Below are 62919 nucleotides of genomic sequence, written 5' to 3' on the forward strand. Positions count from 1 at the left end.
ACACAGGTTCGTGCCCCAGTCTGGGAAGATCCCACATGCCGCGGAGCGGCTAGGCCCGTGAGTCATGGCCGCTGAGCCTGCGTGTCCGGAGCCTGTGCTCCGCAACGCGAGAGGTCACAGCAGTAAGAGGCTTGCGTACCGCAAAAAGACAAAAATCAAAAAAATCTTCTGTATAGTTTTTCTTGGCTCTATTTCTATGTGTATGTGTGCATAGGCACACATCTATATTGTATATATTATACACAATGCATATATACACATGTCACATATGTATATTTGCGTATATAATATGTATATGTAATATGTATGTATAATATATATTCTATGTGTATATATACATATATATTATATATAAATAATATACACACATATATAAGTTATCATTTACTGTGTATGCCAGATATCTTGATTTCCTTTTTATACAGTTTTTCCCTTATAATCCTTTCAATAGTTCTATGAGAAGATACTATCATTCTTACTTCACAGATGAGCAAATTGAGGCTGAGAGTATTCATTTGTTTGCCTGAGGTCATTAGTTAGTAAATGGTAGATTTGAGATACAAATCTATATCCAATTCTAAAGTCTATCATCTCAACCATTATGACTGCCAGTACATTTCCATGTCTTAAATCAAATTGGAATTACTATAGAAATAATTTTGATTCTGCTTTTTGACTTTTTATTATATTTTCTATATAATATTTCACTATCCTCTACTAACCTAATTTTAATGGCTTTATGATATTCCATAAGATTATTGAAATAATCGATGAATGAATGAAATATTGTTTCTCACACACTGCTTTGGTAAAGAATGGATTGCTTAGATGCTCTGATGTTTCAGACTCTTTCTGTCATCTTATTTTCTTAATTCTTTTCATATTCTGAAACGATTTTCTCTTTTTCTTGTCTCTTACTATATGAACTATGTATTCTTTGCTTTTCAAATCCTGTGTCATGCTTTGGAAGGTATACATCCTGTTTTTATTCTAAAAATGCTCACCTTTGGATTAAAGAAAAACACCTTATTTTCAATATCACAATGAAATAATCTCTCTTCATTTCTCTTGTGCAAGATGGTGTGTTTAGCACACTATTTCTTTCTTTTTTAATTGGGGTATAGTTGTTTTACAATGTTGTGTTAGTTTCTACTGTACAGCGAAGTGCAGTTCCCTGTGCTACACAGCAGGTTCTCATTAGTTATCTACTTTATACATATTATGTCAATCCCAATCTCCCAATTCACCCCACCTCCCCTTCCCCCCTTGGTATCCATTTGTTTGTTCTCTACATCTGTGTCTCTGTTTCTGCCTTGCAAACCGGTTCATCTGTACCATTTTTCTAGATTCCACATATATGTGTTAATATACGACATTTGTTTTTCTCTCTTTCTGGCTTACTTCATTCTGTACGACAGTCTCTAGGTCCATCCATGTCTCTGCAAATGACCCAATTTCATTCCTTTTTATGGCTGAGTAATATTCCATTGCATATATGTACCACATCTTCTTTATCCATTCATCTGTCGATGGGCATTTAGGTTGCTCCCATGACCTGGCTATTGTAAATAGTGCTGCAATGAATATTGGGGTGCATGTGTCTTTTTGAATTATGGTTTTCTCTGGGTATATGCCCAGTAGTGGGATTGCTGGGTCATATGGTAATTCTATTTTTAGTTTTTTAAGGAACCTCCATACTGTTCTCCATAGTGGCTGTATCAATTTACATTCCCACCAACAGTGCAAGAGGGTTCCCTTTTCTCCACACCCTCTCCAGCATTTATTGTTTGTAGATTTTTTGATGATGCCCGTTCTAACTGGTGTGAGGTGATACCTCACTGTAGTTTTGATTTGCATTTCTCAAATAATTGTGATGTTGAGCATCTTTTCATGTGCCTCTTGGCCATCTGTATGTCTTATTTGGAGAAATGTCTATTTAGGTCTTCTGCCCATTTTTTGATTGGGTTGTTTGTTTTTTTGACGTTGAGCTGCATGAGCTGTTTGTATATTTTGGAGATTAATCCTTTGTTCATTGATTCATTTACAAATATTTTGTCCCATTTTGAGGGTTGTCTTTGTCTTGTTTATGGTTTCCTTTGCTGTAGCACACTATTTCTCCTCATTCTTTACCTCCCACTCCCCACATCCTCTCCGCTTGGTTTTTGTTCATGCAATTTGGCCTTTTCTACCTTGATTATCCCTCTTGGAAAGAAAAATTTCTTTTTCTACATTATGTATTTTCTCTTATGAGAGTTATTTTAGACAATTAAATAAAGTTCTTTTATGCATAAATTTTTTGTGGTCTGCCTTTCTTCTTCCTCACTCTTTTTTTTTGGCTGCGCCACACAGCGTATAAGATCCTAGTTCCCCGACCAGGGAATCGAACCCTCTCCCCCTCCGATGGAAGCATGGAGTCTCAGCCACTGGACCGCCAGGGAAGTCCCTTCTTCCCTATTCTTGACTTCTCATTCAGCAGTACATGTTTGAGAAGTTTTTTCTTTCAGGGCAGATAACCTGCGTAGTGTCACTTTTGAGCCCTTTTTATCTCAGTACTTATTTATGAGGCCTTCACAACTTCATGACAACTTTGCTGAGTGTAGAATTCTTAAATTATAAACATTTACTCTCAGAATTCTGCAGGATATACTTTATTGACTTGTGTCTTAGAGTGCTGAATTCTGAGGCCAGTTTGAGTTTAGTTCCTTTGGAGATAATCTGTTCCCTCCCACTCCCCTGCCTGGATTCTCGAAGGCTTTTTGCTTTATCCCAGAAATATTAAAAAATGTCACCTGGCTAGTCTAGGTGTTGATTTCTTTTCATTCATTTTGCCAGCAGGCTTAAGTATTAGGAAAATTATTTAATTATTGCTTCTATTCCTATTCTGTTTCCGCCTTCTGAGATTCCTAATGTACTCAGTCAATTTATTCAACAACTATTCTATGCTAGGCACTAATTTAGGTACTGGGGATACATCATTAGGGAACATAAATGTTTACATTTTTGTTGATTGGATCTTCTGACTCTGCTCTCTATATCACCCACCTTTGTTCCGATTTTTCAAGGAAACCTCATCCTTTGAGCCTCAGCATATTTTCATAGTCCTATGGGTTTTTTCTGTTTGCTCATCTTAACATAGAGAGGTCTGTATGTGTCCAGCTTTGGTTAATATTTAAGTAGGAATGGCAGAGGGTTCTGTCAGAGATTGAAGTGGGTCTGAGTGTGTGCCCTGACTAGCTCCCCGTCTGCCTTCATCTAGCCTTCGACCTTAAGTAAGGGGATGCTCATGGAATTCTACTGGGGTGATAATATATTTTACAAAAGTGGAATATTGAACTGACCCTTCCTCCTAATTGAGCCCTTTTACATTTTAACTAGAAGACATCCCTCCAAGTTTCTGGCATATGGAAGGTTTTTCCTCTATTTTTATGCCTTTGATCTTTTCTATGTGAATTTAGAATGAGGAAATTTAGAAGCCTGTCCTCACAAAGCCATTTTTATTTAAAAACGGCAAAGTAATATTTTTTTCTCTATGTTAAGAAGGTTAGAAAAAATGCTCAAGACTCATAATTATATGTAGTTTTGAAATTTTTCATAAAGGGTCTCAAACCCCTTGGGAAACTACATGGTCTAGAGAGAGCTGGGAGAATGGAGTCTGACTGTGATATGTAATTTCATTGTGGCTTTGAACAAACTATTTGAACTTCAGGTTCTCTAATCTTAGATCTTCTTACGTCATACCATGACAGGGAAAGAACCAGAAAAAAATAAATGTGGAAGTTCTTTGAACTGTTCAAAGATAGAAACTAAGGAAATCTGAGGACTTTTTGTTGTTGTTTGAATGCTATTATAGCTTTGAGTACTTTCAAGCTAGCCTAAAGACTGTCTGCTTGAGGCGTAACAAATGATGTCTGGATGTTGGGAAGCCCAGGTATGCAAAGCAGTTCTGAAGTGTAGCCAAGAAGCGACACTGCTTTGGACACTGTCGTGTGGTGTAAGATGCAAGGGAGTGCTAACTGTGGACCCATTTTCCTGTTAGGTCAAATTACTATGCCCGGCTTATCTGAAATTAGTTTGCTTCTCCTCTTCATGGAAATGAAGGCCTCTGGGTGGGTGAATCATGCCTTAATAAACAACTTTTGTACTTCTGGCCAGCATAGGCAGCAGATGTTGTCTATCTTTGTGAGATGACTTGGAAGTATGCAAAAAAGAAACATCTGTATTGTTATTCCAGAAGCTTAAAGAAAATATTTTACTGCCTCAGGGCCAAATTTTCCAGGTTCTATCCCTTCCTACTGTTAATCTTTCCTGTATTTTATGATTCAATTTCTTTTTGAAATTCCTATAAGATTCAATATTAAATTTCCCTAATCGTGGGAAAAAATATTGTCTATATTAAGATCCATGACACTGCAGCTGTTTCAGCACTGTGGAGATAAATAGCTCTCTATATCACTGGTCTCAGACAAGTGACTTTTTTTTCAGTAATGGACATGAAATGGAGGAATAAGAATTTTTCCCTTTTGAGCAAAATATTAGCAAACCGCCAAGGTAGAGGGGGTTTTGGGGAGGGATGGACTGGAAGTTAGGAGTTAGTAAATGCAAACTATTACATATAGAATGGAAAAACAACAAGGTCCTACTGTATAGCACAGGGAACTATATTCAATATCCTGGGATAAATCACAATGGAAAAGAATATAAAAAAGAATGTATATATGTGTATAACTGAGTCACTTTGCTGTACAGCAGAAATTAACATAACGTAAATCAAGTATACTTCAATAAAAAATAAGTTTAAAAAATATTAGCAAACCGAATCCAACAACACATAAAAATGATCATACACCACGATCAAGTTGGATTCATCCCAGGATCACAAGGATGGTTCAACATATGCAAATCAATCAATGTGATACACCACATCAACAAAAGAAAAGACAAAAACCACATGATCATCTCAACAGATGCAGAAAAAGCATTTGATAAAATTCAACATCCATTCATGATAAAAACTCTTACCAAAGTGGGTATAGAGGGTACATATCTCAACATAATAAAAGCTATGTTGTGACAAACCTGCAGCCAACATAATACTCAACAGCAGAAAGGTGGAAGCTTTCCCACTAACATCTGGAACAGGGATGCCCATTCTCATCTTTTCTACTCAACATAGTATTAGAAGTCCTAGCCACAGCAATCAGACAAGAAAAAGAAATAAAAGGTATCCAAATTGAAAGAGAAGAGGTAAAATTGTCATTATATGCAGATGACATGATACTATATATAGAAAACCCTGAAGACTCCACACAAAAACTACTAGAACTGATAAGCAAATACATCAAGGTAGGAGGATACAAGATTAACATACACAAATTGGCTGCATTTCTTTATACTAAGAAGGAAATATCAGAAAAAAAAAATCTCTTTTAAAATCGCATTTAAAAAAACACACACACAAAAACCTTAGGAATAAACCTGACCAAAGAGGTGAAAGACTTATATGCTGAGAATTATAAAAGGTTGATAAAGAAGATTGAAGATGATTCAAAGAAATGGAAAGACATTTTACGCTCTTGGATTGGAAGAATTAATATGTTAAAATGGCCATACTACCCAAAGCAATCTATAGATTTAATGCATCCCTATCAAACTACCCATGACATTTTTCACAGAACTAGAATAAATAATCCTAAAATTTACATGGAACCATAAAAGGCCCACAATTGCCAAAGCAATCCTGAGGAAAAAGAACAAAGCTGGAGGCATAACCCTCCCAGACTTCAGACAATACTACAAAGCTACAGTAATCAAACAGTGTGGTATTGGCACAAAAACAAACATATGGATCAATGGAACAGAATAGAGAGCCCAGAAATAAACCCACACACCTACAGTCAATTAATCTTCGACAAAGGAGACAAGAATATACAATGGAGAAAAGACAGTCTCTTCAGCAAGTGGTGTTGGGAAAACTGGACAGCTGCATGTAAAACAATGAAATTAGAACACAGACTCACACCACACACAGAGATAAATTCAAAATGGCTTAAAGACTTACATATAAGACAGGATACCATAAAACTCCTAGAAGAGGGCTTCCCTGGTGGCGCAGTGGTTAAGAATCTGCCTGCCAGTGCAGGCGACACGGGTTCGAGCCCTGGTCTGGGAAGATCCCACATGTCTCAGAGCAACTAAGCCCGTGTGCCACGACTACTGAGCCTGCACTCCAGAGCCCACGAGCCACAACTACCGAGTCCACGTGCTACACTACTGAAGCCTGCGTGCCTAGAGCCTGAGCTCCGCAACGAGAAGCCACCACAATGAGAACCCTGCACACCTCAACGAAGAGTAGCCCCCGCTCGCTGCAACTAGAGAAAGCCTGAGCGCAGCAATGAAGACCCAATGCAGCCAAAAATAAATAAATTTATTCAAAAAAACACAAACAAACAAAAAACTCCTAGAAGAGAACATAGACAAACCATTCTCTGACATTAACTGTACCAATGTTTTCTTAGGTCAGTCTCCCAAGGCAATAGAAATAAAAGTTAAAATAAACAAATGGGACCTAATCAAACTTATAAGCTTTTGCAGAACAAAGGAAACCATAAACAAAATGAAAAGACAACCTATGGACTGGAAGAAAATATTGGCAAATGATGTGACCGACAAGGGCTTAACTTCCAAAATATATAAACAGCTCATGTGACTCAATTAAAAAACAAAAACAAACAAACAACCCAATCAACAAATGGGCAGAAGACTTAAATAGACATTTCTCCAAAGAAGACATACAGATGGCCAATAGTCACATGGAAAGATGCTCAACATCACTAATTATTAGAGAAATGCAAATCAAACCTACAATGAGGTACCACTTCACACCAGTTATAATGGCCATCATTAAGAAGTCTACAAATAAATGCTGGGGAGGGTGTGGAGAAAAGGGAACCCTCCTACACTGCTAAATGGAATGTAAATTGGTGCAGCCACTTTGGAAAACAGTATGGAGTTTCCTTAAAAAACTAAAAATAGAGTTGCCATATGATGCTGCAATCCTACTCCTGGGCATATATCTGGAGAAAACTCTAATTCAACAAGATACACGCACCCCAGTGTTCATAGCAGCACTATTTACAATAGCCAAGACACAGAAGCAACCTAAATGTCCATCGACAGATGAATGGATAAAGAAGATGTGGCATATATATACAATGGAATATTAGTCATAAAAAAGAATGAAATAATGCCATTTGCAGCAACATGGATGGACCTAGAGATTATCATACTAAGTGAAGTGAGTCAGACAGAGAAAGACAAATATCCTATGACATCACTTATATGTGGAATCTAAAATGTGACACAAATGAACTTATTTACAAAACAGAAACAGACTCACAGACTTAGAAAACAAACTTATGGTTACCAAAGAGGGAAGGGGGGGAAGGGATAAATTAGGACTTCAGGATTAGCAGATACAAATTACTGTGTATAAAATAAACAAGGCCCTATTGTATAGCACAGGGAACTATATTCAATATCTTGTAATAAACCATAATGAAAAAGAATATGAAAAAGAATCACTTTTTCTGTACACCAGAAACTAGCACAACATTGTAAATTAACTATACTTCGATCTTTAAAAAAAAGAGTAGAAGTGGAGAGATCTACTTACTACATAGGGCAGGGAGGAAAAGAGTCTTTGAAGTGACACTTACATTAAGTTTTAAAATGAGAAGCAACATGCTTTGGAAAGAGCCGGGGAGAAGCATTACAGCAGAAGAAACAGAATGTGCTAAGGCTTGACTTGTACAGAGAACTGAAAGATACAGTGAATGGTTGTAACACAATGGTTGAGGAGAGGGTGACATGAAATGAGTTTGGCGAGGAATGCCATGAAAGTAGAGACCAATAGCTTAGACTAGGAGGTAGTGGAGATGTAAAGAAGTCATCACAATTTGCATATATTTGTGGGTATAGCTGATAGGACTTGTGAATGAAATAATTGTGGGGGATGAGAGAAAGAGGGGGGTCCCAGAAGACTCCCAGGTTTCTGGATTAAGCCACTGGTGAATAGTAGTGTCATTGCAGACTGAGAAGATCAGAGAGAAAGAGGTTAGAAGAAAAACCAGTTTTGCTTTTGGGTATGATAAATCTGAAATGCCTGCGATGTATCTAAGATAGAACAAGTAGGCAATTGAGAGTCTGGAGCTCAGAGGAGAGGACTGAGGACATATATTAGAAATAACACTGTAAGGATGATATTTTATTTATTTATTTATTAATTTATTATTTTATAAATTTATTTATTTACTAATTATTTATTTTTGGCTGTGTTGGGTCTTTGTTGCTGTGTGCCGGCCTTCTCCAGCTGCAGTGAGCAGGGGCCTCTCCCGTTGCGGAGCATGGGCTCTAGGCGTGGAGGCTCAGCAGTTGTGGCACATGGGCTTAGTTGCTCTGCGGCATGTGAGATCCCCCTGGACCAGGGATTGAACCCATGTCCCCTGCATTGGCAGGTGGATTCTCAACCACTGCGCCACCAGGGAAGTCCTGGGATAATATTTTAGACTTGGAGATGGGTGAGATCTCCTAGGAAGACAGAGTAAAGGGAGAAGAAAGGAGAGCTGAAGACTGAGCATGGAGAACTAGCCAGGTGAATAGTTGTGCCACTAAGAGAAATGCTGAAGGAAATTAAGAGGAGCATATGGTTAGGAGAGGAAATTGATGATTTATCTTTGGAACTTGCTAAGTTTAAGGTACAGACTAGACTCGTGTCATTTCTAGTGTGATGCCTGGCAAAATGTATAGGTCCCCCTTCACAATGTTAATGCCATACTTATATTTTATTTTGTGATGAGGCCTTACAATATCTCTGTGAATTTTCAGGATAAAACATTCATGGTCATGTCCGAGTTGGAGTTTGGATCAGGAGAAACAATTCTACTAAGATCCATGAAATTGAAGGTGTTTCTGAATTATGGAGATAAATGGTTCTCTATGTCACCAGTCCTAAACAACAAGTGGCTATTTCTTTTGGGGTAATGGACATGAGATGAAGAAAGACAAGTTTGTTCAATGTTGAGCCAATGTGCTTTACTGGTAGCACACAAGCTGAGAATGCAATGAAAATACACGTGTTTTGAACATCTACCATGTGCCAGGCCCTGTGCTAGGTTCTGGGGATAACTCAGAGAACAAGATAGACAAGACTTGCACCTTACAAACAAGCAAAGGAGATGGGGAAAAATTAACCTACAAATAAAATAACTGCAAAGTGTGACAAGTGCTATGAAAGAAACAAACAGATCCAGGAAATAAGTGGGAGGGGTGGTATGGCACTTTGGGTTTAGAAAGGGTCTTTAGGGAAATTTTCCTTGGGTAAGTGACATTTACTTGATTCCTGAAGGATGAGGGGTCAGTCATACCAAGATTAGGGGATGTGCCTGGCTATCGATGAAACACCAAATTGTTTTTTGCAGAATCTGACTGTGAAAAGTTAAGCCAGGCTGAATAGCTCATATTGGAATATTCAGTACGGGCACACTGAGAGCGGGGGAAGGTGTTGGAAGTGGTCTGCCCCCATGGGGAGTATTTTATCATTGACTCTGTTTAAAATTGCCTGCATTCTCCTTATAAACAAGTCATATATAATATGGGATTATATTCAGAATGTAGCTAGGTGATGACATATGAGCAAGCAGAAGTTTAATAAATGGTTTTATACCTGCAGTAGGCAGGCTCTGAGATAACCTTCAATGATCCCTCTAATGAAAGTATAGTATTCATACCCTCCTGTGATTCCCCTCCCCTTGTGTGTAGGTGTGTATTCACTTTTAACGAATAGAATGTAGCAGAAATGATGATTTCACTTCTGAGATTAGGTTACAAAAAGACTGTGGCTTCACCTTGAGAGCTCCCTCTTGTTCTATTGCTCACTCTGAGGAAAGACAATTGCCATGTTGTGGGCTGCCCTATAGACAGGCCTCTGGCTAATGACCAGTGAGGAACTGAGGTCTTCCCTCCAACATCTCACCAGGAACTGAGTCCCACCATCAACCACATGAGTGAGCTTGGAAGCAGATGCTCGCCAGAGGCACCCAGGTATGCAGCACCTGGATTCCTAACCCTCAGAGGCTGTGAGATAGTAAACGTTTGTTGTTTTAAGCAGTAAGGTTTGGGGTAAATTGTTACACAGCAATAATAACTAACACAACAGCAATCATATAACTTTTGAAATACTAATTTAAAAACACTAAAAGACAATAAGGAGGGAAATAAAATTGAATAAAAACTATAACAGTAGTTTCCATGGTTACACTATTTATTTTAATAGCTTCTTAGGCATTCTAATCACACTGACTAGATTCCCTAGTAGTGGTTAATTTCATCCAGTTTATGTTGAGTCTGACTAGTTTTATTCCCAGGGAGTGACATTTTATCTAACTTCTAGATGCATCTAACTATGGACTCCAACAAACTGAGTATTATACACACTGACAACTAAATATTTATTGATTCATTCATACATAAATTCATTTTGTCTACTGAAGACTCAGAAAGGAATCCAAAATGGCATACTGATTCTGTTGGTCTTTTTTTCTTTTGGATTAATGTTCACAGGAGAGTTAGATGTTAAATTCATTCATTTTTTTAAAATACTTTTTTTAAACAAAAAGTATAAATGTTAAATGTACAATGAAAAAATAGAGAAGCAAAAAAGAAGAAAGTGAAAGTCAACTTTGAACCTGCTACTCAGAGAGGACTGCTACTGAATGCACTATTGATTTTAGTTGACAGCAGTTGCCTATTCTATTTTTTTTAAACATCACAAATAAGACTTTTTATTGTCACCATTAAATGTCTGAATTATAAACAGATTCTTGGATTGGTGGCTCATATCCATAAGCTCATTCAACTCTAGCATTCAACTCATCCCCAGCAGCTTTTCCAAAACTACTACCTTCACCATGAAACTCCATTAGTTTACCCAATTCAAATTTTTGCTTCTTAGGATTTTTACTTGTCTAACAAAGACATCAGAGAGAGGATAAAAAGACTGGCAAAGCCTTTTCTATGTCTTTCCCAGTGCTGTCTGGAATCAATTTATTGACCACTTTTTTTAAGTTATTTGTCTGCACCTCTCGGGTCATGATTCCCAACATCTTCTGGATTTCTGACTATTGTGTTTTTTAGTAAAATCAACACAGAATTAGATGAAGCAAATAACCATTGGTAGTCTTGACATCAGCATGAGATTCGATCATGGCCTGCCATTTTTTGACCATTCTGGAGCACAGTTTATCACAGGTACAATCCATGCCATGGGAGTTGGTCAGGCAGTTTTTGCCCTGAACATCCTCAGTAATTAGCTTGGATTTTCTAAATGCACCTTCATTATTCTGCAGATGAGCAAGGCTCCCTTTAAAAACATGACCCTTGAGGCCATCAGATGCAATTTTGATTCCTTGAGTTTTCCTGACTAGTGTTTTTCCAATGTTTCATATACTGAACATAGCTGGTACTTTCACATCATACCAATCTTTCATAGAGAATGGATTAACCACTTTCTTCTTGGCAAACTTTTTGCCACTTTTCATAAGCACTTGTTCTTGCCCACTGCCATGGTGCTGCTCAGAGGGCCAAAAGGGCTATTTGCTTATTTTTTTAAAAATTGGGAAAATATTCTATTCTTGGTTAACTTGCTAATTGATTTTTCTGAAACTCAGTTTCCTTAATGAAATATTATATCTGAAATTTTATGTATTAATATTTAATAATTTAGTATCACTAATATTTAATACCTAGTACCACTTACTAATGTTATAAACACTATACCCAACAACTTTATTTACATTATCTAATTTGACTTTCACTATACCTTGTGAGTTAGGCACTAATATTACTTCTATTTTTCAGATAAGTAAACTAAGGCTTAGAGAGGTTAAATAATTTGCTCACACAGGGTCACAAAGCTAAGCAGTTTCAGAATAGAGATTCCATCCCAGTTCTGTCTGACTACAAAATTTATACTCATACCACTCTGCTATAGTTTCTCCCTCAAACTTGTTCCCATAATGCTTTTCATAAAGGAAAAATGTCATTTAAAAAACTTTCATATTTAGAAAAGACATCATATTTGTTGTTAAAAGACTAACCTAATTTACCCATACCTCCATTCAATTCCTTTGAAAGTTTTTTGAAGATAGTGTCTCAAGACAAAAATATTAAGATCTAAAGGAAATATACATGAATAAAATTCTTTCCCTGCCAAAATAAAACAGTGGATGTTACCAATGATTTGCCTCGTTTGAAACTGGAACTATCATCAGGGAGCCAATTTCCATTTATATAAAACTACATAATTCTGTTTCTGATTATAATTTCTAAAGTTATAGTCAACTGTTACAGTTGAAAAGCTAGATTTTTATCAGTTACACTTCTGCTGCTGTAGAGTCTATTATAATGAAATAAAGGAGTAATATGGAAAGAAAGAGCAGTGATAGTGATTAAGGAATGTTAGAATAGAAAGAAATTTGGAGGCTACTTTGCCCATTCTCCATATTTTAGAGAGGAGAAAACTGAGGTCCAGAGAATTAACTATCTCTGTATCTCTTAAGCTGTCAAAGTAGACAAAGTGTAAGAGTACAGGTGTGTGAAAAGTGACTTTCATCTGATAATTAAGACAGTGTTGCAAATGTATTCACCCAAGTTCTAAAACTCTATCAATAAGAGAAACAGATTTTTTAAAAACCCCAAATAACAAAAAGCATAAGATCTGGTACATAAAAAGTACCTAATAAATATTTGCGAATGAACAAATGAATAAAAAGATTTTATTGCTTTCATTTTCAAGTTCCCTCACAATCCTTTAATTCATATTTTATATGCAATCATAATGTATACATATAGTTTATTTTGCTCTTTGCCCTTGAGTTATAGCATAACATTTTTCTGTGTTATAAAATGACCAGAACCTTTTAAAGGACATATTGAAGTTACAACACTTCTGAGTCAGATTCCCAAATGACTGTTAAAAATGACTATTAACAGGGGTGAATCCAGGTTTTGCAGGGAGGCCCTCATTAAGGAAAAATTACAAAAATATGTTACTTAAAAAAATTTTTTACAAAACAGTGAAAAAATATCTATCTCTTTCAAGAGACCATTTCTAGGGCCCCTCCAGGGCTTGGAGGGGCCTGTGCATTGAGTGGCCCTGAACCTTCATTAGCTGCATAGTACTTATGCCTCTGTTGGTAACCAGATACCACCTTCATGGTGGTTATGATACAGCTTGAATGTTTTTTAGAGGTTTACTAAAATTTTAGAAATGTACATCACACTTTGACAGTGTTAGAAATTCTTTCTATCCAGCTGACCTGGAATCTACTTCAGGCCCCACCATAAACTTGGTGGCTTTTAAATTATAAGCAAGTCTCTTAACTTCTTCAGGTCTCAAATTCCTCATCTGTAGAATGGGCTTAATATCTATCTCAAAGAATTGCAAATGAAAACAAAGATAAAATAGTTGGTACGGTTCCTGACACATCATAAATGCTCCATAAAGATTAGGTATTATGATTACAGTGATAGTTAAAACATTAGCCTACCTTATATGGGAACCTCCTGTCTCTCCATTACAACTTTGTACATTGACTGTAGGTAAAATATGGTGTAAAATGAGTTTTAAGGATTGTGCAGATTCAATTTTTTATTATTTTAATTTTTAAAAATAATGTTATTATGGGGCTTCCCTGGTGGTGCAGTGGTTGAGAGTCCGCCTGCCAATGCAGGGGACACGGGTTCGTGCCCTGGTCCGGGAAGAACCCACATGCCGCGGAGCGGCTGGGCCCGTGAGCCATGGCCGCTGAGCCTGCGCGTCCGGAGCCTGTGCTCCGCAACGGGAGAGTCTACAACAGTGAGAGGCCCGCGTACCGCAAAAAATAAAAAAATAAATAATGTTATTATGAAAAATAGTAACTACATAACAGAACATTTGGAGAATAGAGAAAAGAAAAAAAATAGCACCCATAATTTCTCCAGACTTATGCTATATTTTCTTGTTGTGTTTTTTTCCTTAATGCAGGCTTCATTTAAAATATAAAAATGCTTGAAATAAGTAGACCCAATTATTCTCTTTTTTTAAAATTTAATTATTTATTTGGCTGCGCTGTGTCTTAGTTGCAGCACGTGGGATCTTTAGTTGCGGCATGCAAACTCTTAGTTGTAGCATGTGGAATCTAGTTCCCTGACCAGGGATCGACCCCAGAGCCCCTGCACTGAGAGCACAGTCTTAGCCACTGGACCACCAGGGAAGTCCCCCAATTATTCTCTTTTCAAGGGGGGTTGGTATTATGGCATTATTATTTTCAAATACATGGCAAATCTCAAAATATGTTTTACATAAAACTATTTGAGAAAAATCAGGAGGAAGAAAAGATACACATTCTACTGTTATCGTTCCATAGTTATTCCCACAAGCCGCGCGGCGCGGCCAAAATAAATAAATAAGTAAATAAAGATTCATGTTTTTATAAGATTATGATCTTACTGTACATATAATTTGATAGTCTGCATTTTTTTCCTACATTATATCACAAGTCTTTCTCCATACTACTACATACTACTACAGCGACATTCATAGTAACTAGAGCATCTGAGAGCAAGGCTTAGTTTCCTAAACTTCATATGACTGTGTGTGAAGAAACTAAGGCAGGCCAAGGTTTGAAAAGTCAGAAACTCGGAGTGAGTGCTTTTGGTTTGCCTGCAACTATAATGTGGAAAATGTAGAAAGAGAAGTTATGACTCAGGGATTCTTGATTTTCAACCAAATGTCCCAAGTCAGCAAAAGAATATAAAGCCCTATCAATATAATCCTAAATTCCATAAATACTTTTATTTCTTTAATAGATGGGAAAGTGGTGCAATACTATTCAACAGCAAGGACTTATCTGTCACAACGTGTTATTATTAGGGTTTTAGCTCTCAAAATGGGGTAAATTTACTCCTCCACCACCCAAAGGGGTCTTTCTTTAAAATTCCGCAAGGCAACGCAAATCCTCACTATAAAGAACAAGTCAAGTCCGGACATGGTTGTCTGAATTCAGTGACATTTGCTCTTGGAAAAAGACTTTTACCTTTTAATTATGCTTTTGTGCTGATATTCATTGATTTCAAAGCACAAACTTTTTCTTTTAAGCTTCTTGTTCCTTTAACATTGTCCTGCTGTAGGAATTCAAGCCACTTTTAAAAATTGTAAAATACACACTGAGGAAGCAATCCACATGTCCATTGCTGAATGAATGGAAAAACAAAATGTGGCATATGCATACAATGGAATATTATTCAGCCTTAAAAAGGAAGGAAATTCTGATATTGATACATACCACAGCATGGATGAACCTTGAAGACATTACGCTAAGTGAAATAAGCCAGACACAAAAGGACAAATATTGTATGATTCCACTTATATGAGGTATCATAGAGATAGAAAATAAAATAACGGTTACCAGGGCATGGGGGGGAGGAAGGAACAGGGAGGTATTGTTTAATGGGTACAGAGTTTCATTTTCTGATGATGAAAAGTTCTGGAGATGGACAGTGGTGATGGTTGCGTAACAGTGTGAGTGTGCTTACTGACACCGGACTGCATACTTAAAAAGGAGTAAAATAGTAAATCTTATATATTTTATGGTAAATTTTAAAAAATCCAGTGTATAACATACATTGAGAAAAATGTATTATACATACATACATATTCAGTTTAAGAAATAATTATACAGCAAATATATGTGTAATCACCAACTAGGTCAAGAAATAAAATATTATCAGAGTGCACCCCTGTGCCCCCATCACAACCGTTTTCTTCCTTCCTGAGTAACCACTGACCTGACTAAACATTTAAAAATCAGGCTGTGATGTGATAATGCAGGATAAGTTAAATCAATATTAGAAAATGCAACCGAGTATTTCTTTAAATTCCAATATTTTCCATATATGCAAAAAAAATTTTTTAACTTAACTTTTAAAGTGCTCTTTCACCCTCTTTCTCTCTTGAAACTCTTCACATTCTAAAACCCTTCTTAGTTCCACAGTTGACCTCACCTGCAGCGTTAAAACAAAACAAAACAAAACAAAAAAACCTACTTCAGTGTAGATTTTAGATTTTCATTCCTCCCACTCTCCCTTGCCTCCAACTACAAAGAAACAATGATTTAAACCCTTTGTGCTCTTTTAGAAAATTACACAGATACCCCATTGTGGAATCCTATAATCCCTTCGTGGAAAGGAAGAGATTAGCATATGAATACAAAGCAAAATGAATCCAGAATACAAAATGATCTACTGGATTGCGAAGCTCTTGTATTTTTAAAAATGTATTTATTTCCTCTTTTTGTATTGCCCCTTTAGTGGTCTCAGGGTTAAGGGAATTGAGCTTCCCCTCTGGTTACCCGGAAAAGGATTTAGAAAGAAAAAAAAAAAGCCAATAGATTCTAGGAGATGCAAAACCAACAGATGGCTCCCAGAGCCACTGGAATCGCCAGTGGAATCTGCTGCCCTCAACATGAGCTAGCTTGCGGGCGAGAAGTGTAGAAAGTGCTGTTCGCAGACTGCGCAGTGAAGGAGAGAAAGCGACAGAAGAGAGAGCCATAGTGCTGACGTTGAAGGCCCGGCCCTGTAAGGTTGCATAGGGTAAGTGGCGTTGGCCAGCAGGCAGTGGCTAAGGGGAAGGAAAGAGGATTTGGGCTAGGGGCGGGGCCAGAGGCACAGCGTGGCTCCTGATTGCTGGGGTGCGGCTGCCAATCTCGCAGAATCGCTCGGTTAACCAGTGCGCTTGCGAGACGCGCTCAGATATACTGAGTGAGCCCTGAGAAGCAGTCTCAGATCCTGACGGTGCAGCAGCCCGCAGCCTCAGCTAGAGAGTCCCAGCCGCTTTCAATGGAGGAGAAGCCCAGCCAGCCACAGCCTCAGCACCATCACAGCCACCACCATCCGCACCATCACCCCCAGCAGCAACAGCAGCAGCAGTCGCACCACCACCACCATTATTATTTCTACAACCACAGCCACAACCACCATCACCACCACCATCACCAGCAGCCTCACCAATACCTGCAGCATGGAGCCGAGGGCAGCCCCAAGGCCCAGCCAAAGCCGCTGAAACATGAGCAGAAACACGCCCTCCAGCAGCACCAGGAAACGCCGAAGAAGAAAACAGGTCCGGGAGGGAGGACGAATGGGGGAAGGGGGATGGAGGTGGGGGGTAGGGGAGATGGGGGTGGGGCTGGATCGGGGAAACGCGGACGGGGTCAGGGTGTGTGTGCGTGTGTGTCCGTGTCCTGCGGGTCTGGGGAAGCCCCCTTTCATTCTCCGAAAGCTCGGGCTGGGCCCCGGGGTTTGCAGCGCCCTCTTCTCCTCAGCATGGGAGAGGCCCAACCAGGCCAGTGTGACCTTCCCGGCCCGGACTGGAGGGAGACCCGGAGGGTCGGCCTTGGAAGTCTAGGCTTATATTCCTTTCTCGTTTACTTTCTTGCGGCCCCGGAGGGACCCTAATTTGGGGGCCCTGAGTTGGGGGTGAACCTCGCCCCCCCAGGAAAGTCCTTCGGGTGTAACTCAGGAAGGCCTAGCGAATTCCGACTCGGGTGGCGTCGCGAGACCCTTTTGCGTACGGCGATGAGAGGGTAGGGGGGCAGAGTTGAGGAAGTGTCTTCCCTCACCCGCCACCCCAAGCCCACCTGTGGCCTTGGGGTTCCCCGTCTGGGGGGGCGGTTGGGACCCCTCGACTCTCGGGTCATTTCCACCCCTAGACGCCCCTTTCGGGCACCGCACCTCGCAGTCTATCCCCGCGGCTCCCCCCGAGGCCGGCGCCCCGGGCCCGCTCCCCCCAAAGCCGGCGCGGCTGGAATGTTCTCTCCTCCTCGCGGGGCCGCTTCCTGTCCGCCATGTTGGAAGCCGATTCCTGTCACCGACTCCGGCCCACTGAAGAGCGGAGGGGGAACAGTGTCGAGGGGCGCACGGCGCGGCCGAGCCGGGTGGCTGGGGATCCCCCTCGGCGTCACCTCGCTTCCCGCCCTGCGGGGGCGCCGCCGCCCCCGGCCCGCGGCCGCCCCTCCCCCCGTCGCCGGCCGGGTTGTGTAACCCGGTGGCGGCCGCGCGGCCCCGGGCGGGTCCCTGGGGTGAGGGGCGGGGGCGGTTGGGGTGGGGGAGGGAAGCGGCCACGAGGGGAGCGGCCTGCGCCGGGCCCCGCGTGCTGGCGGCCGCATTTCCCGCTCCCGGGTGCGGCGGGAGGCGCGGGCGGTCGGGGCGGGGAGCCGGCCTCGAAGCGGGGCTGAGGGAGAAGGAGGCCGCGGGCGGCGGCCGCGAGCGCTACTGGGGCAGGAGGGCTTGGGCGGGGGGGCGGGAGGGATACATTTTGGGTAGAGGCGGTGCCTGAAGACCGGGTGGGGTACCCAGCGGGAACCAGGCTCCCCGGTCACGAGTTTCTCTGCCACAGGAACCTCGTCTCCTGCCAGGTTCGCTCACGACTCCGCCTCTCAGGCTTTCACTTGGGCCCTTTCCTTCTAGCAGCTCATTTTTACAAAAAAAAGCTTGTTCTATCTCTCTCCAACCACCCCAACATTTATTTTCCGGGCTTGGGCAGAGGTTTTGAGGAGAGAGATTAGAAAAATGTTTGATTGAATGGTAGAGAGGGCGACGTTTTTTTGACCCCTTTTTCTTGCCCTTAAGGGTGAACCGAGGTGGCTCATCCATGAGGTTGGTGCACTACCATCTTGCCTGGGAGGAGACTTTTTTTCCATGTTAGAAAGGAAAGGTGTTTTCCGATTTTAAAACCGATATGGATCCCCAAACTCTTCTTTTTAACAAATGTTAAATTGAGGGCAAAAGTCATTTTAGAAAACATTTGAAAAGAAATGAACTTAAAAGTTTATAACCACGCAGATTAAAAAAAATAATGGTTCTTTATAAGTTGAAACGGTAGGAGAATGAATGTTAAATCCTGCGTGTCAAATTTGATATAAGCAGTTACTGAGAGCTGGAGAAAAACTGCTTTTCTATTGCAGATTTAATAGTACTTGAAGAGTGAAATTGGAATGTCAGCTTTTCCATTTTGGGGGGTGGTAGGGACTGATGGTGTGCAGTAGAAATGAACATTAAATTTGTTGAGTATTTAATCCTAAGGATTTGGAACAGTTTAAAAACTGTTAGAAACTATGTAATACTAGATCTTTTTAACGTTAGGGTTTTTTCAACTTCAGGTGAAAAAAATCTTACTATGGTTACTTGGACTATAAGGCAGTATTACAGTTCAGATTGGAAAATTCAGTTTTGTCTGTCACGTATTAATATACTCCTGCAGGACTCCTCTCTACTTATGGGGGCAGCCCCTGAACCATTCAAGGTGGCATCCTTCAAATTATAATAGTTTGTCTTATCCTGAAAGGGAATAAATAGGGGAAACTGGGTTTAGCAGTTCTGAGAGAATGTAAACAATTGGGGTGAGCAGCTTTTCTTGTGTGGCCTGGTCACACCACTGTTGCTTCAGCATGCATAGTGCTAATTTATTAAGAAAACTTGTGAGGATTTTTGAAATGTGCCTGTAACGTGTGGAGGTGGGCTTTTATGACCCATTACCCATAAACCTGTAAAGAGTAACAATTTTTCTTTATCCAGAAGAGGGAGCAAGAGAGGGACAAATGCAAATTCATTCGGTAATTTCAGATACTAATCCAAAAGCTAGATTTATCAGAACTCCAGTTCTGCTGAGTCCTTTTGAAGTAGGGTTAGGTGCTTTAGCATGGCAACCCTAAATAATAAAAGCACTTGGAGACTTTTGATTTCTCTCAGTAATTCTATAGTGTTTACCTTTTCTTTCAATATCTAAATTTTTAAAAGAAAATATCTCTTCGACAGACTTTTTGCAACCAACAAAGTTGCCATGGGAAAATTTTTATATGGTTAAATGGGAAATATTTTTTGTTGTTAAAACTTGGGGGGTGGAAGTATAGTGGCTTCTGGGTGGTTTTTAAGTTGGTGATTTCTGATATCAGAGCCATTAAATAGGAAAAATTTTATTTTAAAGTCTTGGCTTTGGTCCAGCTAGTTTGGACTTTGGATTATTTATTTATTTTTGTGTTTAAGACTGCTTATGTTTGAGATCTGAAAAGTTATGACTAATTGGCCCAAGGGTACAAGCCTTTGTTTTAGCCTGTTAGTATGTTAAATGGTATATATAGTTCTCATTGGTCTAGAGTTGTGCACTGGTAAACTTGTATCTGTTAAAAACCGTTGAGAGTCTCTGTCAAAATTTCTGCTTTTCTAGAGAAAAATAAGAACCTTTTAGAAAACATCCTAAGCAGTGATCTCTGCTGTTTCATAGAATTTTTCCACCAAAAGTTTGATTTGATTGGCTATCATAGCTTTTTTAGCCAGCCAAAAAATAAAATGTACCTTTACAGAAGTTAAGAACTTCTACAAAATATATTCTCTCATGAAACAAGTTCTGTGCCACTATATCTCAAGAATGATTATGCCTTAAGTATGTTTTCTTAAGTTATTTCCTGAAAGTTTATATAATATAATTTGCTCATTTCTCTGATGTGGAGTGACTTAAAATTATAGTAAACAGTGTTGTGAATCTTCTCAGTTTGTTCTGTTTCACATTAAGTTCTTTTAAAACAATGGTTCTCAGGCCTTAGAAAAAATCTTAGTGTCCCTTCTACTCTTAAAGTATACAAAGAACTTTTGATGTGGATTATGTCTATTGATATTTACCATATTGGAAATTAAAACAAATCTCAAAACAAGAAAATACAAGCTCATGTGCCTTTTAGCCTTGACAGGCTAAAGGCCCAAGAGAATGAATGAGAGTGACAAATTATTTATTCCTTTTGGAATACTAAATACTAGGAATACTAAATACTATTGGATTTCCCCCCCACCCCCTGAAAAGCTGCCTTAAATGAGTGTGAGTGTGTGTCTGTATCCATCCTTCTCTTGGATCATGTATCTAATGACTTGACCTCAAGATGCTTTAGGGAACATTTCACAGTAAGGTAGATAAGTTGTAATGCTATTTTACTAGTAAGGAAGTGAGAAAAGTTGTTGACCCGGCTGAATCACCTATAGTAATAAGCTGATTCTGGTGACTGAAGTTCTTAAATTAAACTTGAATACCATAACACTTTTTCAAATTAGATACCTTTCATTGTAGTTTTGTTAGTATCTTACTGAATCATTTGGTTAGGCAGTATGACATAGTGATGGGAAACCATGTTCCAGACAGACTGGAGTTCAGCTTTCCAGTTCTTCCACTTTGTGACTTGGACAAGTCCCTTAATTTCTCTGAGAGTCTGTTTACCCAAATATAAAATGAAGAAAATGTATCTATAAGAGTTAGTACATAGGTGCTTGGGTTTCATACAGTAGTAGTATGATTTAATGTCTGGGAAGTGTCAATGAATTTAAGACCACTTTTTTTTTTTTTTTTTTTGCGGTACATGGGCCTCTCACTGTTGTGGCCTCTCCCATTGCGGAGCACAGGCTCCGGGTGCGCAGGCTCAGCGGCCATGGCTCACGGGCCTAGCCGCTCCGTGGCATGTGGGATCTTCCCGGACCGGGGCACGAACCCGTGTCCCCTGCATCGGCGGGCGGACTCTTAACCACTGCGCCACCAGGGAAGCCCAAGACCACTTTTGAAAAAGTTCACAAGTGTTAGATTTTTGTTTCACAGAATGCAATAGGAACTGCTTATGGTGACCACCAGCCATGTATGGTTTCATAGAAGTGGAATCTTTAATTTTGTTGTAATACTTAGATTTACTGTATCAGTATAACTTGATTTTTCCCAGAAGGTAGCTCTGTTCTTTTTTTTTTTTTTTTTTTTAAGTTCAGATTCTGTTTATTCATGTTCTTGGAAGGAAAAAGTACTAACTGAACTAAGAAAAACGACTTCCAACTTTTGTGTAGCTCCTCTCTACCTCCACCTAACTCTTTTTTTTTCATCCTTTAAGTCTTGATTTAAATGTCACTTTCTCAGTTGAGCCTTCCTTGTCCCTCATTCTACATTCAGTACTCTAAGCTCTGTTCTTAATTGTAAAAAAATTTTACTTATTTGTTTATATTTAAATTGTTTATTTATTTATTTAGGCTGCACTGGGTCTTCGTTGCAGCGCGCAGTGTTTAGTTATGGTATGTGGGATCTTAGTTCCCCCACCAGGGATTGAACCTGGGCCCCTTGCATTGGGAGCATGGAGTCTTAACCCCTGGACCACCAGGGAAGTCCCTATAAAGGAAATTTTATAACAGCCTTGTGAGAATGATGGGAAGGTTGATCCTGTTAGGTGAGAGATATTATGCTTAAGATGTCATCTTCTTTCTGACCTTAGACTCTGGTTTGATACCAGGTCAGTTCTGTCTCTTGCTTAGTAAACTTCCTAATCTGTGAAATGGGACTGACAAGTGTTTTCTCATAGTTATGAAATAATAACATAAAGCTGAAGTCATAGTGTCTAGTACGTTGTAAATGAATAGTTGTTAAGTGTTATGTACATATTGTAATTTTTTTAACCTTTTTTTCCCTAGGCTATGGTGAACTAAATGGTAATGCTGGAGAAAGAGAAATATCTTTAAAGAACCTGGGTTCTGATGAAGCCACCAACCCTATTTCCAGGGTCCTCAATGGCAACCAACAAGTTGTAGACACTAATCTGAAGCAGACTGTAAAGTCCAGCACCTTTGGGAAAGCAGGAATTAAAACCAGGAATTTCATTCAGAAAAACAGTATGGACAAAAAGAATGGGAAGTCTTATGAAAATAAATCCGGAGAGAACCAATCTGTAGACAAGACTGATACCGTAGCAATTCCAAATGGTGTTGTAACAAATAATTCTGGCTATATTGCTAATGGTTATATGGGCAAAGGAGCAGATAATGATGGTAGTGGATCTGAGAGCGGATATACCACTCCTAAAAAAAGGAAAGCTAGGCGCAATAGTGCCAAGGGTTGTGAAAACCTTAATTTAGTGCAGGACAAAATAATGCAACAAGAGACCAATGTCCCAACCTTAAAACAGGGACTTGAAACTTTCAAGCCTGACTACAGTGAACAAAAGGGAAATCGAGTAGATGGTTCAAAGCCCATTTGGAAGTATGAAACTGGGCCTGGAGGACCAAGTCGAGGAAAACCTGCTGTGAGTGATATGCTGAGGAAAAGCTCTGATATTAAGCCTGGTGTGAGCAGCAAAAAGTTTGATGATCGGCCCAAAGGAAAGCATACTTCTGCTGTTGCCTCCAAAGAGGACTCGTGGACCCTATTTAAACCACCCCCAGTTTTTCCAGTGGACAATAGCAGTGCTAAAATAGTTCCTAAAATAAGTTATGCAAGCAAAGTTAAGGAAAACCTCAACAAAACTGTACAGAACTCTTCCGTGTCACCATCTTCATCTTCATCCTCTTCGTCATCTACTGGGGAAACTCAGACCCAATCTTCAAGTCGATTATCCCAGGTCCCTATGTCAGCGCTGAAATCTGTTACTTCGGCCAGCTTCTCTAATGGGCCAGTTTTAGCAGGGACTGATGCAAGTGTGTATTCTCCTGGGGGTCAGCCACTGCTAACTACTGCTGCTAATACTCTAACACCCATCTCTTCTGGGACTGATTCAGTTCTCCAAGACATGAGTCTGACTTCAGCAGCTGTTGAACAAATTAAGTCCAGCCTTTTTATCTACCCTTCAAATATGCAAACTGTGCTGTTGAGCACAGCACAAGTGGATCTACCCTCTCAGACAGATCAGCAAAACCTGGGGGATATCTTCCAGAATCAGTGGGGTTTATCATTTATCAATGAGCCCAGTGCTGGCCCTGAGACTGTTATTGGGAAATCATCAGATCATAAAGTGATGGAGGTGACATTTCAAGGGGAATATCCTGCCACTTTGGTTTCACAGGGTGCTGAAATAATCCCCTCAGGAACTGAGCATCCTGTGTTTCCCAAGGCTTATGAGCTGGAAAAACGGACTAGTCCTCAAGTTCTGGGTAGCTTTCTAAAATCTGGGACTACTAGTGAGAGTGGAGCCTTATCCTTGGAACCCAGTCATATAGGTGACCTGCAAAAAGCAGACACCAGTAGTCAAGGTGCTTTAGTGTTTCTCTCAAAGGACTATGAGATAGAAAATCAAAATCCTCTGGCGTCTCCTACGAACACTTTGTTAGGCTCCGCCAAAGAACAGAGATACCAGAGAGGCCTAGAAAGGAATGATAGCTGGGGTTCTTTTGACCTGAGGGCTGCTATTGTATATCACACTAAAGGTAACTTATTTGTTTCCTATATGAAGGTTCTTACTGGTCATTTTAATGTACATTTATTGCCTGTTGTATTAAGAGTGAAATTTGGAAGCTACTATGAGATTCTTTAAGAATTCCAGAGCTTAGTTGAGAATAACAATGTTGATAAGCAGCTGATATCAGACTCTAATTCAGGGTCTTTGAAAACAGTATGGTTAAGGTTTAGAAGGAATGTTCACTTTTCCAACTTAAAAGTGTTTCTTTTTATATAGACAAGGATAATTGACCTCCTGCCTTTTGTTCAAGGAATATTAAATTTTTTCTTTGAACAGGTGTTGCCTCTCCTTTGCTTTTTATATCATATGCTGCTTTATTAGTGAGCTCACTTGTTTGTTCTAATTTGCTTAAAATGAGTAGGAGCAGTGTTTTGGAGGAGTCCAAAAAGGTGGAGTGTCAACTAATTTTTTCTCTTATAAGAAGGAATAACGGGTGCTAAAAGGTAGCTAGAAAATAATCAAACTACAATGGCAGGTACAATCATCATTGTATGGACCAGGCTCTTGGGAGTCTGTGCCTGTTACAGCCCCAAAGCCCATGTTAAAAAAGAACCAGATATCTTTCAAGCTCCATGTTAATAACCTTCTTAGGATAAGGCTTATTTGTGTCTTAAGGAAAAATTTGCTATTTGGCATAACTAATTTAAATCCTTAAAATAATGTTTTTTTGGTTTGTTTGTTTTTGCAGTATTTTTGTAGCCGTTTTTTAAAATTTATTTTTTATTGAAGTATAGTTGAATTACAGTGTTGTGTTAATTACTGCTGTACAGCAAAGTGACTCAGTTATACATATATACATTGTTTTTCATATTCTTTTCCATTGTGGCTTATCACAGGATATTGAGTATATAGTTCCCTGTGCTATACAGTAGGACCTTGTTGTTTATCCATTCTATATATACCAATTTGCATATGCTAATCCCAAACTCCCACTTAAAACAATGTTTTTTGTTTCATGAATGATGTTTACAAATGATGTTACAAGTACCTCTGTGCTTTGGAGAACAGTGGTTTTCAGTTTTCCTTCTCTACCTCCCCCACCTCCCCTAACAGAAATCTATACCCCATGCGTGCATGCACACGCCTAATATATACTGCACAGTCCCATTTTTAACAGTAGCTCATTTAGGCAATGATTTGCATCTGCAGCGAAGAGATAGCATATCAGATAATAGGGGTAAGGTAATTACCATATTCTCCCTGGAAGAATCACTGCCTCATAGATGAATAACAAAGCTATTTATGTGACTTCTAAGCAAATTACCTAGTCTCCATACTTTAGCTGCAGATTGTAAGACATTTAGTAAAATAAGCAGATATCCTTTTAAATTTTTCTTCCTTTAAAAAATAGGAGTAAATAGTAGAATTGCCTTCTGGGAGTTTAGGAGTAGAAATCCTGGCAGATAAAATTACCTGTTTTCACTTTTCTCCAGCACTGCTCTTCGGAAGTAAATACGCGTTAATCAAGAGCTGGGTGTTTTTAGGAAAGTTAGGGTAAAAAAGAAATACTTAGTTTCTTAAGACATTGATTAATTATATGTTAAATTCTGCCAGGGGAGTTGGGTGTTTTTGATATTTTCTGTGCCATCTGCCCTCCAGAGACCGCTGTACTTGGAAAATCTTTACTTTATACTGGTGGTGGTTGTGTGAGCCTGAGAAGATATCTGGTTGTGTTATGTTCTCCCACAACCTGGAAAAATTCTGGGACAAGTTGTTCCATTGGGAGCTTGGTTGTTGGTATTATGTATGATGTTTATTATGGAGAAATGCAGGCCTTTTTAAATGGCAGTATTAACTTCTGTTTATTCTTAGGTATTCTGTGTATGCACTTGTCCTATAGATGGGCTAACTAACTGTGAAATCCATGGTATTTAGATAAGCTAAATACCCCTACATGGATGCAGTTGTACTTACTTTTGCTGATGTAACTGAAAGATTTGCTTTAGTAAAGTGCATCAGTTTGAGTTTTGTAATTGGACATTATTGAGATGAAATTGGTATTGATTTTTTTATTTTCCTCCCTAGAACAAACAGGTAATATTCAGTTCAATTAGGTCCCAAAGTGGCAGGTTCTTTGAATTCCTACCAAATCCATTAGGTCACTAATTTTTCTTTTATTTGAATTTGTTTTGGTCACAAACTTTTGAAGATATGAAGATCTTTTTCTTAAAGGAAGGCTTGCCCTTTTTTCAAGTGTTCTAAAAGAGGCAATAATCAGTGGGGCTTATTGGACTATCCTTTAAAAGAGCACTTGTATTATTTTCTTGATCCTTTAGTATGATCTTTAAATGTTCAAAAGTAAACTAGTACTGAGTAAGTTGAATGAAGTTAGACTTAGAATTGAAAGTTCTGTGCATACTTCCTAACTTCAAAAATAAGCCCTTCAGCAACTTTATTTGGAAATAGTGGGTAGGAGGGTGCATTATGTCAGTTCGACAGGAATGGCACATTTTTTAGATTAAATATTAATTACCTGTGGTCTTAAACATTAGTTACTGCAGATTTTAAAAATCTGAATGTTTAGTTGAGGGATGTGAAATGAAGATACAGTGAGGCATAAAAAAGGAATTGATGGGAATTCTTGTTCTTGGGATTTTTCTTATAGCTTTTGATATAAATATGCTACTAACTTTTCTTAAGAAGTAAGACTGTTAATCTTTGTGGTTTTGGGGGGAATATTGTACCATGACATAGCAGTACCAGTATTTAAGTTAAGAGGTAGGTCGTCTTCTCCTATTTATCTCAAGTGACACTTGAATTAAAACTTTAAAGTGATAATTTTTTAATTGATTATGAAAAACTTAAGTATATATAAGTATATAAATATATTTATGTATATTTAAAAATGGAGCCAAATAGTACAGTGAACCCCAATGTGCCCATCATCCAGCTTGAACATTTAGAAAACATTGTCATTCTTATTTCATCTACCCACCTCCACACTCTTAGGAGTTTTTAAAAGCAAATTCCAGGTATCAGCATTTTACTCATTGATACTTTGAGTATGTTAGGGTGATGGCTTTTAATGCACATACCCAAGACGTATAACCATTGCCACCTTCAAAGTAATTACTCAGAATGCTTAGTTAGTAGAACTCTTTGGTTTGTTGTCAAAGGCTTAGAATACTAGATCCTAACTTTCTGAGGTGATATCTTTAGTTTTGAAGTGGTCTAAAGTCATTTGAATCCAAGAAGTAACATTGATTGGTGTGAGTTGTGTGGTTAATGTGTTAATTTAAACCAGTTAATTTATCTTGCCTGGCTAATACTGCACTAAAGGATATTAAGCATTCAAAATGCTGACATTTTGGAGTATTCATTAAATAATTTGATTTGATAAAATTTACCCAGCACATAGAGGCGCAGGGGAGATAAATAGTGTAAGATTTAATTTTTGATGGTTGGGGTGAGTCAAAATGAAAGCTGTCTAGTATAAAATATTCCTAAGGCAGCTCTAGGCTATTGCATGAAATTTTAAAAAATTGTTTATGTATTACCTCCACAGGTGGCAGGTTATTGGCATAAGTGGTTTGATTCACTCGAGTTGGGTCCTGGATTGAAAGAAATTTTTAACTCACTGGGTGGTTCTAATTGCCGACTAGGATTGGGACTCTAGGTCTATAGAGAACTTTCCTCAGCTTAATTCTTTTTTTTTTCTTTTCTGTCACAGTTTTCTGTACTTCTAAGGAGTTGTGCAATAATTTGTTTTCCTCTTAATGTTGTACCTACCATAGGCCTAGTTGTGGAAGACTTGCTTTCACAGGATGAGTCTTTTCCTTTAAAGAACTTCAGTAGAGGAGAAAACAATAAACAAGTTTTAAGGCAAGGATTTTAAATGTCATAAGAAGGATAAAAATAAGAGATTTTAGTTGGGGGAGAGAGAGTTTCTTACTGGAGTAAAGGTAGGAAGAGCAAATGCAGGGTATGTTTTCCTGGAGGCAGTGGCATTTAAACTGGATTTTGACGGATGGGGTAAGATTTTTGACTTAATGAAAATACAGAGAACAGAAAGATAAAGAACAGAAAAGTTGGAAAACAAGTAAGGTAGGAAGATATCCATTTTGGATGTGGTGAGGGGATATAAAAGAGAAGGAAGGTAAATTGCCAGATCATGGAGGTTTTTAATTTCCATCTGGAGGCAGGGGGAGCCACTGAATATCAGGGAGATAGGCAAGTAGAATGAAGTAATTTAAACTGACAAAAGACAGGGGTTTTAATGCTATTCCTAATTCCTATGTACTTGGGCAAATCATTTATCATTTTTAGGCCTGGGTTTTCTAATTTTATAAAATAAGTATATCAGCCTTTGTTTTGTGTTACCAGATTGTACTCAACTGCTGTAAAAACTGGGTTGGTATTAAACAATTGACTTGTAGATCTCTGTTCGGGTAGATTAATGTGGCACCAATTTGTAGAGTAGATTAGAAGCCATTTTTCTGGTGACTAGAAGTAAAAGATTAGTCAGACTCTTGGAATAGTCCCGGCAGAGAAGTAACAAAGATTTCCCCTTTGTATTTGCAGTCATGTGAATGTATTATTCATCCAAAAATGAACAAACATTTATTTTTTTAAAGTTTTTAGATTGGGTAAGGGCAAGAGGGAACTGATAAATATTTCTACATCTGCAGGATAATGGGAAACAGGATTTTAAAAAAATTTTTATGTATTTTTTATACAGCAGGTTCTTATTATTTTATACATATTAGTGTATATATGTCAATCCCAATCTCCCAAGGGAAACAGGATATTGAGGAGGCAAGTTATAGTTAATTAAATTGATCCATAAAACTGATGGGAACTATACATACAGTTTATATATTTGTTCACAAAAAGATCTGAATATTAAATTTTCTCCCGTTAACACAGTGCTTAATAAGCCTTTTCACTGTATTGCATTTGCTCCATAATTGTGCCATCAAAGCTGTCTTTCTAATAATCTTATTAATAGGTACCTGCAGATTTGAGTTTGGTTTCAGTCCTAGCTGAATATCCTATTGGGAAGAGTCCTTTTTTCCCCTCTCTGTAATATGGAACATATAGGAATGTATGTGACAAGTAATTCTTAATAATTGTGTGAGATCCTTTTTTCCCAGTGACTTTCCATTTTAACATCCATACTGGGTACTTGATTTCTCATTAATTCTGCTTTATGAGTACAGTAATTTGCTACTAATCTGGAAGGTAACTTGTAAGGAATTTAATAGAAGCTAAAATTTAACCCCTAGATTTCATTAGCTGAAGTCCTGAGGGAAGTAATCACCCATGCTATAAAAACAGAAATTGTCTATTACTTTCATAGTAGTGGCAGTTTCATTGTAAGCAACTTGAATTTTATATTTAACCTTTAAAAGTAATCTGGAATAGAATAAGTGCTCCAAGTTTCGATTGTGTGTATTTAGAGGTTGTCCAGACAATTCTGTTGTCTGTTGGTGTTGCTCCAAATTGGGAATGTAGGATTGAGATTGATACACTGAAGAGTTCATTAAGCATCTACTGAAAAGGTGGTGACTTAACAACTACCTTAATCAACTTTACTTGAAAATGTACAGTATTTCTTTATGGGTATAGTCAAAATGAAAAGAAAAAGAAAAGGGTGGGGAGAAATTTCTGACAAGCAAAAGAATAGGTAGGTAGGTACAGTGACTGGTTGAGAAGGAGGAAGTCAGGATAGCAAAACACAGTGTTGGGATAGCCAGAAATCATCAAAAGACAGGTAAATCTAAACTAGAGAAAAAGCAGAATTTAAATTTATGCCACCACCCTTGCAGAATTTTACAGAAATTGATCTAAAATGTCTTAATAAGGGGTTGGAAGGCATGATTACTGATAAATTGATCTGGGGGTTCTCATTTGTGGGAATCAGCTTGTTTTGCCTTATATATGATTTCTTTTTGTGGGGAGCCATTACGTGCTTCTTAAAATGTTTATAAATGATTTTTTTTAAATGTTCTATTAAACTGGGACAGTAGTATCTTTCAGTTTTAAAGGCAAACAGTTAAGCTTTTAGTTAGCTTTAACCCTCTTCAGTCTTTTTCTTTGAAGGATTTTAGAATTAGAAGATTAATCTATTTGGTTGAACCACATGAAATTGCTGTTTTTGTAGGTCAAAACAGGTTGAATAATAGCAGTTTCAAATGGGTCTACCTAAAACTACTTTTCTATATTATTACTTCCTTGACTGATGTATGAGTAGTATTCCGTTCAAATCAATATTTATTTACTATGTCAAGCACTGTGTGTGGTGATAAGCAGATGAAAAGAGAGGGTTCATGTTATTAAGGAACTCAGTCTGATGGGGAAACATATGGAAAGAAATTACTAGTGTCATTCCTCTATAGAAAAATGCATTTAGAATATAGAGAAACTGCTAAGGTGAATGGGTGGGGTCAGGGGATGAGGGTAGTCAGGATTCAAAAAAGAAGTGAACGTTGGCTTATTTATTTGTAGAAGGAGAGTCAGAATATTTTAGGTGGAAGTGAAATAGTGTTTGAAGATTGCCAGTTATTCAGTTTGTTTCAAGGAAGGTGAATGGTGCAAGTTAAATCTTTAACTTAGTCATTGAATTTATTAATGTATCAGCCACTGTGTCAAATGCTAGAAATTTATTTATTTCATTTCTTATTTTTGGCTGCTTTGGGTCTTTGTTGCTGCGTGCGGGCTTTCTCTAGTTGCAGAGAGCAGGGGCTTCTCTTTGTCGCAGTGCGCGGGCTTCTCATTACAGTGGCTTCTCTTGTTGCGGAGCACTAGCTCTAGGTGCAGGCTTCAGTAGTTGTGGCTCGCGGGCTCTATAGCGCGGGGTCAGTAGTTGTGGCACATGGGCTTAGTTGCTCCGTGGCATGTGGGATCTTCCCGGACCAGGGCTTGAACCTGCGTCCCCTGCATTGGCAGGCAGAGTCTGAACCACTGCGTCACCAAGGACGCCCTACAAATAAATTTTATATGAGACATACACAGAACCAGTCTCCATGTAGGCAAGTGGGAATCCATTGAAATGTTTTGAGCAGTGTGGTCACTTTCAGATTTATATTTTTAAAGGAAGAGAATTATAACCATGGTGTAGAAAATAGAAAGTGAGGCTCAGTTAACTGCATAAGAGAGCAGTTAAAAGACAATTTCAGAAATGTGCATAGGATACCACTGCTTGAACCAGGGCAGTGGCACTGGGCTAGAGAAAAGGGGATAGGTAACTAGAAAGTTACAAATGTCTTAACCTTGGGTAAGAGTTGCAGTAGTTGAACACTCCCTCCCTGAATTCTCTAGTTTCCATTTCCTTAACTCTACCCACTCTTCCTACTTCCTGTATGTTTGATATAACCTTCCTGGTATCATTCTCTTTTTCTCAAATGTTGGTGCTCCTTCAGTCCCCTTTTCATGCTTTTGAACTCCTGGGTAATCTCATTTAATTCTGTTGCTGTGAATTAAGCTTAAGACTTCTTCAGCTGCTTTTATGCTGAGTTCAGACCACGTATATTCAATTCAACATCACACCAATTCTGTGTTTGTAAAACTGAATTCATTTTTTTCCTAAAACCTGCTCTTTCTTTCTTGCCTTCCCTCTCAGGGAATTAACATACAATACAAATACAGCCCTTATCGTTAGGTTTATATGGATCCTCTCTAACATCCCCATTCTTTTCTATCTCTAATACAACTGTCCTAAATTCTTTACTTCTGCAGTAACATTTAGTGGGCTCTTTTTCTGTATTGTCATTTCATCCATTCTCTTCAGCTGCCTTGAGGAATCATTCCTAATATTTAGTTAATAACCTCATATTTCTTCAGTAGGTTCCCTTCACCGATGTAATTAAATAACAAACTTTTCTTTATGAATGCTTTGTGCTCTTCCCCCAAAATAGCAAAAAGGCATTTTTCTTTGTCTAAATCTTTCCTTCTTGATGACTTTCAGCTTTGTTCCCTGAATAGTGTTGTTGTCTAAATCTTTTCCTCTTAGTGACTTACTAAATTACCTGTGACTGCTAAAGCCTGGGTCAGGAAACTTGTTTTATAAAGGACCAGATAGTAAATATTTTAGGCTTTGTGAGCCAGTCTCTGTTGTTATTGGTTCAGCCTTGTACACAAAAGCGGTGGGCGTGGCTCTGTTCCAGTAAAACTTTATTTGCAAAAACAAGTGGTATGTAGAACCCAGTTGGCTGACGGCTTTAAATTAGCACACCTTGTTTAAAATACCATCAAGCTTTGTTTGTGCTGATGTTTCTTCTACCTAGAAAAGCTACCTACCTACTCTACTAAGCTCACAGAGGCAGAGCATTTCCTTCTGTTTTTGTATCTATATCCCTATCCCCTAAGTAGTGCTTTTTAATCCACTTGGAATTAAGAACTTGTAGGTAATTGGGCATTTACTACAGGAAGCCTTGAGATAGGGAACTACATAGAAGGTAGTCTGCTTTAGAAAATTGAATGTTACATTTTATTCATTTGAGTGGCATTACTAAATATTTGAATTTTTAAAATTTTGATACAGTAAAATTTCAAATTTGGGTGGTGGTAGTTTAAATGATAGAATCATGACAAAATTGCCTACCAAGTTTGGCCCTGTGGCTGTTTCTCAATAACCGTTTACATAATTGGATGATGTGATTCCTGTTTTAAAAGAACTGGGAAGTTAGACGTGTGTGTGTGTGAGTGCATGTGTGTAGAAGAGGGCAGTGTTAAAAGTAAAAAGATAAATGTTATGCTATGTTATGATTCTGTATAGTTGAAGGTGCCTTCTGTAGGCTTCTTTATACTTGTTCAGCTTCTCTTGTTATAAAGTTAAACAGAAACTCATTTCATATTTAATGTCTGAATCCAGACTTTTGTAACCTGAAAGAGGGCAAAATGTCATTCAGTTCTTTCCCATGTATTCTCTGTCACTAGCTTCTTGTTAGTCTTTTTAGAGTGGTTGAAGCATGGCATATAATCCTGCAAACAATATTTGATTTATTTCCCCTTCTTTTTCATCTTAACTTGGAGTTTCATGGAAACATTAAATTCTAGTCAAGGAGATCAAGTTGCTACTAGTTATAGAAGTAATTGATATTAAATAGCAGGAAGGGGAATTGCATTCATTTCTCAGTACAACACTGCAGATAATGCTGATTTCCTGGCTGGAAGCTAGGCTGGCCCATGACTAATTTTTTAGCTAAGTCAGCATCCCTTTTCCCTCCTCAGGAGTCATAGTCAAATTCACTACTCCAGAGCCCATATATGAGGGTAATAAAATTTTCTTGCCAGAAATAATTTAAAATTATTAGAGTAGAATGTAAAACTGAATGTCCTAGTTGAAGCTAAGGAAATGTCTTCAATCCACTAAAGAAATGGGATGTTTGCAAATAGTTACTTTTGTCTTTATTCTAAATGTGTATGTTTACTCAGCTTTAGAAGTACAATAGTATGCTGCTACTGTGACTCTTGAATGTAGTGCCCTTCTCCCGCCCCCCCCTCCCCCACCAAAAACAGGGTGGGGCAGCGGCAGGTTGAGGTTTTCGGCTGGGAAGAGAAAGGAAAATGTTATAGCATAAGCGGGCTATAACAATGAAAAGTTCTATTGTTCTTTTCTTTTCTCAACATACAACTAAATATAGATGTATCTTTGCATTAAGCAGACTTTAAATAATGAGCATCAAGTAATCTGTGTATACACAACTCAGGAATTTATCTGTTGCAAAATGGGAGATTTCTGTACTTTAAAAGGGGGAAAGGTGGTTGGATTAATTTTTTCTGTAGTGAGGTCAACCAAAGGAAGGCTTATCTTCGGACTTCTTAAAGTAAGCCATTCTGAGATCCAGAAGTTTGTAGATAACAGCTCTAATGACTATTGCAGCTACTCCTAATTGCCTGAAACTAGTGGGATTAGAAATTATATTGAAGTGATAGATACATGAGTGCCATGACTAGAATTCCTTTCCTGATATATCTTCTTTTTTTTCCCAGATTAGACTGGTTGCAATTCTCTCTCCTTAGACCTCCTAGGAGATGGGAATTTTCCTGCCAATCTTTAGATGGGCATCTGCTCAGCAATTTAAAGGCCATAGCATCCTTCTAAGCTCTTGGACCAAGTGGCAACCAGTGCATTATTCCCAGTCTTTGTTTAGTCAGGGAATTGCTGTGATACCTTGAATGGGATTTTATCTGGGTAATTCTTTGATCATTTTGAATAATTAACCCATTACTCCAAACATCCAATTTTGACAAATTTTCAAAAAAATCTTAGCAGGTTTTTTAGAAGTGAGTTTGATGGGGTGGGGGCAGGGAGAATGTGATTCTACCATTCCCTAACCCCATCCATTCACATAAAACAAAAAGTAATAATTTTAGATCTAGACGACACTTACTTCCTTTTAGTCCTGGGGAGCTATTATATTGTACCTTAACTATAATCCATGTTCAGATGTATCTGATCTTAATGAGCTCCAGTTTTATTTTTCCTTAACTATAATTGGTTGCTGATAAATTATAGAATACAATTACAGACAGTCCAGTTATACAGAATAAAAATCACCTTTTTGTCTTTTCAAAATGGTAGTTATAGGGCCGTGGAAGAGCACTTATTCTCAGTGTTAGTTATAGGTCATTCCCATTACTAAGTAGTTTTTGTTTACATTAATCTCCTTTCAAGGAACAGTTCTTAGGTTCTTGTGGTGTAATAGTCGTCTACTGTCTTATTCCTCAAGGCTTCAAATATCCCTTCTGTGAAGCTTTTTCTTATGCTTCCAGGTAGAGTTTTTCTTGCCCTCTCTCTGTATGTCAGTACAGTTTGGTCATGTACCTACTTCCCTTATTCTAAGATACTAAAATAGGCACATGGTAAATGATCACATTTGAATGGAATTGGAACAGATAAGCGTTGTGTGTTATTAATAAATAGGTATGGATTGACATTTTGACCTTATGGGTTAAGAAGAGTAGGTTGGGTTTGTAGGAGAGAACTACTTACCTATAACACAGAGTTAAGTAAAATTTTAATAAGGCATTTTAAGTGTCAAGCTTAATTAAATTTGATGACTGCTTCATTCAAAAGACGTCGGCACCTTGTTGAAGGATGATGGGTTGACAAAAAATACTTGGTGTTTTTTAATAACAATGAGCTATTACAAAAAAACATTTTATCTGTAGCATGCATGTGCATATCTTTACTGTTTGTGCAGACAGATTGTTCTCTTGGCAATTTGATTTCAGGTAATAATTGATTTTCTGTAATCAACATTTAAGGCCATCTCAATGACACGCTCAAGAATTAAAGGAAAATATGAATATTTTGTCTGGGTTTCATAGAACCCAGCCCTACCTCCAGCCCAGCAATAATCCGTCTAGGTTTTTTAGGTTTAAAGTGAAAAGCATAGCTTTAAACTTTGCTCTACAAAACTTGGTGTATAAAAGTAATCCTTTTTTTCCTTCTTTGCAGAAATGGAATCTGTTTGGAATTTGCAGAAGCAAGGTAAGAATGGTTAGGTTACCTAAAATGTCCTTATGGCCAGTCTTTATCTGTATTTGTGTGATAGACAAAGGGTAGCCTAAGAACTGAAATTCATAGTTCATAAAAATATTAGCTGTTTTAAAAACCTTATTTGGGCTGTATATTCTCTGCAAAGAAGGTTAGAAATCTACAGAATAGCAGATTAGCTTCCTTCACTCCCGTAAACAAGATGTGAGTAGCAGGAGGGCAGAGGGACTGGATAATCCACATCTGGATAATTTGGAATTTTCAAAAAACTGAAAATTGCTTATCTTAATTATTGAGTGCTTTATTTCCAAATACAATAAAATATGTTAGTTGTGGGATACCTGAAATAAAGTGAGTATTGGTTTGGAGAGTCAGTCACTAATAATAGATTTTGGCTTTCAGAGCCCTGTAAGCCCACCTACAGGGCTGGATCCCACTTGCCATGCACCTTGCTAGTTAAAATAAGTGAATTTCAGATGAATGTGAAAGTCCTAGAATTTCAGAACTTGAAGGCATTAGAAATTCTGTTTTCTTACTACAAATTAGGAAACTGAGGCACAGAGGGGTTACTATATAAACTAGAAAGTGTCCGGACTAGAAAGTAAGATTCCCCGATTTTCCAGCATTGCTTCTTCTTCCATCCTCTCTCTTATTCTTAGGCCAGGTCTTTTTTGTCTAACACAGCCATGACCTGAAAATAACTAGCAAGCTCTTAAATTATTTTGAATTGCTTTCTGTGTACCTCCTTATTCAAACACACATTTAAAACATAGACTAGAAAATATACCCTGCAGAAGTAGACCTACCTGTTTTTTACTCTAAAATGGTTATTAACTATTAAGAATTGAGCTTTGCCTTCCTGGCAAGCTGCTAATGGATGTCCCTTGGAGTTCTAGAAAGGATATTGTTTCTGGACTAAGTTAGATTGATTCTTAGCCTCAGGTGAGCTTGAATTCTTCGATATTATTTTCAGGCCTTTATACTTTTCTATTAGGTTGACAAGTTTTATTTTCATTAAAGCATGTGTACTTCAAAAAGTTCTTAGGGTAGATAGACATAGTATGTAATAAAAACATTGCTCTCCAGAAGAGGGGGGCATACAGATAAATAATGGGAATTTAAAATAACACTGGAGTCTTTGCCCAGACACATTCTGACTGTTTTGTACTTCAACCTAGGATATCCACAGGTTTTTGCTGTTGCTGAGAATAAAGTCTGGTGGTGCTATGGGAAATTAGAGGGAAGAAATAAGTAATAATTAGGACGGAACTGGTAGTTTTGCTTTAATTTAACCTGAAATTTTTGGTGCTAGGTGTTTCTTGAACAGTTCCTTAATAGACAATCCACATTTCTTAAATAAATTTTGACTTCATTTTGCTGAGAAGAACAAAAGAAAATAAATCTAAGTGTTTACTTTAGTATTGGATTATTGATGACTTAACCTTTGTCTGCTTTTTTCAAATGTGCTACTTTTATAATCAGGAGAAGCACATTGTCCTGGTTAATTGAACTCAACCCTCTTAACCTGTAGGCGTTGAGGCCCCTCACTGGCTCGAGGACCTTTATGCTGGGAATCCATTGAGGCGGATTTATTTGAGAAAAAGTGAATCACACGTGTGTTGATACAAAGAGGAAATGGCCTTTAAATTGTGTTTTCATAAAAGGAGTTTACATGATGATGGTTATTTGGGATTTGTTTTTTGAACATGGGCATTTGGGGATTTCAGACTTCGTTTTTATTTATGTGTTTATTTTTTAAACTTCCCTCCAGATCCCAAAAGGATAATCACTTACAATGAAGCCATGGATAGTCCAGATCAATGAAGGACCAGACTGCCTATTTGTAACCTTTCTGCAGCATTAGAGCCACCGTTCATGGGGGACACAAGGCTTTTATGCTCCTAGATCTTCAACGCAGCAGAGGAACCATAAGTAGAATCACAGGATAATATATACAAATATATATATATACACATATATATATATAGTTATTTAAAAAAAGGCACCTGAAAGTAATTAGACTTCTTAAGGAATCAAATTTATTTCAAGAGACTACACATGGTTATTTAATCTCTGGTACTGAATAGTTTTTTTTCTTTTTTCTTTTGTTAGTTTTCGTTTTTAAGTGTGAATGCAAGTGATTAATGAATATGGACTTATTAACAAGCGTGGTTCTAAAGTTCCTGCTGTCATCAACTTGGGCAACAAATGACCCACTGGAAAGGCAAATCCACTTAAAAGATCTCTGTATCTTGTTCTGTGACTAAAGTGATACACTAATCACGGGGAACCCAGAATGATTCAACATTTTTCCCCACTCCTCCCTTGATCTTTTGGTTATACTATGAGCCCTGCGAGAATGCTGGATAAAATGCCTTGAAGTTTGCAGGGGTGTATTTTTTTAGAGAATATGATTTGCATGTCTTGCCAGGAGTTAAGCAACCTCTGTGGGGTGTTGGGGAAATATTTTCTTTCTTTCCTTTTATTTTTTTGTGGGGTGGGGATAGGGGAGGGCATTGAAGTTCTACAGTTCTGGAATAGTTGGTGGTACATAGTTCACTTGGCTTTGGTTACATATTGGACTTTAATAAGTAAAGAATCCATGAGTGTCATTTAAAGAAAAGTTACAGAACAAACAATTGGCTTTAGATATTTAATATGGAAAAATACTCCTGTGCCCATATTTTAATGTAATTGTGTAAGTGGGAGCAAAAATATATTCTGCTTTTCAACTGTAGGTGCTCCGGACTTGCTCTCTGTCACTAACACTAAATGTGCTGTTTTTCTTGTTTTTCATCAAACATCTGAAGAGAAGCTTCTGTACCTTTCTGTAAATTCTCTTTTAATTTCTCAGAAATAATCTAAAGGGGGAAGAAAAAAGTCCATGAAAACTATGAAACTTCATGTTTTTAGCCAGTGAGGAGGTAATAAACCCTGCCTATAGAAGGTGTGTTTCCATTCAGACTATACTTCTGAGCTTATTAGCTTCTGATTATATCTTAATAAATATATTTTAATACTAGAGCAAATGGGTTTTTTAAAGAAAATAATGTGAAATTCTGGAAATTTTCTTTTGGGCAGAGAAGAGCATTAGCCCTGTCTTATCATCACATTACCATCCTGTTGCACTGCAGCTTGTATATAGCATGCTAAAATAAATTTTTTTGTGTGTGCAGAAACTAAGGGTCCAATTTAAGATTGGGTGGTGTTAGTGGCGTAAAAACAAGTTCTCTGGCCTGACATAGCATTGCGTCACACACACATAGAAATTAGTATATCCATGTATGTCAAATACAGGTTAAAATAGCAGGGCATTTATATAGAGAGATGTAGTCTTCTAATAAAAGTAGACTGGATCCCCAGGGGTATTTGGGGAGAAAGTAACTACTTTTGCTCAACCCTTTTGCTTAAGAAATGTCCAGTTTTGAGCGACTGTAGTATGGATGAGTTTTCTTGTTTTGTTGATTATTTGAGGCTTTTAACAAGTAGTTTGTGAAAGAAGCTGTTGGACTCAGCATAGAGTAGAGAAAATATCTTTATAGTCTGGATTTCTGCCCTGCTTAGATTTTAAAAGTATAAGCATGGATTGCCAATTCCACTTGATGTAAACAAAACTTTTATACATAATATATATATATAATAACTTATTGTATCAGTCCAGGTTCAGAAACTTGTGGTAGGCCAGTTCCAGATAGTTTCATTTCCCCTGTAAACTGTATCACTTTTACAGATATTGTAATTTTCAAATGTATAATATGTTTACAGATGTGCCCTGCATTTAGTCTGCCTTGTTCTATTTTGATTTTTGTTGAGTCTCCTGCCTGCTTGCCAAAAGCTAGGATGCTTCAGGCCCATGTACAATTGAAAGCAGAGGCATCCTTGAGCTTTAAAGCATTGAACAAACTGGAAAATGCACCATACCACATACTGAAGTGAAAGAAGTCTGTGTTTTTGTGTTTTTTTTTAAATAAAAATTTTCAAAAGGTTAAAAAAAAAGATACAAGGTTGATTAAAGGAAAAAAAAAAGGCTCCAGTTTGTTTTACAGGTTTTAAAGTTCTGCTGTGTGTTCAATTGCCTTGTGTAACCACTTGTCGCCTTAGGGCCAGATTCTCTCCCTCTCCCCTTGTCAGCCTCCTTTTTTTAAACATCCATTTTGCTTACCTGGAATTTGAAAGCTCTTCTGTGTCACAACTCACAAGAAACTTTCTGGGTTTGTGATATACAGAGGTTGAATGAATATATATTTTAAAAGGAAAAAAAAAAAAAAGCCCGCATCTGAATTTTTAATTTAGAAGCAACACTTACTTGAAAATACCTTTTGAAAGTTGTCATTGCTTTTCTACTTCCCTTCCACATCCCTCAGGCCTCCATGTTTAGAGAAGCCAAAAAGAGAATGTACCCCATCTCTGTGTCTGTCCAAAGGTTTTTGAGTCTCACTTCTAAATGAAACAATGCAACATTTCACTTTGATTTCCCCACTGAAATTTCCTTGATTATATGGTTAGAGGTATAGAGTTAGGGATGTCTCTTAACCTTCTGGAACCCCAGTGCCCCATAATTAACTGTCAGTATTTTGGGGGCATTGGGTTAATGGACTTACTTGCCTAGGTACAAGCAGGACTTTTGAGACATGTCTCCTTTGTGCTGTTTGGTAACACTTAACTCTACTTGTCGCAATCTTTCTTAGGTCCTCACACAATTCCTTACAGAGCACTTATTAAAAAAAGAAAAATCTTAAGAGTTGATGTTTTCTGATTATTTTGTGTAAGCTTCAGCTGTGATTAATTTAGCACATTTAAATAACATTGATGTGTTATTGTTCGGTATAAAGAATTTTTCTTCAACTCAGAGTATTAGTACTGTAGCATAAACCAAATACAGTCTAGAGGGGATTTTTAACATCCCTCCATTATAAAGACTGAAAAGGTGTGTGTCTGTGTGTGTGTTTGTTGAGTGCTTGTGTGTGTGAGAGAGAGGGAGATATTAAAAATTAGTAAATGAATGTGTGTAAGACATTATATTAGTATTCAGAGAATGAACTTGTATTTATTTTGTGCCATTTGTTTTCATTACACAAAATAAAGTCAGGTGGTTTTAATCCTTAAAAGGGTAGTATTTGAAAAATGGCACTAAGAATGAAATCATGACCTATTTTTTTAATAGCTATGAAGATACTAATTAAGGGTGAAGATTTCTTTTTAAATCTGTCTTGATTGTAGGTGTCTGTGTCACATACCACTCTCTTGTAGATGTCTTGAATAATTCCCCTTCCCCACAAAAGACAGGGTGTATTTATCTTTCTCTTCATTCACCCCACTTTGCTGAACTGAAGTTAATTCCATAGCCTTTCCTCTGACTTCAGTAATAATGAGCTTTCACATACAATGTATTTACAGCATCTGTAGTCAGCCCTTCCTCCTCCTCTACTTTCTAGGAGTGGATAGACAATAACTAGGAATTTGTTAATGGCAGTTTGTTTTTCCTTAAATGGCTGGAGAGGTTTAGAATTTTGCTGTTTTCCTTAATCATCTGCTTACCCTAATCATCACAGAATCTGCAAAAACTTTATAAAGGAAAAAAAGTGCTGCATTGTTTTTTCAAATAACCGTTTCTAGGGAAAATATGACAAACCTCAATGAGTGTTGTCCACAGTACAAAATGTGTTTCTTTCACAAAACATTACATAGCAGTGGTAGTTCCGTACTTGGTTGTTAGGCTTGTTGCTAACCCAGTTGGAGGCATCTAATGGTTTATTTTTTGCTGTAAACTTTTTTAGTGAAATTGTATGTCATGTACCAAATGGCCACAGTCAAGGAAATTTAGAAGAGGACTTTGAATAAGGAGGAAGTCATTCTTTCAAGGCTTTCTTCCTCAAGTTCTAGAAATAGATTAAAAGTCTACACTTTCCAAGGATTATGAGAATAGTTATGCCACTGAGCCATATCCTCAAATAACACATGATCCCTCTTGTATACCTGTGCTAACTGTAAAACAGACACTATAGTGGGACAAATACATATTATGATCAGGTCTGTTAATGCTGCACCAGTTGTAGATTCTGATCAGGCAGTGTCTTTTAATAGTCCTACCCATAATTTTACTGTTGAATTTTTAAAAGAAAGGGTAGAATTTGCTCAGCTTTTTTCCCCAAAAAATGTTGATATTTGTTTAAAGGGGAGGGGCAGAGGATAAGACTAAAAGAATAATAACTGCTTTATGTTTGCAGAGATGCATTAGGTTATCATTAGTTCTTAATATTGATGTTATTTTCATTAATGTAATTAATTGACAGAGCACCAGGATTCTTTTATTTTGAGAAAGATGGGCTTCTGCTTTAAGTATCTTAAAATGTTTCTTTTTAAATATACATCAATCTGTTCAGATGTGTGAGAACCAGGACCACCCTGGGTTGGTTTAAAGAATGATGAATCATTGGCTTCACTGAAAAGCAAAATTTCACTTCACTCAAAATTTACCGAGTTTTAAACTAAATTTCACACCATTTTGCTACTCAAGAAGGGTCTTACGAATAAATAGAGTTTTAAGTTGTCTACACGATAAAAACACTCAGTGAAGCATGAATGGTATATTGCTTTTGCATTACTGGGAGTGTCAAATAGCAGTTATGTGCTAGAAACCTATGGAACAGCCATCCTCACAAGTGGGTTTGCTGATTCAGACTTCCCTATTTATCCGTAAGATTTTGTTTATGTCCAGAGTTCTAAAGCCATTTTATAGTACTGCAGTATCCCTTTTCTGCAGCCTTATTAAAATAGTTACAGACATTTTCCAATTCAGTTTCACTTTGATTGCATATCAAAATTTTACTCTGTAGACCAACAAAACCAACTTGAGGTAAATTGCAGAGCTTTCCATAAATCCTTTTTTCCTCAGGTGCTAAACAAAGGCTCCAAAAATGGATACTGCTTTAGTAATGTCTGCTTTATTCTTAAATATTTCTTTTGCTAGGTGTAAAGATTTGGTGTTAACAAAAGTGGTTTAATATGTAAATATGAATGAATGCCTTTAGTTTACCCCTGTTTGTTTCCTTTATCCTCCGTGGAGGAGGATCCTTTCATGATACTGAATACATTTCATTAGGTATTGTTGCATTTTTAGGATGAGAATACAACTATTTTCTGTCTTGGATTAATCCTGCTGCTGCTATGAGAAACTGAAAAATCAAGAATGTGATGCACTTTTTACATTACTATATACCATACCTTTATAGGTTGCTTTGATACCTTTCCTGTAGCACAGCCACTAACAAAAGTGAATGAATTTAAAAATTCTCTTTGGGAGGGAATCAGTACAAATTATTTATGGTATTGGCCTATGAAGGACATTAACTTAGGAAAATACAAATTCTGTTAGTATTACACGTTTTGGCCTTAAAATGTCTTCTACTACTGAAAATCTTTTAAATCTTAATTTTGCTTCTGTTATTCCCTCTGCCTCAAAAAGAGGAGTTGGGAAGAATGGCTTAAAGGAAGTATCATTGGTTTGTTGCTGATCTTTTAGAAAGAAAACAATTGTCTACTATATATACTGGGAGCTTATTTTTGTTTGTATACAGAGGAGAAATAATGTTGCCCCAAGCCAATCCGATTTAGTTTAATCAAATCAATCAAAACCAGCTATTCTTCTCTAGCGTACTTTTACTTAGGAAAGATAAACTTATGCTACTTTACAAGAGGAAAAGTCGTTTCTCAAGCACGTACTCAAACTTGAAGGAGATTGAACCCAATATGATGGAGGAAAAACACCAAATGGGGTGGAAGAATATGAGAGAGAGATGTGGTCCAAAGCTATCTGATTATATTTTGATGTTGCCAATATTGCAAAGCCAAAATTTTAATTTGCTTATTTAATATATTTGTTGGCCAGAGATCTATTTTTATATCAATGTGCCTTGCATGTATATTAAAAAAAAAAAATTGGAAAGGCCATGTTACAATGCCTGAGATAGTTGATGGTTCTTACCACCTCACTAATTTTTATGCAGTATGAAATGCTCATTCTATCACCCAACTGGTGCTCTCTGTTTAAAGTTACAGATCTCGTCACAAACTGGAACTATTTTATAAACTGGGAAGTGATTTGATTTACTTTTTTGGTTGTATCTTTTCCTTTTTTTTTTTTTTCAGTTCTTAGTCTGTTAGTGGCTGTTCTGTAGTGGGAAATAGTAAAAGGATTCTTCACTTTCTTTCCCTCCCCGCTCAGCACCTTCTTCAAGTAATGTGATGACACCATTTCTTGTGTGCTTTGAAAGAAGTTTCAGCTTGTTTTTCCCTTTAGTGTTATAAAAAGCATTGTTTGCAAAATCTAGGGAGATAATGGAGTCCACTTTCATTTGGAATTCTATGTGAGCTATGATCCAAGTTATTGGCTCTTTCCAACTTTAAAATTTTTTATTGTTAAAGCACCTTGCTTAGAAAATTTTAAATATTTATGTCTGCAACAATTGTCTCAAAATAATGAACTGTGCAATTCTGTCATTAAAAAAAAGAAAAAAAAAGATCTGAACTCTCCCTACTGTGACTTGTTAGTTTCTCTGTATTTCCTGCCAGTGTAAATGTGAAAAGCTTTGCTTGCATTGCGTTTTAGAAATGCATTTTGCACACTCGAATTTTGCCGAAGCTCCATGAAAAGGTTAGATCTAAGTAGATGAATAAAGCTATGCACATGTCTTGAAAGTTTAATTTGTGTGTCATTACCAAAAGTGACCTATCCTTATTACTTTGCTGCTCTTAGCTTTACCATGTTTAGAAACATGGCTCAAAGTTAGAGTTCTGGGCTAGCTCATCAGTGGAACTAGAAAAGAGGAAAATTGGCACCTATTTTAATAACATAGGTTTAAAATGAGAGCTTGACTCATGTCTGCTAAAGGGCTTTTTTTTGAAACAGGGCAGTTTTATCAGCTTTCCAAACTGTTGGATACTCTTCAATGAAATTTTCGTTGATTTGATCAAATAGAAATGGGAAGTAATTGAAACTGAAGTGAAGGAAGGACCTTTGCCACATGGAGTTCTGTGACAATTCTATATTAAACCTCTAAACCTGGTTTAAAGGTAGGATAGCCTTTTTACCTTTGCTTTAGCATAAATTTGGTTTACTGAATGAATGACTGACTTGAGATAAGAATCATTCAATTCTTTAAAGATCAAAGCACAGGTTAAAGATGATGTGTATCTTTTTAAAACTGCCCAAGCTGATTAGAACAAGTTAGAAACTGAGCTGATTTGGTTTAATTGCTGCAGTCTGCATGTACTAAATAGCTTTACTTCACATGTATCTGTACTTAAAGGTTGTGTAGATGTACTGGCCAGGTTTTGTCAAATCATCTTCTAAAAGATTGTTTTATATTCTCTTCCGGACCTTTGTAGAAGAGGCTAATATGTTTAAGTAGAGATAATACTAATGGTATTTTCCCCTTGCTCCTAGATATAAAAGAAATATTTCTGTTTTATAGCTTTTTCCTATGTATAGAAGAATATTACTTCTCTATCATCAAGTGTGCTCTTAATGTATGTTGTTGTCTTTGAAAACACAGCAAAACCCTTCTATACCTTCACTGAAAGTGACAGTTAAAATCTAAGTCTACTAATCAAGATGTGAAAGGTGGCCCATAATGCATGGCCTTAAAAGGCATGAATGCAGGAGTATAGCATCATCTTTGATGGCTATGACTACTCCTCAGCATCTGTCAGTGGTTCACATGTTCAGTCTTAGAACATTATTGGAGGAGCAAAGTAATTTCTGTGTCTTGTGTGCATCAGCACTTAGGAGCTGAGTTACCTCTTAATCTGGGGGAAAGGACAATTAATGGGCTACAATTATGTTAGAGGATTTTTTTCCTTCCATCTCCCAATTTAAAAAATGTTTTTTCAGTGTTTGTTTTGACCAGTCCAGAATGATAGGCCTTTTCTAGATACAAGAACAGTGGCCAGAAATTTACCCTTTTGCTAAATGCTTAGGTATTTGCCATAGCTGTTTCTGATGTCATGGATTCTGAGGAAGTGTCAGTTTCATGATGATCTTCCTTTATTGGTGTCTTACTTCATGTTCAGTGTTTTAAAAATACAAATTACAAACACTCTACATCCATACCCAGATTTACTTATTTTATCAGGAAAAAAAACTTGAGAAATTTGTAGATCAAATTAAGAGACAATAAGTGTACATTGTTGAATAAAAAATTTTAAAGTTTCTGAGGTGTTCGTGTTATCATCTTTTGTGTGCTTTAATTCAAAAAAACTACTGAAAACTAAGTTAAGATCATGACATTGATAATATTTTTTTCAAAGTGTCAAATGTACAAATAATTTGTCTTAAATATAGCATGGTCATAGGTCATGGTTTTTTTTCTAATCATACAGGTTATTAAGGTACTTAAGAATTGCCATATGTATGGAAAAATCGGTTGTGAGAGCAGCTATCCTGCCTTTTGTCATGACATTGAGCCTTATGTTCTTCCAGTTGAAATAAGAAACTGAAATTGAGCTAAGCAGTTAAGCAATATGGCAATGCATATTTGAGAAACTTCCTAAGTTTGTTTAGCATTGATTTGTCACAAGTGAAAAAAAAACAGTGCTAACATCAACATTAGAGTGGGGGTTAGAAAAGATGAAAAAACATTTACCAAAAGTGTGTGTCACTATATAGACTGATGCATTTGGGTTATATGCTTTCATGTTCTTTGAAATAGGGAATCATTGTCCTTGGCCAGGTAAGTGACTTGCAAGGACACAAAAGGGAACTTGGGGTTTTACTGAAGCTTGTCTTTTAAGATTCTCAGACATGTAAATGTGATTTCTATAAAGCATGGTAGTTAATTCAGTCTACAAAGTTGTTGGGGTTTTTTTAATGACATTTATTGTGGATTTCAGCAGCTAACATTTGGAAGCAGTATCTGAGCAGAACATAAAATTCATTCTAGATTGCTTAGCAAGGACTCGTGCTTGGGGAATTGTTACTTGGAGCTTCTAATCCACTACTGTTGGATACGGCGAATTGATTGAATCTGGGAAGTCTGGGCATGAGAACCCCACTCTCTCCAGTGTTTATAGTCTCCTCCATGATGGTCACATTCCAAGATATACTGATAGCCACGGTATCCAGGATACTGGTAGCAAACCCAGCTAGGAAAGCCAAAGCAGATTGGATTATTAGAACTAGTTAGGAACCTGGTCAAGACCCCCAAACCTGAGCCTCTTTCCTCGACACAATGATATGGAAGGCTTTTAGGCTTAGAAAACAAGAGCCATCCTAAATACGCCAGGCACCATTTGTGAGCAGATACCTACAACCAGCTGAAAATTAACCTTGATTATGAAAAAAGGTATGAGAGTAGTCAACATAAATCCTTCCATACAGGAATGTCTGGGGGAGGAAAAACTGAGATGCACTTACGCTCCACATTGTATCTTCATGGAACCAACTTCGTTGTTGAACCAACCCATGGCTTGCAAGGAGGGGTAGTCATCACAGATTTCCCATTGTCGTCCAATAAAGTTTTCTTTCTCAAAGATGGTAATCTTAGACTCCTTATGATTCTATAATGCAGAAATTTTTTTTTTAAGTTTAGTACCGGTGTTAAGGCTGTCACTGTAATTCTTTACCACATTTATCAAACTCAAAACTCTCCTGGTTTACAGGAGGAAGTACATGATCATTAATTGTAAAAATATTTCAGGCAATACAGAGATTTTAAAAATTGGGTAATCCTGGGCTTCCCTGGTGGCGCAGTGGTTGAGCGTCCGCCTGCCGATGCAGGGGACACAGGTTCGTGCCCCAGTCCAGGAAGATCCTACATGCCGCGGAGTGGCTGGGCCTGTGAGCCATGGCCGCTGAGCCTGCGCGTCCGGAGCCTGTGCTCCGCAACGGCAGAGGCCACAACAGTGAGAGGCCCGCGTACCGCAAAAAAAAATTTTAAAAATTGGGTTATCCTGTTTAATCCAATTTAATACCATAACATTTAAGATTTTTAAGATCTTTCTTTTTGGCTGCGTTGGGTCTTCGTTGCTGCGCGCGGGCTTTCTCTAGTTGCGGCGCGCGGGCTTCTCATTGCGGTGGCTTCTCTTGTGGAGCACAGGCTCTAGGCACACGGGCTTCAGTAGTGTGGCACGTGGGCTTAGTAGTTGTGGCTTGCGGGCTGTAGAGCGCAGGCTCATCAGTTGTGGCGCACGGGCTTAGTTGCTCCGTGGCATGTGGCATCTTCCTGGACCAGGGCTCGAACCCATGTCCCCTGCATTGGCAGGCGGATTCTTAACCACTGCGCCACCAGGGAAGTCCCAATACCATAACATTTAAGATGTACAAATAACTGATATACTTTGGAACAACAAAAGACCAATGAAGGAAAATTATGACAGCAGGAAAAATATTTGAAACACATAGCCAACCAAAGGATTAATTGTAATGTGGAAAAGATCCCACAAATTGATAGGAAAAGTAAGTCCATGTGTGCCTAAGTGTTTGTGTGTGTGCATGGCATTGGAAACAATGTAAATGTCCAGTAGGGGATATGAAGACTACACAGGCATTAAGAAGGCAGAGACTAACCTTTATGAAGTTCAAAAGCAGGCAAAACTAGCCTTAGTGATAGCAAGTGGAAAGGAGCAATTGATTGGAAAGGGACACCAGGTAATTTTATGGGGCAATGGAATTGTTCTCTATCTGGTTAGGGTGTTGGTTATGTGGGTATACATGTTTTTCATAACTCATAAGAATATACACTTAGGATTTGTGCATTTCACTATGTGTACATTATATCAATACATTAGAGGAAAAAAATCGGAGTTAAAGTGAGATGAAAACACATCCAGATAGGGAAATACTAAATACCTTTTAGTTCTAGAACAGTTTAGTTTACCATTTCCACTACTTGAATTTTGGTAGGACTTTAAGATGAGATAATTAACAGCTAAAATCATGAGAAAATCACATGATATAGATGAACATTTGAAAAGGTTTTAGCCTAGCCTTACTCCCAATGTAGGGATCATTTTTCAACACATCCCTCAAGGTCATCCTGCTTCTGCTTGAATTCTCCAAAAGACTAAAAGCATCCCATTCTGATGCATAATTGAATATTGCTTAGTGTTAGAAACAAGAGTTAGGAATCAAAGATAAGAGGTGCTGGAGCTCTTGCCTACTTCTTCAGTCATTGCACTGTACTAAAGGGTTACTTCAGCATTACCCTGTTTCTAGGTAAAATGATACACAGATTGAAATTTAACTGGCCCAGGATTTACTTTTATTACATGGTAAGTGCTCTCACTAATTATCCTATTGCACTTCTGAAGATCTGGGCTCCTGAGTACCCGCTTCCTGACACCTATAAGAAGCCCTTACTTTTAGCTTAATAAAAATACCATCTAGGAGAGGAAAAAATCAAATGGTAAACTTAGAAACTAAGGGAGCAGTGTTTTTCTTTTTATACTTTTTTCCTTCCTGCCACATTTCAGCATAACTGATGGGAAATAACATAAGTGTCAGTCCATATGCACCCTCTCTTATCCATCCCCCACATGCACAGAAATGAAAATTTCAGGGACTCACAGCTGAACAGATGGGGCGGAAGGACATGAGGCGCTCAATGTGGTAGGCATTACTCCCGCTCCAGGCATCCCAGCGAGGGTACTCTCCTCTCTCCAGGACAAACTGTTGCCCGCAGAAGCTGGTATGCTCATAACCAATCCAGCTGCCAAAGACAAGTAATGGTGTTTGTTCATGGTGTTCAGAGCTTACATGGCCTCATGGAGAAGGCATCTTTTGTTTTAGATGTTAACAGTGCGGTAAAATATCCAATTAAAGCCATACAAAGTAATACTTTTATCATGAGAGGTGGAGAATGGCAGCTGCACTATGTGGGTTTGTAAATATATTTGTTTGGGGTTATCCACTGAAGAGGTGTACTTCACTGGCCTGAGTAATGAGTATTGACAAAGTCAGTTTAAAATTATATTTCCTTTCCAAGTTACCTTATTCTCTACTTGGAGCTCCAGGTTCAGGATCTAGTGACTGACTATTGCTTTGGCTCCAGCCAAACCTATTGACTTCTTTCTAAGGAAGCAAAGGGATGAACAGGCAGCTGATGAATGACTAGTCTCTTGTTTCCTTGTCACTTTGTGGGTTCTTCTGCATGCCTATATATACCTATACCTTATTTATTAAAACACCTCAGATTGATTTTTCACAACCAGGTCTCAGTTACTGATGACACCTTAAAGAATTTTACTTTAAGGGTTGAAGAGTTCAATTTTGGGGGTGAGCAACTTGTGGAAACCTATCTACATGCACGGCCAGTTCTGCCTAGGCCAAAGTAGAGTCCTTGCCTTTGTGTTTTCAGGCTGATGATCAAGGCCTCAACTAACTTGCCAAGAGTAAGAAGACAAGAGAGGGTCTTCCTTGCCAAGGAGATTAACCACCACCAAGAAACTCCTGAAAGACTAGCTAGGAACTACAATTACTCTCTGGAGTTGAGTTCCTTTTTACAAAGAGAAATTAGCTAACAGTGTCTGCTCTGGGACATGGAGGGGAGTTAGCTGTGAAGCTGTAGCTTGATATTTTCCTCTCTCTTTTCTGTAGGAAAGAAAAACTCAAGGGGCTTGTGGCTATTCTGAGGGAATCCCAGGCAGAAGCCTCTGGGCTCCAGAAGCACAGAACTGATACCATCACTGCCCCACCCCATGGTATATATTTCTTTAATCCCCCCCAAATCTAATACCAAGGCACTAAGAACCTCATGTTCCTTCCAGCTTTGAGTTACTAAATTACGTATGTAGTGACTTTTGGGGTTTTTTTGAGATTACTTAAGTATGGAGGCTGCTCTCCCAGAAATGATTAGAGTTTGGGGGAACATCTTTCTTCCCTGATCTCCACCTTTATGGCCACATGTCTGAAGGGACCAGAAATAAGGGGCCTGATGTTCTGCTGAGGTCTATACTCACGCGCCACATTCCACCTTGAGAGACCGGACATTGTCAAAACTGCGCTCAGAGACATTTGGGCAGGAGCTGGTGAACTCCATTCTCTTGCCCTGGAAGTTCTCCTGGTCATAGATGGTTATCTGAAATGGGATTAAAATGGGAAAACAGAGCTAGAAAGTGGTACATCAGGAAGAACAGAGGCCCAGGCCAACATCTTAACCTGTGTCTGAAACTATGTTTTCCATCACTAGCTGCAGCCCAGGAGGCCTGATGAGGTCTCTTCTAGTGTAGACTGGGTTAAGAAGGGGTTTGAACTAATAGCACTGGTTGGCGGTGTTTACATGCCCAGCCAGGATGAGGCGTGGGGATTGGTTTCTGACAGGAATTGTCCTCCGGGGGTGATAGCCGACCTAGTGGGCGTACCAATGATTTGTGGACTCTTACTCCACCATGCTTCCTGCATAAGTGTGGCCAGAAGCCATGAATCTGGGAGACCCAGGGCCTCCCTGTGAATTATTTCTTAGCTTCTCCAGCCACACCTGCTATAGAAACCTAAAGAGTAAAGGGAGAGTTGTGATAAACCCCTTTCATACCTTGAACTAGAACTTGGCTCTTGAACCTGGCTAGAGGACAACTCCCAAAGCTGTGAACAGGACTCAAGAGTTGACCCAGTGAGGAAGGTAGGGGTGTTGAGGGAAACAGTGGCTGAGGACCAGCCCACTTCAGGCAGTGGTTACAACCAACCTCACGTTGGGAGTCAGGAGACCATAGTCCAACCATTTATTTGGGATCTGGTGGCAAATCTGTCCTCATTTCTGGGCCCTCAGTTTTTCCATGTCATAATTCACTTGGGCTGCTCTATTTTAAGATGATTTTAGCGGTGTGGAGGAAAATTGACCTAGAAAACTAGGTATCGTTTCCCACCCATCATGGGCTTCCGGGGTCATCCTTCTTCTGTCCGAATGGGGCACCCTGAGAAGAACCTTCCTGAGACAGCATCTGGATTTTGGGTGAACCCTTCCCCTACAAGCTGGTGTTTTATTGGTCGGTCACTGTCCCATGGAAAAGCACAGCTCTGAGGCCTGCTCTGAGGTGGTATTATACCCCCTGCCCTGATGGAGTCCTCAATTTTCCCTGTGATAGCGATGGGCTTACCTTCCATGGCCCCACAGACCCCGGCATGGGGTTAGTTTGAGCCATCTTGGTGGTTGGAAGGGATTCTGGAAGACAGAACACACACCAATGACATGGTCTCTGGGGTGAGGGAAGAGGAGCACAGGCGGAAGTAAAGGAGGCTTGAAGTCCAGTAAACAGACTTTGGTTGGGACGCTGGCTCTGCCTCTCACTAGCCGAGCCTCAGTTGTTTTCCATCGGTAAAACTTCTATGCGCAGAGTTATTGTAAGGATTAGAAGCAGTAACGCAGGTAGAGCATTGAACAGATGCCATGACCACTTGATAAACGTGGCTCTCGTCCTCTTGCCTGCCTCCAGGCACCCGCTGCTGGTGGCAGCATCGCCTCAGTCTTACATACCCCAGTATAAACCCCTTGGCAGCCATCCAGTCCAGACGCTTCATATTACCACTGTCACCTGGCTTCTCACAGCCCTCAAACGGACCAGCTGTGCACAGCCATGCACCGTTCCCTCCCTACTTCTCTGCCTTCTAGACCTACCCAGCCTTGGTCTTGCCTCCGGAGACTTTGCTGCTTTCCCCAGCCTATGGTGACTTGCTTTCTTTCCTCATTTCCAGCGCTCATCACAGTACTGAGCTGTCTTCCTATTGAATATGTCCTGGGTGAACATCTCCATGGCAGGGCCTGGGTCTCCAGAGTGACTGGTGTAGCACCATGCTGAGCCCACGTTGGGGTGGTGCGTGTTTAAGGAGGGGGACGGGCGGCATTGAAAGACTTACCGAAGGAAAGTGAGGAAGAAAAGAGGATGATCATAATAGCTAACACTGAACAGTGGCCCACCCTATGCCAGGCCCTGTCCTACATGCTTTACATGCATTAATACATTTAATCTTCACAATGAGCCTATGAGGGAAGCACTATCATTGTCCCCATTTTACAGGTGAGGAGGCTCATAGAGCTGAGGTAGATAGAAAAAGATGGTAGGAAGAGTAAAGGAGGGAAGGACAGGGGGCAGAGGTCAAGGAGGGAGGGAAGAAAGAAGACAGGCAGGTGGACGTCAATTTTCTTAACTCAGAACAGCCATTCATAGCTTTTCCCTCTGGCTGGTATTGGCCCAGGGACTGATGCATATAAACTCTGTGATGTAACTCTCCATTCTGAACCTCTGAACAAGCACTTCCTAGCTCTTGCCCCCCTACCTTCTCCCTATGCCCCTGGAGCCCGTCATTTCTTGGGGCCCCATGCCCCCTCCCAGCCGTGGTTGCTAGGGCAGTGGTTATTGTCATGTAAGTGACTCCTCTTGGGGTGGCAAGAGGAGACTACCTCCCCCAGAGTACCCCAGTCTTCTCCAGCCATCTTCAGAGGCTCTGACCACAAGGCAGGAAGACGGGGTCCCCCTTCTGGGCATGTTTCTGCAGGGGAAGGAAAGGAAGGACCAGAGCACCCCTCAAGGCCTTACTCACCCAGCTCCTGCTGCACAGTCTGGGTCTCCATCTGGTGCCACTTCCTCTATGGCCCTGCTCTTTATAGCCCTGCGGCTGATGCCCTCCGGCCCTGTCAGCACTCTGCTTTCCCTCTGCTTTTGTTCCCCCTGATCCCAGAGCTTTGGTGGCTCAGCCTGCTGGGCGGGCATCCCTCAGGGCTTTGTTTAAACCTGGGATACAGAAATCCAGAGAGGCCCTGCTGCTGTGGGCAAGGCTGGCTGTGCAGGCCTTGGCTGCTGTGGACTTGCTCTCAGAGCAGCTGGGAGGTGAGGACAGGCCTCTGCGTGCATCTTGTCCCCTACTCTTCTCCAGATTCTCTTCCTCTCGCCACCCCAGGACCTTCTAAGACCCCATGTCGTAACAAACACATCAAAACGCACCTCCCTTCTCATACAGGATATACGTTTTGGTTGTTTTCGTTTAAAAATGCAAAGGATTATTACAATTCTGAACTCTATTTTTTAAAAAAATGGTTCAGTGTGTGCTTGGAAATCTTCGTTATACCATATTTATATGTATAACTATGCAAGAGTCGAATTCAGTTATGGTCAGCTAGTAGACAGGACTCTCTCTGTAGCTATGTTATTAAATATTCATTTTAATTTCGCAGCTTTCTTTTTCAAATTTGGAGCCAATAAATCTTTTGAGGTTTTTAAAAAATATATTGCTTTAGGCCCTTAGCAGTCTCACAGGCCCAAGGTACCCAAACAGGTAAAATGATTTCTCCCTGGAATTTCAGGGCTCTTGGTGAGAAGAGTGTGTGGTGATTGGGGGCCTCCCCAGGAGCCCTGAAGGGGAGGATGTGTGGTTCAAGAATCATAGCTACTGTGAGAAGGAGGAGGGTGCATGGGTGGAGGTTGCCATGGGTGAGCCTGGCGGATGTGAGTTCAGATCCCAACTCCCCCTGGGTGGGTGACTGGGCAAGTTATTCAGCTTCTCTCAACCCCCAAAAAGGAGATACTATCTGCCTGACACATCGTAGGTTTATTATTACATATTATCCTACTCTCCTTCTGGTGACAGATCCTGTAGAAAATCTCATAGCAGCTTGGAGAGAGGAAGAAACTTTTCCTAGTAAAGTTCTCCCAATCCCTCTGCCAATCTCTCTGGCCTGGAACTCAGGTTTGTCTGAGCCCCCTTTTCTCAGAACCAAAAATCCAGGGGCCAGTTCTGGTACACACACAAGTATTTGCAGGTCAGGCAGAACATTCCAAATCCACTGGTCTGATGATAAGCGTGATGTGCCACCCTAGGATGTTTCTGCTGCTTGATTAATTGATGGCATCTGGATCGATGGCTGGCGAGAACAGAGTCGCCTTGGGGATCGTGGCCGACTGGTGGCTGTGCAAGGGCTTAAGGCACCAGCTGTCCATGCTGGTGATTCTTCCTCGACTTTCCTTTTCTCTCTCCTCAGAACTGGGGTCTTGGGAAAACACTTATTTGTTCATTTGTTCATTCATTCATTCCTTAACTCCTGGACTGGCTTAGGTACCCCCACCAAGTGCTCTCATGACACCCTGCACTTACCGATGATGGCATGGATCACACTTAGAAATTGTTTTAGAAACTAGAAATATTGGGCTCCGAGGAGGGAAACTGGGCACTTGGGGTTCGAGTATAGGACAAAACTTTTCATAGTATAGTTTTCTGTACTTTTTGAGTTTTGAACAATGTGGACATATTTCTATCAAAACAAAGTTATTTTTGAAGATAAAGAAACTGCTTAATTATCTGCTGCTTCTGCTAGACGCCATCCTCTATGATGGCCGGGGCTCAGTTTTGTTCATTGTTATATCTTTGGCTCTGGGCAAAACTCTTAGCTCAGTAAATATGTTTTTGTTTTGTTTTGTTTTGTTTTTTTAAAGAAGATGTTGGGGGTAGGAGTTTATTAATTAATTTATTTATTTTTGCTGTGTTGGGTCTTCGTTTCTGTGTGAGGGCTTTCTCTAGTTGTGGCAAGCGGGGCCCACTCTTCATCACGTTGCGGGGGCCTCTCACTATCGCGGCCTCTCTTGTTGCGGAGCACAGGCTCCAGACGCGCAGGCTCCGTAGTTGTGGCTCACAGGCGTAGTTGCTCCACGGCATGTGGGATCCTCCCAGACCAGGGCTCGAACCCGTGTCCCCTGCATTAGCAGGCAGATTCTCAACCACTGCGCCACCAGGGAAGCCCAGTAAATATGTTTTGAATGAATGAACGACATCCAATGATGGAGTTTTGTGACTCTGGGGGCAGAGGTGAAACTGACGTAGTCCTCACCACCCTAGCCACAGCCGACCTGCTTGTGTTGTGTTTGTGCTTCTTACATGCTCAGCATCTCAATTTGGGAGCTTTACACACTACTGAAGTGTTAGAGCCATGCAGGCTGATTGAGCCAATTTTTAATTTTTGCAGAAAAATGGGGCTTTCACGTTTGATTGAAAAGCCCAAACCCATGAACAAAACCACTGTAAGGGGGAAGATCAAGGTCACTGTGCAAACAATTTACAAATATCCATCCAATTTTCCTGGGGTCATGAGAATCCCTAGCCTGTCCTCTGTCCTCTTTCCTCAATTACCTTAAGTCCAAGGAAGCTGGAGAAGGAGTACCAAATCTCCAGTGCAACCATCATGCTTTCCAAATAGCACCTCAATGTTTTTTTAAAAATATTTATTTGGCTGCGCTGGGTCTTAGTTGCGGCACATGGGATCGTTGCCGCGTGTGGGCTCCTTTAGTTGCAGCGCGCGGGATCTTTTTTTTTAAATAAATTTATTTATTTTTATTTATTTATTTTTGGCTGCATTGGGTCTGCGTTGCTGCACGTGGGCTTTCTCTAGTTGTGGCGAGCGCGGGCTACTCTTCGTTACGGTGCTCGGGCTTCTCCTTGCAGTGGCTTCTCTGTTGTGGAGCAGAGGCTCTAGGCGCCTGGGCTTCAGTCGTTGTGGCACATGGGCTCAGTAGTTGTGGCTTGGGAGCTCTAGAGCGCAGGCTCAGTAGTTGTGGCGCATGGGCTTAGTTGCTCCGTGGCATGTGGGATCTTCCCAGACCAGGGCTCCAACCCGCGTCCCCTGCATTGGCAGGCAGATTCTTAACCACTGCGCCACCAGGGAAGCCCTGGGATCATCTTAGTTGCGGCATGCATGTGGGATCTAGTTCCCCAACCAGGGATTGAACCCGGGCCCCTTGCATTGGGAGCGTGGCGTCTTAGCCACTGGACCACCAGGGAAGTCCCCTCAATATGATTTTTAACCAAGTTCTACAGGATTCCCCCCCCGACATTGTTTGGAACTACTGCTTCACCTGCCCCATGATGGTTATGGCCTCAGAGCTCCAACTCCCTCTGCTGTCTCTTTCCAGGAAAGTCAGGGCACAGCCACTCCAGGAGTGGGAACCAAGAGAGCAACCAGCTTGTATTCCCTTCTCCCAAGCTGGGTTTGGGTCTCTCCTCTTCATCCTTAATAACAATAACTACAGTGTACAGAGCATTTACTGTGAACCAGACACTACCTTCTTTATTCTCAAAACAACCCCATGAAGTAGATCATTATGATACCCATTTTACCAGTGACTTAACTGAAGATCTGAGGGGCCAAGTTCTGGGCCAGGGAACCCAACAGGGACTTGAATGCACATCTCTCTGATTCGAAAGCACAGAGTTTTTCCTACTGGCAACCCTGCCTCTCTGGCGTAAAGTCGGATGATAATACCTACCTGACCCACGGCTGTCAGATGAAGGGAAATGAAGGTGTTTACGGTAGCCTTTGGGACCCAGTACCATCAATAAATGGTAACTATATTATAGCTTGTTCCAAGTCAGATACTATCTTGTGCCAGATTCTCATAGAGATGAGTGGGAACAAGCAACAAAGTTTTAGAAACATTTATCAGATAAAAAATACTGTCTTTGAATTTCAAAAAGACCACATTCATTCCGTTTTCTTTTTTTTTTTTTCCAATAGTTTTCTCTATTCCATTTTAACAGCGCATTCTGTCAGTCTAATCTTCTGCAGGGCATTGATCTACGGGGGACAGGGATTGTGAAGTCTGTTCTCAGTCCACACACTCATCACATGAACAGGTGGGGCAACTGTCTACCCAGCGGGAGGGGCTTTTAGATGTGGAGGTGATGACAGGCGTTGAGGAGAATGAGACAGTCCCCAAATGTAACGTGGTCGATTTGAACCTTGGGTTCCCCAGCACTAAGGCTACATGACAATCATGGTAGATGCTCAGAAGAATTTTATGGATGGCTTGGACACCCTGACCTTGTCTCTGGGCCCAGGGAGCCTCACAGGATGAGGCCCAGGGTGAGAGGGGTGAGGTCATGGGGCCAGGGCAGCCCCTGGACTCAGCACTTTTTGGCAAGAGCATAATGGGGCTGACCAGGCGGCTGAGCAGCACTTCTGTTGTTTGGGAATAAGCAGGATGAGTACAAAGCAAAGGGCCCAGTCAGCGTTCAGCCAGCACCTACCTCCCCCATGAGGGGCTGCTTCGGGGGGACCTTTATTGCCCTAGTCCTTACTACACCTTTAAACAAGTAGGAGAGCCAGGGCCTGGCTGGGCCTGAGAAGGCGCAAGCGCTAGGAGAGAACTTGGGAGCATCTCAAGTCTCTGGTTCTTTCTGAGCTCTTTCTGTATTCATCTATCCCTTTGCTTCCAGGCATAAACGGATGCCCGCTTGCCTGCTAGGGAGTGCCGTGGTCCTAAGGGCCCAGCCTCGTAACCTGCTTCTCCTGTGTGTAACTAGCTGGAGGGCATCTCAATTCCATTCGGTCTTACTGAATTTCTCAATACTGCAGCTTGTCATTTCCTCTCAACTGGAACCCCATGAAACTATTAGAAAAATAGGAACAAAGATGGGACTTATCCTATTGGGTGGCACTCAGCCCATTCTCTCAACTACAGCCAAGTAGTTCAACTCTGTGTCTCATTTAGGGCGGCCAGATTTAGCAGATAAAAATATAGGACACCCAGGTTAATTCGAATTCCAGATAAGCAATTAATATTTTGAAGTATAAATAGGTCCTAAACATTTTTTATCCTAAAAAATTATTTGCTGTTTATCTGAAATTCAAATGGAACGGGGTGTCCTGCTTTTGATCTGCCGACACCGGTCTCCTTCCACCTTTGTCTGGATCCAGAGGTGATACCCCTCTGCCAATCTGCTTCTCTGTTGTCCTTTGGGGAAGACAGTGTAAAAAAGTCACCATCCCGGGCTTCCCTGGTGGCACAGTGGTTGAGAGTCCGCCTGCCGATGCAGGGGACACGGGCTCGTGCCCCGGTCCGGGAAGATCCCACATGCCGCGGAGCGGCTGGGCCCGTGAGCCATGGCCGCTGAGCCTGCGCGTCCGGAGCCTGTGCTCCGCAATGGGAGAGGCCACAACAGTGAGAGGCCCGTGTACCGCAAAAAAAAAAAAAGAAAGTCACCATCCTCAGGATCACTTCCCTGGCATACCCCGTCCCACCAGCCACCCTACAACATCCTTTGATAGAGTGGAGAACGGGAGAGAATCTGTATGTTTTTAAGTGTTTTCCCAAATGTTATCTTATCTAATCCTCCCAAGTATCGCTGAAAGATATGCTTGGTTAACCCCATTTTACAGGAGAAGAATCAGACTCAGAGAGCTTATGTTACTTGCCCAAGGTCACAATGCTGGGAAGTGGCAGAATCAGGTTTCAAACTTGATTCTCTTTGGTTCCAAAATCTATATTCTTTACCGTGTTGTTTATAGGAATCCCTCACCCTTCATTTGTTTGAACAGCATGACTCATAGAGAGTAGCCATAAAAGCACATTTATTTTCATCTCCTCTGCCTCATTATGTTTTTCCACTGGGGCTAATTTCTTTCCCTTGCCCTGGATGTAAACTTGGGCAGTCCCAAGACCTTTTGTGGCCATTTTTAGGTAATAAAAAGTTGGATGTACTTTAAATCATAAAAGACAGTCTCAAGTTAAAGTGAGAATGTTCAATCCACTATAGTAACCAAAACGTCCATCTCCATTCAAAGGTGTCTTCTCCTTGCTACCCCAGATAGGACCTGCGTTAGGCAGAAAGCCTGAGCCCAGGTTAAGGGCACTCTTTTTTCTTTCTCCTGCTTACTCACTGGTTTCTGATCCTTCTAGGATTGGAGGGAATGGGAGAAGGAGAGCAGAACATTCCTTACCTGATGGTCCTGTGATAAGATGGCTTCACATTCTGTGCCCAGCAAATCTTCAAAACTGCCCGTCTTGTGGGCACTTACTGGTTCTTGGGAGACGCCGACCTCCCCGCGCACCCCCCACCCCCCCGCCGCCACCACCACCACCACCACCTGCAGTAACCTTGACCCAGGTCTGTGCATCTCCACTCTGGCTATTGTTCCTTCTACAGCCCCTAGGCCCCTGGTGGTCTATGTCTAGCTTTACTCTGCTGAGGACCCATCAATCCTCCAAGAGTTCTGCTGGACTGAATCTGCTCCAGCTCCATCCCAGTTCCTTCTGAGGCATGACCCACGCCATGCCTCGGGAAACACTACATGTACTTTACCACAGCAAATTCTAGAAGGTAGGCTGATTCTTACTTAGCCTCCTCTGCTTTGCCTCATCCCTCAGCAACTGCCCAGCTCAACTTCTGACCTTTAGATTTCTAACTGCAGGGACACATAACAGGCTTTCTAAGTGGGGACCCTGGAGCCTTCACCTAAGGTGAAGCTCTTTCACTCCTTCCCTGAAGGATGATGGGGTTCACAGCACAGCTTCTCAAAAAACTCTCTCCATAGTCTGTCTCTCATCTCTCCAACTGCACAGCCTCGGTGTCGGAAGGAAGTGTTAAGAGCCGTCGAATCAGTTCTCAAACACCTCCTTTGGAATTTCTGCATAGTGTTCTGTCACATAACTCACTTTGGTTTCTTTTTTTTTTTTTAATATACATTTTTTTAACATGGACCATTTTTAAAGTCTTTATTGAATTTTGTTACAATATTGCTTCGGTTTTATGTTTTGGTTTTTTGGCTGTGGGGCATATGGGATCTTATCTCCCCCCAACCAGGGATCGAACCAGCACCCCCTGCATTGGAAGATGAAGTCCTAACCACTAGACTGCCAGGGAAGTCCCCTCACTTTGGTTTCTAACATCTAATGTCTCAGCCAAAACGTCCATGTTCACATCCTGTAACATGGGTGTGTTACTTCGCTGCTGTCTTCATGCTGCTCACCCACCTGTGCTCCCTTTACCCCCAGCAGGAGAACTTACATCCTATTTCATCAGGCATGGATTTCCCCAGCTTCCTGACCCTGGAACCTACAGTACCTGTGGCACTATCTACTTCCACACCAACCCTCACCTCTTCACCTCCAGTCCCAGATGTTCACCACTTCCTGTCCTGGATAACATACCATTCTGTCTTCTTAGGAATTTTATTTAATCGATTAGCCCTCTCTTTTCTAGTATTTTAAAAAATAATGTCTATATTTTACTACAAAAGTATATGTAACTGAAGAAGTCTTATATTAACTGTACAATAAATATTTTTTACAAACCCAGGAACCCTGCTTTTCAAAGGTTACCATTTTCAACTCTTTTAGCTTTTCCTTTGGTATTCATTGATTTTTAGACATTATATACTGATTTCTTATCTTGGCAGACAGGATTTTAGCTCTCTTCCCCTCCCCACTGTCCTATAGATCCATTACAAATTTTGCTTAAATCCATATTCAGTGAATTAGTTTCTATGACTTTGTAAATATTATTTACTACTGGACCAAGTAATGCATGATAACGTTTCCTTTCTTGAACAGTGTTTTGTTTTCCCTGGAGTTAAACATTCCCTAGTTTTGTCATAGCTTCAGTTTTCTTGCATCTTCATGAAATACCTCTTAATACAATGTCCTACATGCTCAACCTGTCAGAACCTCCTATTGGCTGCATCTTTTCCCCTTGGAGACTTCCATCTAGAAGCCTCTGTTCTCCTGCTCCAGACTGAAGAAGTTTCTGTCTATGCTACTGCATAGGTATTGCCCAGAGACCTCTCTTGGCTGACATCCTGGGAACTCCCTTGTCAGTGCTCCAGGGTTGAATCTGTGTCCTCTTTCATAGTTTACCCTCTTGTGTTAGGAAAACACATTCTCTAACAGTGTCCTGAGAAACGGCACATGAACATAAATTTTTTAAGGTCAAAATATCTAAAAATGTATTTTTGTATGGTCACATTTGATTGAAGGTTTGGCTGCGTATAGAGTGCTAGTACCCTACAGATCGGGAAGGCGGTTCCCCTTTGTCTTCTACGTGCAATGTTGCTATTGAGACGTATAATGCCATTTTGATTCCTCATCCTGTATGAGACGTTTTTTCATTCTTTCTAGAAGTTTTTTGTTTTTTTTTTTAATTCCCAGTGATCTGAATTTCCTGAGGCTGTGCCTTGGTAAAATCTTTTTTTCCCTTTATTTCTGTGGGCATTTAGTAGACTTTTTCAACTTTCAGAAAAGACAGGTCCTTCAATTCTCTGAAATGTTCCTGTATTACTTCTTTGATCATTTTCTCACCTCTGTTTAATGTATTTCTTTTTCTGCAGCTATTATTCGTTGGACATTGGACCTCCCGAACTGATACTCTAGTTTTTTTTATATTCCTATTCTATTTTTATGTCTCTTTGTCTTTTTGTTCTGACATCTAAGAGATTTCCTTGATCTTAGCTTTTAATTCTATATTAGTGTCCTACTGCTGCTATAGCAAATTACTAGCCCAAACATAGTGATTTAAACAACACAAATGTATGATCCTACAGTTCTGGAGGCAGAACTGCACTCCTTCTGGAGGCTCTCAGGGAGAATCTCTTTCTTTGCCTTTTCCAGCTTCTAGAGGCTGGTTGCCTGCATTTCTTGGCTGATGGCCCCTTCCTTCAAGCCAACAGCATGGCATCTTCGAATCTCTCTCTGTGTGACGCTGGTCTTCCTGCCTGCCTCCCTCAAAAGGACCCTTGTGATTATACACCCAGATAATCCAGCATAATGTCCCCCATCTCAAGTTCCTTAATCATATCTGCAAAGTCCCTTTGCCATGTAAGATCATTTTCACAAGCTGTGGAGATTAGAATGTGGACGTATCTTTGCAGGGCCACTATTCTGTCTACCACAAACTTTTTACCAAATTTGTTATTTTAACTATCACATTGTTAATGTCCAAGAGTCCAGTTTTGTTTTCTGATTGTTTCATTTTTAAAGCATCCCGTTCTTGTTTCATAGATGCAGTATTTTCTTTTATCTCCCTGTGCATATTTTTGCTTCTTTGAAGTTTCTTCATCTCCCTACAATATCTCTATTCTCTTCAGGTTCCTTTACTTCTGTTTGTTTATCACTACTATTATTTTATGTTGGAGACTTTTCCTACATGTGTCATGATCTGTGGATGTTCTTTCTTATTGAAGAAAAAGTGCACTGGGAAAAACTGATTGGAAAGTCTGGATGGCTGGGTGAACACTGTCAACTGTAGATTTCATTATATGACAAAAGGTGGTCAGCCAGCTTTTTTGGTTGGTAATTATTAAAAATCAGTAACTGTAGGTGTTTTGCTTGGGTTGGTTCAATTTCCCCTCCTGGAAGTCATACTGCACTCTTTGTGTCATTGTGCACAGCCCAAAC

General features: G+C 39.6%; 2 protein-coding genes and 1 pseudogene across 4 annotated transcripts; 1 reads left to right on the forward strand and 2 right to left on the reverse strand.

The window, feature by feature from the left end:
• Positions 1–10850: 10850 nt before the first annotated feature.
• On the reverse strand, positions 10851–11620 carry LOC309837884 (small ribosomal subunit protein eS1-like; annotated as a pseudogene). The gene has a single exon. The product of its transcript is annotated as a small ribosomal subunit protein eS1-like (transcript).
• Positions 11621–16864: 5244 nt separating this feature from the next.
• NUFIP2 (nuclear FMR1 interacting protein 2) lies at positions 16865–40514 on the forward strand. The gene is made up of 4 exons (XM_082679603.1): positions 16865–17212; positions 22576–24300; positions 35737–35769; positions 37547–40514. Exons 1-4 carry the CDS (start codon positions 16933–16935, stop codon positions 37597–37599), a joined length of 2091 nt encoding a protein of 696 aa, XP_082535729.1. The 5' UTR covers positions 16865–16932; the 3' UTR covers positions 37600–40514.
• Positions 40515–46769: 6255 nt separating this feature from the next.
• CRYBA1 (crystallin beta A1) lies at positions 46770–53336 on the reverse strand (the record flags this gene model as incomplete). 2 transcript variants are annotated; one of them, XM_082678973.1, is made up of 6 exons in its annotated part: positions 46770–46917; positions 47189–47331; positions 49340–49481; positions 50731–50849; positions 51865–51929; positions 53306–53336. In XM_082678973.1, 6 exons carry the CDS (start codon positions 53334–53336, stop codon positions 46770–46772), a joined length of 648 nt encoding a protein of 215 aa, XP_082535099.1. The 2 variants fall into 2 exon arrangements, with proteins under 2 accessions (XP_082535099.1, XP_082535100.1); XM_082678974.1 differs by lacking the exons at positions 46770–46917; positions 49340–49481 and having other exon boundaries at positions 47205–47331.
• Positions 53337–62919: the final 9583 nt, after the last annotated feature.

The sequence above is a fragment of the Grampus griseus genome (genome assembly GCF_964374135.1).
Source record: "Grampus griseus genome assembly, chromosome: 20".
In the NCBI taxonomy this organism is placed as follows: Eukaryota; Metazoa; Chordata; class Mammalia; order Artiodactyla; family Delphinidae; genus Grampus; species Grampus griseus.

Bases quoted from the DNA above. Each gene is read 5' to 3' on its own strand.
- NUFIP2 (XM_082679603.1), top strand. From the start codon at position 16,933: ATGGAGGAGAAGCCCAGCCAGCCACAGCCTCAGCACCATCACAGCCAC. The intron at 17,213-22,575 runs GTCCGGGAGGGA...TTTTTTCCCTAG, and splicing joins AACGCCGAAGAAGAAAACAG to GCTATGGTGAACTAAATGGT. The intron at 35,770-37,546 runs GTAAGAATGGTT...ACTTCCCTCCAG, and splicing joins TTGGAATTTGCAGAAGCAAG to ATCCCAAAAGGATAATCACT.